General features: G+C 41.6%; 2 protein-coding genes and 1 pseudogene across 3 annotated transcripts; 1 reads left to right on the plus strand and 2 right to left on the minus strand.

The window, feature by feature from the left end:
• Positions 1 to 16501: 16501 nt before the first annotated feature.
• LOC138150316 (large ribosomal subunit protein eL39-like) lies at positions 16502 to 17148 on the minus strand (annotated as a pseudogene).
• A 6570-nt stretch (positions 17149 to 23718) lies between these two features.
• CLPS (colipase) lies at positions 23719 to 28455 on the minus strand. 2 transcript variants are annotated; one of them, XM_069073713.1, is made up of 3 exons: positions 28372 to 28455; positions 25964 to 26086; positions 23719 to 23850 (listed from the first exon to the last, which is right to left on the minus strand). In XM_069073713.1, the coding sequence occupies exons 1-3, from the start codon at positions 28453 to 28455 to the stop codon at positions 23719 to 23721; spliced, it is 339 nt and encodes a 112-aa protein (XP_068929814.1). The 2 variants fall into 2 exon arrangements, with proteins under 2 accessions (XP_068929814.1, XP_068929815.1); XM_069073714.1 differs by lacking the exon at positions 25964 to 26086.
• An 18859-nt stretch (positions 28456 to 47314) lies between these two features.
• On the plus strand, positions 47315 to 60078 carry LHFPL5 (LHFPL tetraspan subfamily member 5). The gene is made up of 3 exons (XM_069073656.1): positions 47315 to 48037; positions 59273 to 59509; positions 59819 to 60078. Exons 1-3 carry the CDS (start codon positions 47626 to 47628, stop codon positions 60076 to 60078), a joined length of 909 nt encoding a protein of 302 aa, XP_068929757.1. The 5' UTR covers positions 47315 to 47625.
• Positions 60079 to 60948: the final 870 nt, after the last annotated feature.

The following is a 60948-nucleotide window of genomic DNA, read 5'->3' on the forward strand; positions in this document are numbered from 1 at the left end:
CAGGTTTAGCAGTTAACCCAAAAGGTTCATTTCTCCTTTACCTGGAGATAAGGAGACCAGAAATAGGACCTGTACATGCTCTGAAGTTGACATGAGATTGCATCAGCTGAATACACTGTACATTCTCATAAGGACTGGGCCCATTGGCCAGTCACAGTACTTAGTTACATTTCTATTTATACTTGTTCTCTCCCCCCATTAAAACATTCTTTGTTACAACCCTAGCACCTAGCACAGTGCCTAGAACATAGTAGGGACTTATAAAAATTTAATAATTGATTGATTGAATATAGCTAGCCAAGCGGATGAACTTTTTTTGGATAGTTATAAAATCAAAATATACAAAACATTTTATTGTTCAGTTGTTTCAATTGTGTCCAACTCTTTGTGATGCCATTTGGGTTTTCCTTTTTTTTCTTTTAAATATTATTTTATTTCTTCCAACTACACGTAAAGACAATTTTTAACATTTTTTAAACAAAATTTTGTGTTCTAAATTTTCTCCCTCCCTTTTTTCCCTCCTCTTTAAGACAGTAAGCAATTTGATATAGGTTATATGTGTATAATCATGTAAAACATATTTCCATAATAGTAGTGTTGTAAAAGAAGACATAGAACAAAAGAAAAAACACACAAAAATAAAGTGAAAAATAGTATGCTTCAATCTCCATTCAAACTTCATTAGTTCTTTCTCTGGATATGTATAGCAATTTTTATCATGATTCCTTTGGAATTGTCTTGGATTACTGAGAATATTACTGAGAGTATTACTGAGAATAGCTATCATTCACAGCTGAACATTGTACAATATTGCTGTTACTGTGTACAGTGTTCTGCTTCTGCTCATTTCACTTTGCATCAGTTCATGTAAGTCTTTTCAGGTTTTTCTGAAATTATTCTGTCCATCATTTCTTATAGCACAATAGCATTTCCTTGCATTCATATACCACAATTTTGTTCAGCTATTCCATTTGGAGTTTTCTTGGCAAAGATACTAAAGTGCTTTGCCATTTCCTTCCCCACCTCATTTTACAGATGAGGAAACTGAAGCAAACAGGGTTAACTTGCCCAAGGAAATTATCTAAAGTCAGATTTCAGCTAAGGAAAATGAGTCTTCCTGCCTTCAGGCTTGGCACTCTATCTACTGCTCCACCTAGCTGCCACACACAACATAGCAATCAAATAATAGGTCTCACAACAGGCAATAAACATACCTACCAGCTTTTCAGCAGGTGTCTAGTTTCTCTACACATATACATTCACCTACACAATAAAGAAAAAGGGGAAAGTGAATTAAGCATCCCTTATTTCACTCAGCAGAAAGTTTTCAGTATAAGTCCATTCCTCTTTCTTTTTTCAAAAATTAATTAACTTATTTTTAGTTTTTGATTCACTTCCATAAGATTTTGAGTTTCAAATTTTCTCCCCCTCCCTCTTCTCTCCCCTCCCCCAAGACAGCATGTAATCTGATATAGGCTCTACTTATGCATTCATATTAAACGTATTTTCATATTAGTCATGATGTAAAGAAGCATTAGAATGGGAAGAACCACAAAAAAAGAAGCAACAAAAGGAGATCAAATTATGCTATCATTCCTCTTTCTTTTTTTTTTTTTTAAGCAATCGGAGTTAAGTAACTTGCTCAAGGTTACACGGCCAGTTATTTCTGGGTGTGGTGCTGAGTATCTGAGCCCGGATTCGATCACAGGTCATCCCGACACTGGAGCCAATGCTCTTACTCCCTGAGCCACCTAACTGCCCCCATTCCTCTTTCTTTATGTAATACTACTTAATGGATGGCATCATACCTTAATTTCCCATTCATCTTTGATTAATTTAATTGTGTTTTTGTATGAATGTGAGGAACAGCAAGAAAACCAGTTTGGCTGAATTGTAAAGTGCAGCAGGAGAGATAAAATATAGCAAGGATAGAAAGGCAGGTTGGGACCAGATTATGAAGGGTTTTAAATGCTAATCAAAGGCCTTTGATCACAGAATTGTTAGGGAGCCACTGGAGTGCATCGAGTAGTGGGTTGACATGAGTAAGTAATGTGATTTAGGAAAATCAGTTTGACAGCTTTGTGGAGGATGGATCAGAGTAGAGGAGAGACCAGTTAGGAGGCTATTGTTATATTCCAGGCAAGAGGTATTAGGAGCTGAAGTAGGGTGGTGAAGAGGAGGGGACTGTGGGAGATGTGGCATGAAGACAGAAATGATGATTTGGCGCCTCTCTGGATATTAGGATGAGTGAAGAGTTGAGAATGACATAGGTTGGGTGCTTGCATGACTGGAAAGTTGGGGGTGCCTTTGAAAGAAAGGAGCAGCTAGGTGGCACAGTGAATAGAACACCAGCCCTGGAGTCAGGAGACCCTGAGTTCAAATCTGGCCTCAGGCACTTGACACTTAACTAACTGTGTGACCTTGAGCAAGTCACTTAACCCCAATTGCCTTGCCTTCCCCCCTCCAAAAAATTTTTTTAAAGAAAGAGAGCAGTAAGGAAGAGGGTAGGTTGGGGGGACTTGGTATAGTGAAATGTGGGAGACAGACCACAATCCATCCCATCAAAAGTGAAAAGTAGGGGCGGCTAGATGGCGTAGTGAATAGAGTACTGGCCCTGGAGTCAGGAGGACCTGAGTTCAAATCTAGCCTCAGACACTTGACTAGCTGTGTGACCTTGAGCAAGTCACTTAACCCCAATTGCCTTGCCTTCCCCCTCCAAAATGAAAGCACAAAAAAAGTGAAAAGTAGGTTAGGGATGGGACTATCCTTTGAAGGGTGCCTGCCACAGTCAGGAGGTGGTAAGAGACAAGAGTTGGGTCTTCTGGGAGTTTTTCCCAATGGAAGCTTTATTATTACATTATATTTATTATTAGGGAAGGGAACAAACATTTAAGTGTCTACTGTGTGCCAGATACTGTGCTAAGGGACTTTGCAACTATTATCTCATTTGATATTATTCAAATATCTCAACCTCATAACAGCCTTTGGAGGAAGGTGCTATTATTTTTTTTAATTTTTTTAAATTTATTTTTTTAATGCTTTATTAACTTCTGATTTACATCATTCGTTTCCGCCAGATTTTGAGTTACAAATTTTCTCCCCATTTTTCCCTCACCCATCCCCCCAAAACAGCAGTCCCACATGATATCCCCACCTCCAATCTGCTCTCTCCCATATTTTCTCCCATACCCGTTTCAACTTTTCCAGTAGATCTCTGTGCCTCAGTGCCTGTATATTTTTTTTTCTTAATAACATGTAAGATGGTATTAATAATAGTATATATATATACACACACACACACACATATATATATTTGAATATTTGATTTTTAAGACTTTCAATTCCAGATTCATTCCCTTCCCCCCCTGCCACCCACCCCCACTGGGGAGACAAGCAGTTCAGTATAGGTTGTACATGTGCGGCTAATGCAAAACAATAACATAGTAGATGTATTGTAAAAGACTGACTATATTTCCCTCCCTCCTATCCCACCTCCCACTTGTTCTATTCTCTATTTGATCCTGTCCCTTTTCACAAGTGGGTGCTTCCAACTTCCCTCCCCCCCAGCCTGCCTTCCCTTCCATCATCTCCCCTCACATCCCCTTCCCCCCCTATTCTCCTGGAGGGTGAGATCCCCTGTTTAGTGTGTATTTCCCTCCCTCCTCAAGCCAGATTCAATAGGAATATGGTTGACCCATTCCCTTTTGCCTTTCTATTCTTCCCCTCCATTGTAACCATTTTCCCTTGCCTCTTCTGTATGAGATAGTTTGCCCCACTCTGTCTCTCCCCATATCCTCTCATTATATTCCTTTCACCTCTTAATTTCACCTTTTAAGTATCATCCCTTCCTGTTAAATTGGTCCCGTGCCCTCTATCTATGTATACCTGTAAACGTATATACACACATTCACATATGTATTCATATGCCCGCATACCCTCATATAAAGACATATATATATTTCTAATCCCTTCAACTACTGAGAAAAGTTTCATAAGTTACAATTATTGTTTTTCCATGTAGGAATGTTAATAGTTCAACTTTGGCCAGGTGGCTCAGCGAGCAAGAGCACTGGCCCCAGTGCCGGGATGACCCAGATCAAATCCGGGCCCAGACACCCAGCACCACACCCAGAAACAACAACTGGCCATGCAACCCCGAGCAAGCCACTCAACCCCAATTGCTTTAAAAAAAATTGTTCAACTTTGATAAGTTCCTTATGATTTCTTTTCCCTGTTTACCTTCTCATGCTTCTCTTGCTTCTTGTATCTGAATGTCAAATTTTCTATTCAACTCTGGTTTTTTCCGCAAGAATGCTTGAAAGTCCTGTATTCCACTGAATGACCATATTTTCCCCTGAAACATGATACTCAGTTTTGCTGGGTAGGTGACTCTTGGTTTTAATCCCAGCTCCCTTGACCTCTGGAATATCACATTCCAGGCCCTTCAATCCCTCAGTGTAGAAGCTGCCAGATCTTGGGTTATCCTGATTGTGTTTCCACAATATTCAAATTGTTTCTTCCTGGCTGCTTATAATATTCTCTCCTTAATCTGGGAATTCCGGAACCTGGCTATAATATTCCTAGGAGTTTTCTTTTTGGGATCTTTTTCAGGAGGTGATCAGTGGATTCTTTCAACCTCTGTTTTGCCCTCTCGTTCTAAAACATCAGGGCAGTTTTCTTTGAGAACTTCCTGGAGGATGCTTTCCAGGCTCTTACTTTGGTCATGGCTCTCAGGCAGTCCAATAATTTTTAAATTCTCTCTCCTGGATCTATTTTCCAGGTCAGTGGTTTTTCCCATGAGATATTTCACATTGCCTTCTATTCTTTCATTTGTTTGGATCTGTTTAACAGCATCTTGATTTCTCATAAAGTCATTAGCTTCCATTTGCTCCAATCTAATTCTGAAGCAATGATTCTCCTCAGTGAGCTTTTGAGATTCTTTTTCCATCTGGCAAATTCGACTTTTTAAGGCATTCTTCTCCTCATTGCCTTTTTGAGCCTCTTTTGCCATTTGAGTCAGTCTGTTTTTTTAAGGTATTATTTTCTTCAGTCAGGCTGTTGACTCTCATTTCATAATTTTCTTGCATTGTTCTCATTTCTCTTCCCAATTTTTCCTCCACTTCTCTTATCTGCTTCTTAAGGTCCTCTATGGCCTGTAACCAGCTTGTATTTTCCTTTGAAGCTTTTGGTGCAGGAGTTCTGACTTCACTGATTTCCTCCTGTTCCATGCCTTGTTCCTTCTTATCCCCAAAATAGGAGTGTAATGTTGGAATCTTCTGTCTGCTTTGTTTCCTTTGCCTGCTCATTTTGCCACTCAATTATTTGACTTTTGGGCTTTTTGCCACAGTAGGACTCTGCCACCAGACAGGGGAGTTTTCGTCCCAAACGGTGGGGTTTTCTCAGCGGCTGGAGGTATTAGATGGGTGCCCCCTCTGAGGTCTCCACACGCTCTGGCAAGCTGGACACATGCCCCAGGACCTCCACCCTAGACTGCAATCCAGATCCAAGCAGGTTAAAGCAAGAGCGATGACCCCTCAGACTGGTGCTTGGTCCCCCTACACTCTGCAGGCCAGGAGCTGAAGCCGCCACGTAGCGCTGGCAGGCTGTGCTGGCGTCTCAGCGGTTTCTTGCCCCGGGGGTAAAAGCCACGCACTCCCACTTACTGGGTCCCAAAGTCCAGACTGCACTGGCCTCTCACCTTGTCCTTCGCATCTACGTGTTGATAAATCTGGAAACGGCCACAGCTGCTGCTGATCTGGAGTCCCTCTGGCAGGAGGCTGGTCAGGCCCGCCCTGGGGCTAAAGCCTCGGCGTGGTGCTGGGCTCAGCTCCCAGAGCGTTGCGCTGGCCGATTCCTGCCGGCCTGCCGGGCTGTTCTCAGCGGGAGGTTAGCTTCTCTGTGTCATTTTGTGGGTTCTGCAGCTCCAAAGTTTGTTTAGAGTCCCCTTTTTACATGGATTGGGGAGGGTGGAAGCAGGAGCCACGGGAGGGTCGCGCTTCTACTCCGCCATCTTGGCTCCGCCCTCGGAAGGTGCTATTATTGCTGCAAATGATATTTTTTTTTCCAATTACATGTAAAGATAGTTTTCAACACTGGTTTTTATAAGATTTTGAACTCCAAATTTTTCTCACTTCCTCTCTCCCCTCCCCTCTCCCAAGACAACAAGTAATCTGATATAGGTTATACATGTATAATCATGTTAAATACATTTCTATACCCTTAGTCATGTTGTGAAAGAAGATACAGAACAAAAAGGAAACCCGTGAAAACAGAAAAAGTGAAAATAGCATGCTTCGATCTGTATTCAGTCTCCCTAGTTCTTTTTCTGGTTGTGGATAGCATTTTCCATTATGAGTGGAAGGTGTTATCATTATATCTATTTAACAGCTGAAAAAACTAAAGAGAATTAATTGTCTGCAGTCATTCAGCTGGTCTGAGGTCATATTAGAATTCAGGTCTTCCTGACTTCTTTTGTGGAGGGTAATTGGGGTTAAGTAACTTGCCTAATTTTACACAGCTAGTTTTTTTGTGTGGGTGTTGTGTCTGAGGCTGGAACCGAACTCAGGTCCTCCTGACTCCAGGGCCAGCAATTTACTCACTGCGCCACCTAGCCACCCTGTTTTCCTGACTTCTAAGCACTCTACTCACTGTACCATATATCTTCCTAAGACTTTGGTGCTGTGTTTTAGTAAATGAAAACCTCAGTCTCCCTACACAAACAATTAATCAGGATTTATTGAGTGTTCTTTATGTGCTCAGCCCTCTTCACCCAATCTAGTTGGGGAGAGGAGATATGGGTCCATGAAGAGATAATTAAGCACCCAAGCCAGGGTGTACACAAATATCAGTGAATGGTACAGACAGAAAGTGCCCACAGAGTTAAGAGGAAGGAAAGATCTCTGTGATCCCTGAGGCCACCTAGAATGCCTTGAAGGAGGGACAAAGACTTCCATCCCACAGTGAAGGAGGAGGAGGGGGAAATTTCAAGTGCCAGCAGCCAGTCCTGTCCAGAGCCAGTGATGCTCTGATTCCCATGAAGAAAGTCCTTGTCTTGCTGGGGTTTGCCCTCATCTTGGGCCAGGTGTCTTCCGGCTTTCAGGAAAAAAATTTGAAACTGAAGGTGAGTTTATTTTCATGTTTGATATAAAAAGATTCTGGGGGCCTGAGTTGAGAGTGGGACTGAGAGCAATCAGCCACTGACTGGGTAGTGATGTGTGGGTGCTGTGCTGTCAGCCATGAATAAAATATTTTGGATTCACTCTATAAAAAAGACTCTGTTCAGAATCAGTCAGTCGGTTGATAAACGTTCATTAAGTGCCAGGCCCTGTGGTCAATGGTGGGGATACAAAAAGAAGCAGAAGCCAGTTCCTGCCCTCAAGGAGCTCACAAATGAATGGGGGAGCAGTAAAGAGGCCCTAGAGACCTTGGAATGCAGGAGTCGAACTTTTGTCATTGTCATGGGTTCCTTTGGTAGGTTGGGAAGGCCTGTGGAGTCCTTTTAAGGAAAAAAAGGTCATAATCCAAGGAAATGCCAGATTCCAATTAGAGGTTAGTGAAAATAGAGATGTCAAAATCATGGATCTCAGACCCAGAACTCCTGACCCAGTCTAAAGTCTTCATTTCATTGAGGAAGGATCTGTGCAGTTAAGCAGTGGTGTGGCCAGAACAGAACCCTGGTACTCTTCCTGCAGCAACGTGCTATTCAGATGGAGAAATCTGGAACCAGGGCTGGGGAGAGGACGATGTCCCTTTGGGCTGGATTTTCATGATTCTTCATGTTCAAATTCAGAACAATTCAGAACAAGTGTTTTTTTGGGGGGGCAGGGAAGTTGGGGTTCAGTGACTTGTCCAAGGTCACATGGCTAGTTTTGTGTGTGTGTGTGTGTGTGTTAAGTGTCTGAGGCCGGACTTGAACCCAGGTCCTCCTGACTCCAGGGCTCTACTCACTGCGCCACCTAGCTACCCCTAGAACAAGTTTTTCAAAGGACATTGAAACCAAAGCAGAGGAAGAGAAGTGAGGAATCCAGCCTGTCCCAGATAAGTGACCCAGTGGCCACCTTCTGCACTCTGGTCTTCAGCCTTAAGTTTCCAGGTCCAAGGTCAAGGGCTTCCCAGGCTATGGCAAGAAAAGCTCTAGCTCTAGAATAAGGATAGTAAGTTTGAACCCTGCTTCATAAACTTACTGGCTGTGTGACTTTGGGCAAATCACTTAACTTTTCTGAGTCTTATTTGCCTTCTCTGTAAAATGGAGATTAAAATGGTCAGGCTCCCTACCTCATAGAGTTATTGTCATGAAAATGCTCTATAAACCCTAAAGCAATACACAAAATTTTGTTGTTCACTCATTTCAGTCGTGTCTCATTCTTTGTGACCCTGTTTGGGATTTTCTTGGCAAAGATACTGGAATGGTTTGCTTTTTCCTTTTCCAGATCATTTTTTTTACTGAGGCAAACAGGATTAAGTGACTTGACCAGGGTCAGCTAGTAAGTGTCTTGAGGATAGATTTGAATGTAGGAAGATGAGTCTTCTTGACTTTAGGACTGGCATTCCATCTACTGTGCCACTTAATTGCCCAAATACATAAATGGTTTAAAATAATAATTGTTTATAATTATTATAATCCTTGTATTATCTTCACCCAACATCCAGTTCCCTTTCAACAAGTGTGTCTGTGCATTTCTTCTTCATCGTCATCTCTTCCCCCACCCTCACATCAGTCTGTTGGTGGAATTTCATTGATAGCCACTCCTGACGAGGGTATTTCACAGTGAATCTATTTTCTGTTTTTCAGCTGTTCTGGGATATTGAAAAGAATGGGGCTAGGGCTGATGAAGGGGACAGGGAGAGAAGAGAGGAGGGGCTGGGTAGCCATAGCTAGACATGGAGACCAAAGATAGGAGAAAAACCACAAAAAGCCTGCATGGTAGTCACCTCCCTTGCACCCTATTCCCTATCCCAGGCTCCAGAGGAGCCTCCAGCTCTGAAGGGTAAGGAGAGATGTAATCCCTATGTCATTACAGGTCAATGGAGAGGAATGTTACCAGCACTCAGATTGCAGAAGCGACTGCTGTCTCATAAGCTTGTACGGGGGCATGAACTTTTGCGCTCCCCAAGGGAAAATAGAAATGCTATGTTTACTACAGGTGGGTTACCAGGTAAAAGGTCCCAATTCATGAGGCCTGTCTATCTCTGGGGGATAGAATTGGGTCTCCCCTGCTGGGCAGGGTCACAGATACTTGGGAAAAGGAGGTGACTTTCTCCCCTGCCCTCTAGTGCTAAAAATAAACAAATAAATCATACACACATACATATATCCACACATACCATCAGCCCATAGGCTCTGCATCTTCCTCAGTTACCAAAGCAAAGCAGGATGGATAGGATGGTTTTTCTCCAGGTTACTCTTTTTGGGATCTTGCTTTGCCTTTCAAGGCTGCCCTTAATATTCCTTGTAATAGGAAATGGGCAGTGTAAAAGGTTGGGTAGGCATACTGTGTGATTTTCTGCCTCTCACCCCACCACTCCTTGCAGCAGCATCTCCAGAACAACCACTCCTAGAAAGAGCCCAGAGACAGTCCTGCTTGGGGCAGGGGGGTGCCAGTGCTCTGAACTGGGCAGACCTCTGTTTCCTGAAGGGAGATGGATGCTGAGAGAGCCCCTCTTCTTCTTTGTAATGCTTCTACCTCAGAAAAGAGAATGGAGGAAAAGGGAGAAATAGCAATCACTCAAGCAGGTTGTCTGGGCTTGGCCATGGCTGGCCCTGCCTCTGAGAAGACAGATTTCTGGCTCTCCCAAGATCTGATCCCAGGCTCCCCTGGCTCCCTCCTGCAGACACCGTCAGAGACTACCATCCTTTGTCCTTGTCATTGGGGCCCGAGTTGCAGATCTATTGATCAGTTCTATCCCCGCTGGTGCCTGCTGTTTTAGAGATGGAATTCAATGTCCACGACACAGAACCTGATATGGCAGCCCCCTGCCTCCTGTACCTTCCTGCCATCTTCTTTCTCTTCCTCCAGCAGGAGCCCTACCTTCAACATCTAGGATCAGGTTCCTAGCACATTAAAGCCTCACATCTTTGTTTCTGAGTGTCTCTTAGGGCTCTGCTGGGGATGGGACAGGGCCAGGGAGGATGGAAGATGCAGCAAAGAGGGAGCCATGAAGGGACTTAGGGGAACTGGGAGAAAAGCTTGGAGGAAACCCCAAATAGTGTCGCGAAGAGTTGGACACAACTGAAACGACTGAGCAGCAGCTGAGATAACTAGTTTCAGTAGCAACCATTGAAGAATTTTTTTTAATTGTTCAAGGGGGCAGCCAGGTAGCACAGGGGGTGGGAGCACCGGCCCCAGTGTCAGGATAACCTGGGGATCGAATCCGGGCTCAGATACTTAACACCCACCCAGAAACACCTGGCCATGTAATCTTGAGCAAGTTACTTAATCCCAATTGCTTTTAAAAAAAATTGTTCAAGGCCAGTATTTTTGTGAAAAGCTTTCTCCTTTGTGAAATTTGTTATATATGGCTATGCTACTATCACGGAATAAAAAAAGAACATGCATTCCTCAAATAAAAAGAAATTCTGAGTAAAAAAAAATAGTAATAAAATGCAGTGAAGTACAATAAAGCTTCCTCTATGTCTGAAAATATATACCTCATTCTGCTCCTATAGGCCACCACCTCTCTGTGGGAGACACACTTCCCCATCAGGGCTCTGAAGACAGGACTGGACATTTCACTGATAAGAGTTTGGAATGTTTCCTTCACATTGTGGCCATCATTTTCTGGTACTTCCTGAAGACTGTTTCATCTTGCTTTAACAAACATCTGGTTATGTCTCTGATCAAAATTCTCCAGTGGTTCCCTACTGCCTAAGAGCTAAAAGGCCCTCCATGATCTGGCACCTTTCTGCCTGTTCACTCTTATCTCCATCTATGTCCTGAATTTCCCCACCACGTTTTTCCTCATTTAATTCCCTAGGCCTTCAGAGTTTACCCCTCTGTGTTTTCAATTCCATCCACTCTTGAAAGAATGTTATGCCATCTGGGAAGACTTCCTTGATCCCTGCCACCCCCCAAACTTGGACCCAGACTACTCTTGTGATTCTGCACTTGCCTATTTTACCCCCAAGAGACCCATTCTTTGATCTTATGATTACAATGACCTAACATTCCTTGTTCAGTTTTTCCTTTGTTAAGACAAGAACCCTGAACAGGAAAACCCATACAGAAGTCTGTGAGCTAAGTTAAGCACAAACGCTACCTGTCTTATGGGGACTTCTTTTGGTCTTTTTGAGCCTGGATCTCCTTATCTCACTGAGGTTGGAAGTACAGTGGCCAATCACCATCCCAATCTCAATACTGATTAGTATGGAAACATTAATTTGTTTCCTGCTTGGACCAATTCACTTCTCCTTAGGCAGCCAGCTGACCCATCAGTCCCAGGGGCCTCTGAATACCAGTACCAGACAATGCAACACCTAGTTGACTCTAGTTTGACTATAGTTCAGAACTCTGAGACTCAAGCAGTCCACTAACCTCTGCTTGGCAGTCCCCAAGTAGCAGGACTGACAGGCATGTGCCTCCATGCCCACTAATTGTAAACTTCTTGAAAATAGCTATTGGGTAATTTTGCATCTGCATACCATAGGATACCCCTTGGACGTGAAGTCCAAAGATTCAACTTCTAGTTTTGACAATTAGCAACTGTGTAGCCTTGGGAAAGTTTCTTCTATTTTTTCTGAATCTCAGTTTCCCCATCTGTAAAATGGAGATAGTACTTCATGGCAGTGTTGTGAGGAAAATGTTAAGGTGAAACACTATGCCAATGTGAGCTGCTATTTTTAATGCGGTGTATGTAGGTTCTGAGATCAGTCTGTCAGCTTATGATAGCACTAGTAGGTCAGATCTGTACAATTTGGCTACTTCTCACCCTAAGAGTCCTAGGGGTATGTGTGTGGGTAGGTATAACCTGAGAGGTTGCAGGCATCTTTTATCCCACCAGTACAGTGTATTTCTCCCAATATTGATTGCTCAGTATCAATATCCAGTTAGTATGTCCCCTAACCCTAAATATCAATTTGTCCAGTTATTTCTTTGACATAATTGACAACCAGTTGATGCCTCTTCATCATCAGTTAGCCAATTAACATTACTTAGGTTTCACAAAGAGATATAAAGAAAATGTAGCAAGGCTCAAAATACAAAATCTCCTGGAATCAGGAATCCATTTTTCTCTACCACTTCAGTCTCTAGGAAGAGGATGCAAATGACCACTCCTAAAAATTCCTCCCAACAAGTTCATTTTTGAGTGTGGCAGAGCCAATGGACAAGTCACCTCCGTGCTTATAGTACTGGTATTTCATCTGTCAAGCCAATTTTTTATTTATTTTTTGCTTTTTGGAGGGCAATTGGGGTTAAGTGACTTGCCCAAAGTCACTCGGCTAGTAATTGTGTCAAGTGTCTGAGGCTGGATTTGAATTCAGGTCCTCCTGACTCCAGAGCCGGTGCTCGTTTCACTGCGCCACCTAGCTGCCCCTGTCAAGTCAATTTGTTGCTGGGTTGGTCCAACTGCTCTATCTACCGGTGGACTCTACTATGAAACTCCAATTGCTGAACCAGACAGTTGCTCTGTGTAGCATTCACAGTCCTTCATAACCCTGCCCACTCCTACCTTTCAAATGTTCTCACACCTTCCACCCCAACACGAATTCTTTGATCTGGTATCCTAGCTATTCCATGAACAAGACACTCCATCTCTTGGCTCTGCATTTTCTGATTGTTCCCTATGCTTGGAATGCTCTGCCTCTTCTGATACAACTACAAAATTCCCTGGAAAATTTCATCATCTACAGTGCCTCTCACCATTTATTTCCTTTTTATCCTGGATATAGCTTGCTTTGTAAATATTTGTTTTCTTGTTGTTTCCTCCGCTAGACTATAAGCTCCTTGGGGGCAAGAACTATCTTTTGCCCCCTCCCCTTTTTTTGCATTCTTAGTGCTTAGTACAGTGCCTGGCACATAGTAGGCATTTAATAAATGTTGACTGATAGGACCTCTAATGGTTCTTCTGACCTTTCAAAGCTCACAAGGTTGATCACAATTGATCTGGTCAATTCTGTCTCTGATATCCATTCACCTAAGATCAGATAAGAAGAAACACAATAGAGACAGAAGAAATGAGGTACCATGTCTTCACAGCCATATGATAGCCTGGGTGGGGAGATAAGGCAGCAATACCTCTCTCCTCACCTGTAGAATCTCTCAATTAGAGAGGAGTCAAGAGGGATGTGGACACTATCTTTAACTGTCTGAAGAGTTTTCATGTCAAAGTGCTATTCTTTTTGTATCTAGAAGTTAAAACCAGGAGCAATAGAAACCAGGTTAGGCTTGATGTCAGAAAAAAATCTCTAGCAATCAACAATGTCCAAAAGTGGAATGGGATGCCTCCAGAGGTCCCCCTTCCCCACTGAAAGTCTTCAAGCAATCTGGATGACCCCTTAGGAAGTCTCAACCAGGAAACATGTACTATGTGCCAATGACTGTGCTAAGCTCTGGGGACACAGAAGTAGCCAATATATACTCTGAGAATCCTCCCCTCTTACACTCACAGACAAATCTTGGATTCCAGAGCAAAGCAAAATCTCCCACTCTGAGTGCTTGGGGAATCCCTTAGGAGTCGGAAGTGATTCTCTAATGCCATCAGCTTGAACCGTCCCTGGTGTGCTTCCCCACAAGATTAGCAGTTAAGAATCAGTCAGTCAGCCTTAAGTGGCTTTTAGAAAGGTGTGTTCATTCATTAAGGTGGTATAGTAAAGAGACTATGCAAAACATCCCTCCAAAAGTCTGGGATACTTTCTCCCACAAATAAAATGTCCAGGAGAATGTGGGCTCAAGCTTAGTCTACATGTGGCAAAGGAGTAACTCATAACGTCTGATAGTTAAAGGTCACTTTCTCCAAAATGTGAGGTGTCCCAGAAATTCCCCTCAAACATGGCGAATCTGTATCCTCTGCCCTTGACTCCCGATGAAGACATTGTCACTAGCTGCTGCTGTCCCTGGGAGCAAGGGGAGGGGAAGGATGCTTGGATGCTGGTGGAAAGGTGGGAAATCCCCAAACCTCCAGACTCTTTGAAGTTTGCAAGGTCTTCCTCTGGCCAAAGGTGGCTCCTCCTTAACCTCATTCTCCAGGTAGTTCCTTCTCAAGATTTTAGCTAAAATATAATACCTACTCCACTTTATAGAATTCCTTGATGCCAGCTAACTTAATGTTTTTATGTGGGATGTGGAGGATGTGATGAAAGCTCTAACTAAGCCTGTTGGAATGAATTTCCTGTCTGGAATAATTTCATTTCATCCAATGACTTTTAAAAACTTTTTGTGCTTTATTTTAAGCCTATGATTAACTGATAACATTCAAATTTTCTCACCCACTTAAGGCATCAAGACAAAAATTTGGTGGGGTGATTTCAACCTCACCTTTCATAAAGAAAACAAAACAGTCTTTGCACTCAAGAAACTTACATTCAAACAGGGTAGAAAGCATGTGTATAGCTGAGGTGGCATTCAGGAGTAGGAATTAAGTTGGCTGAAGAACTAGCAAGTTAGAATAATCTGTCTGCCCATCTAGATTTCTATCTATCTCTACATATATGTATATGTATGTGTATGTGAGTATATAGATTATGTGGGTATGCATATATTTTCCCTACTGCACACATGTGCTCACTCACTTACACACACACACACACACACACACACACATTCTCTAGAATGAGGAAAAGAGTTGGGGTGGAGAGGAAATCTAGGATCCAGGACCTGAATTAATTGAGAATATCTTGGAATTTGGGCAGATAACAGCTACCAGAATCTGGATTGGGTGACAAATTCGAATTGAATGAATCTCATGGGAAGAGGGTTTGCCAAGGGTGCTAAAGGGAGAAGTTGGAAGTGTTAATGGATGTGGTGGTGGTGAGGACTCTTCTGACTCTACCACCAAAACCACTGAGTCAGGGAATATAAGTGAAAATGCAACCAGTACTGGAGAGAGGGAAAGGAAGTAGTATCACCAGGAGAGAGCCAAGTCCGAGTGAGTGCTAACAGATTAGAGGACTGAGAAAGGAATAGGTTTAAGATGAAACCTCTACAGCAAGGCATTCTAAAGGACACAGTGGAAGAAGTAACTAGATCTGGAGTGGGACAAAAAGGGGTTGGGTTTAGGAGATAGAAATGAGGGAGCAGATAGCTGAGGTTGGGGAAAGAAGTTTGTCCTTCAGCAACTGGGTGTTTGGCATCCCAGAGATGGGAAGAGTATGAAGGGGTGGGAATATATTAACCACTGGGGAATGAGTTCAGGTAGAATAACAGCAAGGTTGGCAAATGAAGAGAGTTGATTAAAAGGTTCAAGGTCAAGGATTTTTGTGGATCCAGCTCTCAATTGCTTGCTTAACCATGTTGCTCTGAATTGGGGCAAGTCTGCTTAAAAAAATTATTTTATTTTTTCCCAATAACATGTGAAGACAATTTTTAACATTCATTTTAAAAAATTTGAGTTCCAAATTTTCTCTCTCCCTCTTTTATATCTCCCTTCTCCTTGAGACAGTAAGCAATTTAATATAGGTTATACATGTGTAATTATACAAAACATATTTCCATATTAGCCATGTTGTGAAAGAAACACAGAACAAAAGAAAAAAAACACAAAAAAGTGAAAATAGTATATTTTGATCTGCATTCAAACTCCATCAGTTCTTTCTCTGGATGTGGACAGCATTTTTCATCATGAGTCCTTTGGAATTGTTTTGGATCATTGTACTGCTGAAAATAGCTGTCATTCCCAGCTGATCATTGTACTTGATGTATAATACAATACATTACAATACAATATAATGTAACATAATACAATATAATATTATAATATGATACGATAAATATGATATGATATAATATAATTCATGTAATATGACATGATACTATAGTATTGTTGTTACTGTGTACAGTATGAACAGTGGTTCTCCTGGTTCTACTCACTCCACTTTGCATCAGTTCATGTAAGTCTTTCCATGTTTTTCTAAGATTATCAAACTCATCATTTTTTTGTAGAAGTCCTTTATTAGCAGAATTGAATCTTCAGAAAACTGTGAAGCCATTCACCCAGCCCAGGTCTAGTTCCTAACAAAAGGTTGGGCTTTCCCGAACACACAAATAACCAACAACTGAGAAGTTGCCAACACTTAAATTTACCACCTCCCAACAAGGAACAAAGACGGCTTATTGTATGAAATAAGCAGGGAGTCAACAGGTTACTCCTCTGACTGTGAGTTTGATAATCTAACAGTCAGCTGCACATAATCTGGCTGAGACAGCTCCGGATTAGCAGCACTGGTGGCTTACACTGAAGGCTTGCAAATCTTAAGATCCCCCACAACAACCCTGTGAGGTAGGTGCTCTCTTATAACTCCTTAAAACACAAAACAAAACACAGAGAGGTTATTGTGATGGCTTGTTTAAGGCAGGGCTAGAGCTTGGTTCTTTTTGACAGGAGTAACTTGTTTCGTTATGATCTCTGCCTTTTAAGCATAACCTCAAACATACAAATGCTACAGAGATGCAGATAACAGTAATTTAAACTATATCACAACACATGATACCCAAACTCATGGATGAAATTTATGAAAACATTTAAGGGCAAGACAATTTTAACAGTTTGTTGGAGCCTTTTTTTGATGTCTGCATCTTGGCAGAGAGTTTCCCAAATGGAGGGCAACAGTGGCATTTTCTTCTTATTGGGGACAATGAGGTGACTGAGTGATTGATGGATGAATGATGGGTGGATGGATTGATGAATGGAAGGATGCCATGGTAAGGGGGTCGGAGGCGGTCTTGGTGCTGAATGTCTTTCATTGTGCTGGCCATTCGCCGTTCTTTATAATCCGAGCTTGGTCCTTCTCCAGTGTCTTCTTTTTGAATTGTACCTGATCTTGTTACCAGTTTTCATTCAAATCCATTTCGGGATGGGACGATTCTGCTTCTGTTTCTTGGCCAGGAACCTCTTCATTCTAAATGTTTTATGAGAGGACATGATGATAGGATGACAGCTGAGCTTCCACCACGATGGCTGGATGGGCGAAAAAAGCAAACTCATAATTTTTAAATAGTAAAATAGTATTCCATTACAATCATATACATGTTCAGTCATTCCCCAACAGATGGGCATGCCATCAATTTCCAATTTTTGCCACCTCAAAAAAAGCTGTTATAACTATCTTTAGTACAAATAGGTCCTTTACCCCTTTTTTTTCCTCCTTGGGATACAGACCTAGTAGTGGTATTACTGAGTCAAAAGGTATGTGTAGTTTTATAGCCCTTTGGGTATAGTTCCAATTTGCTCTCCAGAATGGTTGGATCAGCTCACAACTCTACCAATAAACAGTGCATTAGTGTCCCAATTTTTCTACATCCTCTCCAAATTTATCATTTTTATTTTTTGTCATATTAGCCAATCTGATAGGTGTGATGTGGCACCTTAAGTTGTTTTAATTTGCATTTCTCTCATCAACAGTGATTTAGAGCATTTTTTTCATATGACTATGGATAGCTTCAATTTCTTTATTTGAAAACTGCCTGTTCATATCCTTTGCTCATTTATCAATTGGGGAATGACTTGTATTCCTATAAATTTGACTCGGTTCTCTGATTTGATGAATGAGGTCTTTATCAGAGACACTTGCTCTCTACTTTTCTTCCAATATTCGTTAAATTGGTTTTGTTAAACCTCTTTAGTTTAACATAATTAAAATTATTCACTTTACCTCTGGTAATGTTTTCTATCTCTTGTTTGGTTATGAATTCTTCCATTCTTTAATAGATCTAATAGGCAAACTATTCCTCGCTCCTTAATTTGCTTATGGCATCACCATCCAAAATCATATACCCATTTTGATCTTAACTTGGTATATAGTATAAGATGTTGGTCTATATCTAATTTCTGCCATATTGTTTTCCAGTTTTTCCAGAAGTTTTTGAAGCTTGACAGTGTTCTGGCCCAAACCTCATTGTCTGGTTGTAAAGCCTAATGAGTAGGTAGGAGGTGGCTTATCTCAGTCTAGAAGCCCCTCAGAGAAGAGGGTCTTTTTGGGCATGGCCACTGAGGTTCCTTTAAATCTCTAGGCTCTTGGCACCTCTGTAAGACTATAGAGTGCAGAGAATTTTCTTATCCATGAATTCTCTATATGAATGAAATCACAGGTCCAGTTCCTAGCTATGTACCTGACAAAATACATATCATTTTCAGGACCAGTATGGGAGTTAGTACCTCCATTACCACCATTTGTAGAGCTCTAGAGCTCCTGAGATTTCCTAGGTACACTTTGGGTGTATGGGTGGGGCATAATGAGCCAAAAAAGAAAAAAAAAATCTTTTAGAATAACCTTAAAAATTGGACCTACTTTCTGTGAATTCAAGACTTGGAGGCCTTGGACTGAGGATTATGTATTTTTAAAGAGATGATTTCTGAACATTTAAAAGGGGAAAGTAGTTGAATACAGAGAGCTGGTCCACACAAAAAAAGTAGGTATGCCAGACTAGCCCCATTTTCTTTTAATATATGATTGCTAGACTGGTAGATCAGAATAATTCAATAGACACCCAATACCTAGATTTTAGTGAAGCATTTGACAAAATGTCTTGTGGAGGTGGTATCCTTGTATCACTTGTATCCAAGATGTAGACTAGGTGATAGTACAGTTAGGTGAATTTGAAAATAGTTGAGTGATCAAACCCCCAAAGTTGGCATCATGGGCACTATGTCAACTAGGAGTGAAGTGTCTAGTGAAGTGTCCCAGGGATCAATGCTTGGCCTTATGTTATGGAATATTTTTATTGATGACTTATACTTATCAGACTTGCACATGACACAAAACTGACAATTTTCACTACCTTGTTGGATTACGGAATCGATATCCTGATAGTTCTCAATAGGATAATTATTGATAACATCAATAGGATCAGCTAAACCCAATAAGATGAAATTTAATAGGGAACAATGTGAAGTCTTATGTAGTTGTAAAAAATTAACCTTACAAATGCTGTACATTGAAGGCATGACCAGACAACAACTTGTGTGAAAAAAGATGAGGGTTTTAGTGGACTTCAAGCTTGAGATGAGTTAACATTGTGACATGGAGTCATAGTGTTCTGAATGAAAGAGGGCATAGATAGGTCTGCTATACTCTGTCATGGAGAGACCACAACTAGACCCTCAGATTCATATCTGAGTACCACATTTTAGGAAATACTAAAAAGGAGCAGAGGAAGGTGACCAAGTTGCCAAAAAGCCCATAGGAGCCATTGGCAGGGTGGGAACTGGAGACCATGGAATATGAGGATAGCAATAAGAATGAGAGGTGTTTTTTTTTTATCATGGACAAGAGAAGCTTTAGGAAGAAAATTTGATGCTGATCTTCAAGTATTTAAAGGACGGTCAGATTCAAGAAGGGTTAGTCTTGCTCTGTTTATTCTTTTAGGTCAAAACCAGAAGCTATAGGCAGAAATTACAGAAAAGGTGGATCTAACAAAAATGTAAGGAAAAGCTTCCTAATAATTTAAGCTGCCCATAATCAGACAGGGCTGTCTCGGATATTGTGTTGAGTTCTCAGAAGGTGGATCTGTGTTGATTTCACAGGCATATAGTGAATTGATGATGGTGCTGGCAATGTTTATGAATGTTATTGTGGCTTTGTTAAGCTTTGTCTTCCCAGAAACAGGACTAGAGGTGGACTGGACCCTGTGAGCTTCAATATGGAACTGGACAAGGATCTGAGAGCTGCCTACTTTTGAATTCAGGTGACAATTGGGTAAATTCAGGCAAAAGCTGGGACCATGAAAGAGGAACCATGGAATCTGAGAGCCAGCCTCTAAGTCAAGATGAAAAGACCTCTCTTTGGGTACTTAGTACTGACTGAGAAGATCATGATTTACTAGGGGTGGCAGAACTTTATACTCTGTACCTTGTACCTCTTAAGGATAATTGAGTTAAGGATGATTGGAAACTAATCTCCAATCAAGAAGAAAGAAGACTTTTTGACTGAGAGATTAAGACAATGTGACCTAGGGGTGGAGAATTTTGACCTTCGTACTTTGTGTCCCTTAAGGAGGTTTGCTCCTTAAGGATGATTGAGTTAAGGACTTACTGAACGATATTTTTTGTTTAAAGGGGCATGTGGCCACTTTAGTGATAAGTTGTTATGTTATAACATTGTGAATGCTGAACTTTGGTTTGCTTTAGTTTCCTGCTGAATAGAGAGTTCACTATACTATGTGATCAGAACCTTAAAGATGTTCACAGCAGCAGTCCTCTGGAAAGCTGTTTGTGCTTGGCTTTACAGAAGGCAGCAAGCTTCTCCCTCAATGAAAGTCTTTTAGTAGAAGCAAGATCACCACAAATCAGGTATAACACCCATCCCACCCCAGGTTTGAGGGGACACTTGACTCTTGATTGATTGAGAGACCTCTGAGACCATAATGTTGACATATATATGGAATGGTAAATATATGGTGGACCACACTGCTGATACACGTATGGTATGATATATATATGGTGGGCTTATTAGAAGGTAGATTAAAAACAGGAACTGGGGAGTAGGACTTTGAGAGAGGCAAAAGCAAACTTTTGAATGTCTATTATTAAAATCCTTGGAGCCACTGTCATGTAAGGGGTTTGGTTACCCTGCTCAGTCCCTCTGCCTGCTATGTTTAGTGACAAGGCAGGTTTTGGAAATATCTCCAGATGTGATTTTTTTGTTAGTTGATTTGTGTAAACTCTGAACTAATCCTGTTGTCTTCTTCCTGAAATTGGCAGAGGTCCCCCCAATGCCTCTCTCACCTCTGCCTATTAAAATCCCATAGTATATCCTTGGACAAGCTCTCTCTAGATCAGTTTCCTCATTTGTCAAATGAAGATTGTGTCTCAAATAATGTTTAAACTCCATCATTCAATTATGCCTGACTCTTTATAACCTCATTTTGGGGTCTTCTTGGCAAAGATACTGGAAGGCTCCAAATACCCTTCTTAGAATAATGTTTTTCTGCCTATATTCATAACATAATTTCCTTCTCCAGCTCATTTTATAGATGAGGAAACTGAGATAAACAGGGTTAAATGATTTGCCCAGGGTCACACAGCTAGTAAGTGTCTTAATCCAGATTTGAACTCAGGAATATGAGTCTTCCTGACTCCAAGTCCAGAACTCTATCCACTGTGCCACCAAGCTGCCCCATTTGAAAACTTTTCCTTTAAAGTTCTACCAAGGTGTCACCTCTTCCATGAAGTCTTCTCTGACTTGTCAAGCTGAAAGTGACATCTCCTTCCCTAAATCTCCCCAGAGCATAATGTTTGGATCTCTCTTTTTCTCCTTTCACATTCTTCTTTGTATTGCTATTCTGCCTACATTTTCTTTCTCCTAATAAGATAGTCAGCTCCTTGAGGACAGGAACTATGTCATATTATTTATATTTCTAATCTATTTCTTGCCATATCCACAGAGATATGGTATTGGAATCATTGAAGGGAACCAGGGTTATATCTGCTGGTTAGTCAGTCAACAAACTGCCAGTATGTCAGAGATACTCAGCAGGTGTTTTGTTTTGTTTTGTTTTTAACAAAATTCCACAGTTTCATAATGTAAGAAATTTAACGTTTCATATTCATTATTTTATGAGAGCAAGCATTTTTGTATTTGTTATGCAACAGACTCTAATAATGCTTTCTGTTTTTTTCCTGGATATTTACACTGGTCATGGTGAATTTTGTTCTAATTATGCATTTATGATATATACAAGTACTGTATAAAACACTGGGGTAACAATTAAAAGGCAAAACACAGTCCTTGCCCTCAAGAAGCTTACAATCTAACAGGCTTACATCCTGAAACTTTTCAGTCTGACTCAATTTCCTGACATTGAACTAGGAGATGGTATTACCTGCCTCTCCCCTTCCCACCTCCCACCTCTTTACCATCAGTGGAAAGATAGAGTCCACCAGTAGGGTGCTGTCTGGGCTAGTGGATGGTGGGGTTCTGACTAGTTAGTTGAGGGTCAGTCTACATTGTTAGAGGGTGTCACATAACAATGGGCAGGTCTGGGTATATTGCATAGGTGATCAGAGTCCAAGCTTAAGGATAGACTTGGGCATGCTCTGCTTACCAGGCAGGTAGAAAGAGGTGGAGACAATGACCCCCTTCTCCTGCCTTCCTTCCTTTAGGGAGAAGTTGAGATTCCATTATCCAGTCAATTCTTCACTTTCCAGGTTTCCTTTGCTCCTTCTCTGCTTTCAACTAGCATTGAGAGTTTTTATTTCCCACTTAACTTTGCTTTTTTTTTTATTATTAATGAGTTATTAAACTAGGCAGCTAGGTGGCATGGTGTGGTTAGAGCTGAGTCCAAGCCAGGCAGATCTGAGTTCAAATCCTGAATTAGACACTTTCTAGTTGAATCCTGCTGAGCAAGTCATTTAACCTTTATTTTCCCCAAATGAAGTAGTTTTTAAATAGCAATTTATAAATCTTAAAGCACTGTATGAGTGCTAGATATTATTATTATTATTAAAAATAACTTGTTAAAAATAAAATAAAATAAAAATAACTTGTTAACAACAAATCTGAGCTGTTTGGACATCTTGCTGAATTACCCAGAGGGATAGAGAGAACTCCATTCATTGGGGAGGGAGGGCCAGAGAAAGGAAAAGTAGATTTATTTTTCCCTGAGGCCAGCTGGAGATTTATGGAAGAGAGTGTGCTGATATTCTCACATCCTTGAAGATTGGAGTCCCTAGACATCTTATCTTTTCTTTTTGTAAAACACTGTGAGCCAGAGAGTGGCACAGTTGGATAAGATTAGGAGTTCTTAACCTTTTCAGGCGGCCTCTGTGGTGAAGGCTCCAAATACCCTTCTTAGAATAATGATTTTCTGCCTACATTCGTAACAAAAAGGAAATGCATTATTACATATTATAATAATCCTCTCTTATTATTTTTTGTTTTCTTTTTTGGAGGGGAGAAGGCAAGGCAATTGGGGTTGTGACTTGCCCAAGGTCACATGGCTAATCTGAGGCCAGATTTGAACTCCTGTCCAGGGCCAGTGCTCTACTCACTGCACTACCTATCTGCACCTGAATCCTCCCTCACGTTCTGTGATGCATATGACATGCTTTTTTTTTTTCTAACTTTATATTTAAGTTCCAATATTTAAGTTTATTATATGTTTTTGTTTTTTTTCTCTATTCTGTATTTGAGTTCTGGCGTTTGAGTCTAAATTAAGATTTTGAAAAAGAAAAAAAAAGGAAATGCCAATTTTTAGTTAGAGGTAAGTAAAAATAAAGATGTAAGATTTTTTTCTTATCTGAGGTCATAGAGGTCTCTCCCATGTGCATTTTAAGGACCCTTGGATTAGATAACATCTGAATTACCTTCCAGCTCTGGTAATATTTATTGTCTTATTTTTTTCCCTTTCCCTAGACCCCCACCCAGTCCCACCTCTTCCACTTGCCATCTCAGAACCTTGTCCCCTCTTGTCTGATCTATCCCACCCTTATCACTACTCTGTGTAGAGATGGATGAATTAATTTCAAGAACGCACAAACTTAGCTCAGGAAGGGTTTGTTGGATGAGCTTTAATTGACAGAGAGTCTTTTGGGTTGGTGGAGAAAGGTAGGCTAAGGTGGAGAAAGATTTCACTCCTTTGAACGTCCAACGTCGAGGCAGACACCAAAGTTGGTATTAGTGATGGAGCCCACAATGCTCTTGTCGCCTTCACAGCTCAGTCCCCTCTCACAGGGACATTTGTAGTAAACTCCATAGAGAGACTGGGGAGACACAAGAGTTCTTACATCACTGAACCCATCTGGTTCAGTCACTGTCCTAAGCACTTCCCCTGGATCGAGGCTGCTGCTCCCCACTCTCTGACATGGGGGCTGTAGAGGGGAGGTAAAATCCATGGGAAGCTCCCCTCCCCCCAAAAAAGTCCTATTCTGTCTCAACTTTTGATAGCATGTGGTATAGGGAAGATAGCAACATATTTGGAGTTAGAGATCCTGTTTTTGACTGTGAGACCTTGGATATGTCATGTCCCTGATCTTGGCTTCTGTTTCCTTATCTATAAAACAAGTAGGTTGGATTAAATAATCATTAATCCCTCATAGCCTTAATCCTGTGAACTGCTGGTCCCTAATGAGAGAAGTAGGGTGGGGAAACATCTCAAGGTATCTCTAGCTGTCTCTAGATAGGGTTCCTGACCCCCTCCTCCCCCTTTCATCTCATTTAGAACCAGTAAAACACAAGATCATAAGTTAACAGTTGGAAGGCTTCAGAGATCCCTTCATTTTTACAGATGAGGAAACTGAGGCCTAGAGAAGGTAAGTAAATTTGACCAAGATCACACAGAAAGGAAATGACAGAGGAAGAATTTGATCTCATGCCTTCTGACCCCAAAACCAATGATTTCTCCACTATACAACATTGTTTTTCCACTTACATAACTGGAGACAGTATCTTGGATGCCCTGGGTGATAATCTCTAATCTTTAAGAGTAGGGCCTGGAGTCAGAAAGACTCTTCTTCTTGAGTTCAAATCCGGCCTCAGACACTTACTAGCTGTTTGTCCCTGGGCAAATCACTTAACCCTGTTTATCTCAGTTTCCTCCTCTATAAAATGAGCTGGAGAAGGAAAAGGCAAACCACTGCAATATCTTTGGCAAGAAAATCCCAAATGGGGTCATGGAGAGTCTGACATGACTAAAAACCAAATGAATAACAATTATCAGAAGTGCAGTGCCAAGGTCACCAGATTAGGAGTCAAGGAATTTTCGACCTATTTCTATCTCTGTCACTAGGGGCCCTGTCCAAAGGGGTCAGTGTGATGTAATGGAAGAAATATTAAATTTAGAGTTCAAAGACCTGGGTTCTAATCCTAGCTTTGCCGCTTCCTACCTATATGACCTTGGATAAGTTATTTTCCCCTCTCAAGGCTTTATTGTTAGACTAAATAATCTCCAAGGTCCCTTATAGCTCTAAACCTGATTCTAATATGCTTGTGATAGTCATAGGGTCATGGATTTAGATCTGGAAGGGATGTTGGAGGTCATTGAGTCTAAATTCCCCATTTTACAGGTGAGGACACTGAGGCTCAGGGAGACAAGATGACTTCTATCTAGGGTCACAGAGGTAGTCACCTGTGTCTGAAGCAGGATCCAAACTTGGGTCTTCCTGATTCAAAGTCTATTGCTCTGTCCAATCCCCCCATCTCTTGTGTGACCCCAGGCAAGTCAGTAACTTCCTTGTCCCTCATTTTTCTCATCACTTAACTTCTCTGGGCTTTACTTTCCCCATGTGCAAAAGGTAGAGATTGAATTGGATGATCCTTAAGCCTCCCCACTTCAAATATATGACCCTGTGATTCTTGTTGGTTCTGAATGGGAGGAGAGGAGGGGGTGGGGAAGGGAGTCCTCCCTAAATCGAAGAAGATGAACTCAATAGCCACTGAGGTCACTTCTGGTCCTAGATTTCTGATTATTCAATGAGGCTGTTCAGAACAGGTATAGCAAAAATGCCAATAGCAGCAAAAACAGTTAGGAAGTTAGGAGACCTGAGTTCCAGTCCTGATTCTGTCAATTAACTACATGACCCTGGGTAAGTAATTTCTCCTCTCTAACCCTGTTTCTTGCTCTTCTGTCTGTCTGTCTGTCTGTCTGTCTATCTATCTATCTATCTATCTATCTATCTATCTATCTATCTATCCATTTCTCTATTTTTGTGTCTTCCTCTTTTAAGCCATAAGGTAGGACCAGATGATTCTCCTTCTTGAGGAAGAACCCTCCCATTTGGTGGCCCCAGTTCCAGCCCCACTCCTCACCCCCACACCCCTCTACTATTTTCTTCCTTTTTTCCACCCTTGCCCCAAGCATCCTCGTTGGCTACTCACTCTGGAAGAACATTCACTGTTCTCAGGCGCTTTCACAGCACAGCGGGCCAAGCTCAGGCCACTATCCCGGTGGCAGCACTTGCTCTTACACTGCATACTATTCAAGCACAGCTCCCCATTTTCCTGTGATAAAGCATAGAACCCCCAGCGCCAGTCAATCTGGTGAAAGTCCCCAAGGGACTAGATCAGGGGTGGGGAACTGCAGCCTCAAGGCCACAAGTGGCCTTCTAGGTCCTTGGGTGCAGCCTTTTGACTGAGTTCAAGTCCTTTTATAAGGGGATTTATTCTGTGAAGTTTGGATTCAGTCAAACGGCTGCACTTGAGGACCTAGAAGGCTACATGTGGCCTTGAGGCTGCAGTTTCCCCACCCCTAGACTAGATGTAGGAAAGAGTGTGTTGGTAAATTAATAATCAGGATCTCCTTGGAAAAAAAGTAATTATGCACACACACAGATACACAGACAGACACACACACACACACTTTTGAATCCTATTTGAATTATTGATTTCCTCAAGTCTTAGCCACTCTGATCAATGATCCAAGACAATTGTAAAAGACCTATGATGAAAAAAGTAATCCACCTCTGTATAGAGAACTGATGAATTCTGAGTACAGTCTGATGTTCTGCATCACTGCACATGTATGGGTATCATTACTGCTTGCCTTCTCAATGGGAGGGGAAGGGGTTGGAGGGAAAGAAGAATCTGGAAATAAAAAATTTTTAAACATTAATATTAAAAATAAATAGATAAAAAACTTTTTAAAAAAGAGATGTTTTTCTTAACTCTAGACAATCAGCAAAACAATAATTCCAGTTTTGATTTGTAGCATTTGCTGATTTCCAGGGTCTAAATGCTCACTCTGAAAATTTAACAATTGGCTCTCATAAGCTGGTTAGAGCTGCCTCCGACACACTCCTATTTCCATGTTCTTTAAAGCTTCTTCCAGGTATAGAGGCTATGACTTAATAATTCTCTTCTCCTTTGGATTGCCTGTCCTCAGAAAATGTGCCCAAACTGCAATGATGGAGACCTAATTCCTTCCCTTGCTTCACTTCCCCTTTCCCCTCTAGGTCTGGATCATTTATATGCCATAAAGGTCATCAAGATTAGAAACTCGGGAGGTCAGGTCTTGGTTCAATATTCTGCCCATCTCGGCAGGCACCCTGGTCCATTTCTGTTATATGTGGGTCAGTTATTCTGTACTCTTTAGTACTTTAGGCTCCCTTAGGTGGAATCTGAAGGTTATAGTTGGCTTACCCATAGGCAAGATTTGTGGCTGCCTATGAGGTATATAAAATGAACCCATTTCCCAACTCCCAGACAAATGCCATATTAGCTCTTTAATGACCTTCTGAAGAGCTGTGCATATTTTTGTTTTGTTTTTTGGAGGGGGGAAAGGCAAGGCAGTTGGGGTTAAGTGACTTGACCAAGGTGACACAGCTAGTTGTGTCAAATGTCTCAGGATGGATTTGAACTTGGGTCCTCCTGAGTCCAGGGCCAGTGCTCTATTCACTGCACCACCTAGCTTCCCCAACAACTATGCCTTTTGACTGGCTTAAGGATGGGGTAACTCATTAACCCATTAGGACCCCTTCATACGCTGACCTATCAATTTATCAGCTAACGTGTACTTTGGAAAGAGAAGAGCAGGGGTATAAAGAAGGCTAAGTTTTGTTGGGGAGAAAGGAGGGATAAAAATCTGAAGCATGGGGCCCTGCCTCAGGGTAGCCCAGTTTGGGGTCATGGATACTCCCTGGGCAGCTGAGGGAAGAGTAGAGTGCTAGAAACTGAAGTTTGTCTGGAGGAGAATCCCACCTGGTGAGTTAGCTGGATAAGGTACTCTGGGACAGCTTAGATATATAGTAAATCAGTGGGATTTGGGTAAGCACTCACCAAGGCAAATTAGCCCAATGTTGATTCTTGGTAAAGCTGCGTACAGCAGGACACGTGTTTGGTACAGCATCATGGTGCAGGGTAGACAGCACGAAGCAGTGTAAATGCTTGCTATATCCATGGGATATAATGTAGCCAACTTGGCAAAACCACAGGCTACAGTGTAGAAGCCTGATAAGGTATTGTGGCATTGTGGTTGAAGGTACGTGGAAGGAAGTGCCCTGAGCTCTAGCCCTGATGGATTATATGATCTTGGACACGTTATCTCCTCTTCTCTGGTCCTCACTTTCCTCAGTGAGGGTCTTGGATGACGGTATCTCCAAGAGCCTTTTTTCCTAGCACTTTGGTTCTACTACTGCTATTAGTCATAGTTCTGCTGAGGACCAGCCAGCTCCGCACAGAGATGAGAAGCTTTGAAGAAGATTTGGTGAGGGAGCTTAGTAACCCAGGCTTAGGCTTAGAAAGGAAATCTACCTTTTGGGACTCAGAAGATGCAGGAAAGTTTCTCTTACCAGGTTGATGACCAGGCCCCGAGGGTCAGGGGCAGCATAGGCTACAGCCAGGGAGATCAGCAACAGGATAAGAACCTTCTGCATGGTAAGCGGTGGTGCTAGGGAACACAGCAGGATCAGTGGAGTCTGAGAGTCAGGAGACTGGGCCTGCAGTGACCCTGTGGTTCTGATAAATCCCGTTCCTCCTTCCCTCGTGATCAGCCTCTCCCAATCCCATGGTGCCTCTTATCTTCTGGCATGCAGGTGCACTATAGGCCAGGCCAGGAATTCCCATTGCCGGTGGAACCATATGGCAGCTTCCCAGTCAGCCTGTGGATCTTCTGACACTGTCTCTCCCGCCCCCTCTCCCCCCATCTCCCAAGTGTCCTTGAGATGATGTCCAACCTCGTAACCCAGAGTATGGCCCCCTAGAAGGGCTTAGCTTAAGCTCTGAAGTAGACCAAGAGTTTTAGAGCCATAGATATCTCCCATTCCAGGAACACAGTTAGACCCCACAGTGGATAGATTTGGAGTTGAGAAGACCTGAGTTCAAGTCCTACCTCAAACAGTTACTATGGGCAAGTCTCTTACCCTTTGCTAGCCTCAGTTTCCTCATCTGTAAAACAGAGGTGACAATAGAGATAACAAACAGAGATGCTTCTATAAAATGTAGGGGTTGCATTTATATGACTCCTAAGACCATGAGGGAATTCACATACTGTTCAGAACCAGGTGGAGAGCTCCTCTTGCCTTAGGGGCCATCCTTTCATAGGGATATTCAGATAAGTAACATAGGTAAAGGAATTTATAAATATATATATTTTTTTGCTTTTTGGAGGGCAATTGGGGTTAAGTGACTTGCCCAAAGTCACATGGCTAGTGAGTGTGTCAAGTGTCTGAGGCTGGATTTGAACTCGGGTCTTCCTAACTCCAGGGCTGGTGCTCTATTCACTGGGACACCTAGCCGCCCCTAGATAAAGACTATCTAAAAGTTAGTTATTATTATTTTTATTATTATCTCCTGTAAGAGGCCTTCTTTCATTTCTTTTCCCCAACTCTCCCTTCCCCCAAACTAAATGCTCGTGCCTTCCCTCTGAGATGACACTATCTACTCTGTAGAGATCATAACTCTCCATTTTATAAATAGCTTTTTCACGTTATCTCTGCCACTGGAATGTGAACTCCTAGAGGACAGAGACTGTGTTTTTGTCTTTCTTTGTATAGTACTTTATATACTTCTTTACATAGTACCTGGCACATAGTAATAGTAGTGATAAATAAATAGCAAATTGTAATAAATCAGTGTTTATTGGCTGACAAAGTATTTTGGAATTGGAAGTTTCCTTCTCTGTAAAATGAGGGGCTTAGCCAAGATGGCGGCTGAGATCCTTTCTGGGTCCAAATCTATGAGCCCACGAGTCCTCCTTCATCCCTGGTTTCCAGGGTCCCTCAGTTCTTTGGGTATGACTTAGGCCTCAAGTGCCTAAATGGTGGTTCTCCCCTTCCCCACGCCACCATCAGAGATTTCCAGTCCTCCTTCCTGGGCACTCAGGGCCCTTCAGTCTTGTGGGCAGACAGCTAGTTAATCTCATCAACCAAATCCTGCCAAGGTGTTAATGGGTCATTAGGTAACCCACTCTCAAGAAACAGTCACAGTTTCATTTGGGCCTCCTGGAGACCAAGCCTTAACCCAGAAGTGGGATTTTAATGGAAGGAATTACAGTCCCTATGGGCATTTCTCCAGGGAACTAAATCCTTTTGGTTCCACTTAGAATGGTAGGGAAGGGTGGTCAGGATGGGTCCAGGTGTCTGAGTCCCTGATGAGTCTAACATTTGGCAAAACACCTTCGATATAGGGGGTACATGTATTATTATTAAAAAAAATGGCAATGAAAAATTAAAAGGTGAGAGAGGAATATATTGGGAGAAAGAGAAAGGGAGAGATAGATTAGGGTAAATTATCTCATATAAAAGAGGCAAGAAAAAACTATTACAATGGAGGGGAAGATCAGGAAGGTAAAAGGGAATGGGACAACCTTACTCTCATTGAATTTGGCTTAAGGAGGGAATAACATACACACTCAATTGGGTATCTTACCCTACAGGAAAATAGGGGGGAAGGGGATAAGAGGGGGGATGATAGAAGGGAGGGCATGTTGGGGGAGAGGGTAGTTAGAAGCAAACACTTTTGAAAAGGGACAGGGTTAAAGGAGAAAATAGAATAAGTGAGGGGTGGGATAGGATGGAGGGAAATATAGTTAATCTTTCACAATATATCTACTATGGAAATGTTTTGTGTAACTACCCATGTACAACCTATATTGAATTGTTTATCTTCCCAGTGGGAGTGGGTGAGGAGCAAAGAAGGGAAAAAATCTGGAACTCAACGTTTTAAAAACAAATGTGTATTTTTTTTTTTAATGGCCACGAGGTATGGGACAGAGCCAGCCTTGGAGATAAGAAACCCTGTCTTCAAGCTCTACCTTAGACGTCACGATGTCTCTGACCTTCGGCAGGTCTATACTTGGCTATGTTTTTCTTATTTGTAAAATTATAGTGGCCTTGGAGATTCCTTCCAGTTCTACATCTATTAACCTGTGACCTATTTTATGGATAAGGAAAAAGACTCAACGAGGTTCATCGATTTGCCTGAGATCACACAGCTACTAAGTGTTAGAGCAAAGACTCAGACTCATCTCATGATGTCAGTCACTAAACATTTATTAAGCACCTACTGTGTGCCAGGCTCTGTGCTAAGCACTGGGGATACAAAGGGAGGGAAAAGACAGTCCCTACTCTCAAGGAATTCACAGTCTAATGAAATGACATGCAAATAACTGTACAAACAAGATAGAGACAGGATAAATTCGAGATAATCAACAGGTAAAAGACACTAGCATTCAGGAGGACCATGAAGGCTTCTTGTGGAACGTGGGATTTTTAGCTGAAATGTGAAGGATGCCAGGGAAGCTGAGAGGCAGAGATGAGGAGGGAGAGCACTTGAGGCATCAGGGACAACCAGTGAAAATTTCAGGAGTTGGGAGGAAGTGCTGTGGTCTGGTGAAAAGAATGATGTATTTTGGGGTGGCTAGGTGGCACAGTGAATAGAACACTGGCCCTGGAGTCAGGAGGACCTGAGTTCAATTCTGGCCTCAGACACTTAACAGTTAAGAGCTGTGTGACATTGGGCAAGTCACTTAACCCCAACTGCCTTACCTTCCCCCCTCAAAAAAAAAAAAAGAATGCTGTATTTTGATTCAGAGGACTGCAGTTAAAATACTTTGTTATCTGGGTGACCTTAGGCAAAAGACTTAACCCCCAAGGGCCTCAGTGTCCTTATCTGTAAAATGGGTGTGGTGGGGATGGTGGTGGATAAAATGACCTTTGACTCCCTCTAGCTCTAAATCTAGAATATTATGGCTCTCATTCAGGAGTTCTTTCCACTACCTTACAGTGCTATTCCCTCCCCACTCCCAAAACTTTCCTCTGAGTGTCCTCCTAAAGGGTCCCAGAGCCTGGTACAGGCTGGGCCTTTGGTATAGGCTAAAGCAGACAAACTCTACTGACTATTTGCTGAGGCCACTGGGCACTGGGAAAATAGCAGATGCCATTCCTTCTGTTTGTCCAGTCTTGGGAACTGCCCAGCTTTTCCTCAAGGTCCAAGTGCAGCAACTGATTAATAGGGTCACCTCCCTTATGTACACCCCATCTTTGCAGGTGTGAATATGCTAGATCTGGCTACCTTCCCTCTGGCCACCCACCCAAAAAAATAAAAAGGAGATGTGTGTATGTGTATGTGTATGTGTGTGTGCATGTATAGTGACCATAGGATCATAAATTTAAAGCTGGAAAGGGACTCAGAGACCATCTGGTTCAATTCCCTCATTTTACAGACATGGGAACTGAGACCCAGGAAGATAAAATAATTTATCCAAGGTCATACAGGAGGTATAATTCTAGAATTTTTCTCTTTTTCTCTCCCTCTCTCCTCCTATCTAGTCCTCTTTCTTTGAATTTCTCTGTATACCCAAGGTGTATATAACTCTTGTTGTCTGTTTCTAGGGCTCACCCCTTCCATGCAGCTTGTCAGATTAGGCTAGGAAAAGCCTTTAGATGCCATCTTCTCCCACTCTGTCTTTTCCACTCAATTCTCCTTTCTTCAGTCTCCACAAGTTACCAGCTTCAACAAATGGTTTTATTTTCTTTCATCCTGCATGTTCACTTCCATTCCCTGAAGGCAGGTGGGTGGAAAGAAAGATCATTGCATGGAAGAAGCCTTGGAAGGCCAGGTTTCATCGTGCCCTATCTCCATTGTCACAAATGAGGGATTCTTCCTGGGAGATCTATGGAGGAGAGAAATGAACTCATCTTCTGCCCCCTGGTCCCACCTCCTGTTCCCATTGGCTGCTCAAAAATTATTCTTCTCCTAACTTTGTTTACTTCTCTGTCCTCACTGTGAAGGAAATATTATCTTATAGTTTCATAGGATATGTCTTCATAAATCTTTTTTTTCTCATCTATTTAAAAAGGGCTTAAAATTTTTTTTTCTTAGTCAGCAAACATTTGACTTACTTGTCAAGTGGAGAGATAATTGCAGCCAAAACCAATGCAGGTTTAGAATACAAACTCATTTATGATGTGTCATGGAAAAGGATGGTGGAATATTATGAGTAGTATTGACTCATCAAATAGAGAAGTAGTGAGTGGGATAAAAACAATCTTTAAAAAAAAAAAAAAACCTCTATGAGAAAACCTGACAAGACAAAGTCCCCTAGAGAGAATTTAATAAGGATGAATGAATAAGGGACCTTACAGAGGATGAATGAGCACAAATTAAATGAGGACAACAGATAGAAGAAAGATGGAAAAGATCAGGAAAATTTTAAATGAACCCTTTTCACTATCAAGGAAAATAGAAACACTACACTTAGACTCTAACATCACAGTTCCAGATGTGTATAGAAGGAACTAGGTCAAGTACATAGGGAGGAGATACATGCTAAATGTGACACAATGGTTAGAGCTCTGAGGACTCTGGGAGCAAGGTATTTGAAGGAGGGAGAGATATCAAGGACATGGGAGGTGGGGGAAGAAATCTCTGGATTTATTAATACCAGCAAAAGGCTACCAAGAGGAAATGAATAACCACTAACTTATATGACTGCTTTCCCATCTATATAAAATTGTTATGAGAATAATCTCCACATGCATTGAGGGTACCCTTGATGAGAGCATTAAGAGGGAACGGACAGGTTTCCACAAGCAATATTTAGCTTTAGACTGTATCTTTTTTTTTTTTTTAAGCAATTGGGGTTAAGTAACTTGCTCAAGGTTACACAGCCAGTTATTTCTGGGTGTGGTGCTAAGTATCTGAGCCGGGATTTGATCCCCCAGGTCATCCTGACACTGGGGCCGGTGCTCTTACTCGATGAGCCACCTGGCTGCCCCTTTTAGACTGTATCTTTATTGCTGTACAATTGACTAACGAGGGAGAGAAGGTATTATTTGTTTACTAAAAATGTTTTGATTTGGAAAAGCAAAATGTCATCTTAGAAATTCTCTTCCAACAAGGTAACTGCAGTGCATTTAATCACAATTATGCAAGATTCCTCAACAGATTTAGTGACAGAGACAGTCTTGTTCATCAACTCTCTCATTATTAATATTAGGCACTGATATTATATATATACTGATATAATATCAGTAAAAACAGGGAGATACGTTCTCTTCAAAGGTGTTCCTCTGTCACAGAGGGATTCTACCAAGTTTAAAGGGATTCCTTATAGATGGGATAAAGAAAGGTAGGACAGTTATGTGGTGTAATGAATAGATGCTGGGCCTGGAGTAAGGAAGACTCATTTTCCTGAGTTCAAATCTGGTCTCAGATGCTTACTAATGGTGTGACTCTGACAAGTCACTTAACCCTGTTTGCCTCAGTTTCCTCATCTGTAAAATGATCTGGAGAAGGAAATGGAAAACTACTCAGAAACTGCCAAGAAAACCCCAAATGGGGTCATTAAGAGTTGGACATGATTGGAAATGACTAAACAACTGGAATAAATAGTGTCTCCAGATGTTCCTATGTGCATATGAATTAATGTCATAATATTGAAAAACCTCCTGGGTGAATGTAACAGCAAGCACCTTAGTATACCCAGGATGGCTGCTAGCATAGCTTTTCTAAAGGAAAGCAACTCAAAAAGGGTTAATAATCTTACTTTAATCATATGTGTGTGTGTGTGTATATATATATATATATATATATATATATATATTTCACTTAATTCAGGTCAAAAAGTCAACACCTTGAACTTCAGAAAATACAAACAGGAATTACAAACTGACAAAATATACAGAGAAAATAACACAATTCAACATATCAACAAACAGGGCTTCTAGCTGTCTGACCCTTACATACATACATATGTTACCAGAGAGAGAAGCACTAACATCTGAGTTTTCAAAGGCTCCCACGGCTCCCCAGAGTCTCATCTGGACAAATCACACAACTCTTCCCATAAGTGATCCCCAAAGCAAAACCTCACCTCAGTGTTTATATACCCTTCTTCAGGGTCAGAGGACATTACAACCTTAGTGACCCACTGTCTAATTACAAAGTAGCAAAAAGTGTTGGCCTTCCTGGAAAAGCAAGCCTCCCCTAAGCAAGCTTCTCTTGTTGGGCTCCAAGTGAGGCCCGTGAAGGGACAGGGAAGATCTTCAAATTCCCTAGGCCTGTTAAGGAACAGGGAAGATTTTCAAATTCCCTTACCATTCACAAAGGAACAACCAAGTGGATCAAGAATATCTATCATCTCTGTAACAGGTATGTTCTGTCACCACTTTCTTGGGGCCAGGCCTCAGAAATGTTCAAGTATCTTAGGTAGCCAGGAGGGTTTCAGGTGTTTTTTTTCCTTTATCAAGTGTCCATCATCTATATGTTTCCCCCATTAGTGAGGGGCCCAGTGACTAGCACCGTAATTTTATGTAACCACTTAAAATTTGGTAGTTTTTACAAAGGAATATTTACTTCAAATATACAGAAAGAATGACATTTTTAAAATTTCCCCTAATATCTCAGGGTAAAATCCCTCTCTCCACAACATCAGTCTCAAAGAATTAAGCTCACAATTTAGCTCAATTCTTTCATAGCATTGGTCCCACCCAGTCCATGTCCAAAGGTGGCATTTTTGAATTTATGGATTCTGTTGGGCTGGACTCCCAAAGATTCCTTCAGAGGATCCTCAGTGCTCTTCAGGGCATCACTGCTGGGCTGTTATAATACCTGATCTGATTTCTGTACTCCCACATTCTTGTGCTTAATGTTCTCGGTCTTTGAAATTCTCAAAGTCTGAAACTCCATGCTCTGCACCTAGAATGGAAAAGCACAAATAAAAAATGCAAGGAGGCCCCATTTCTTAGGGAATCATGTGGCCTCAGAATGGAAAAGGAGGCCCTAGGCTCTCTCTCTTACCACATGATTTCACCAGATGTGGTAAGTAAAGGAGTAACCTCCTTCCCCAGTTGAGAATGCCGCAAAGTGAGAGCTAGTACCAACTTCCTTTTGAAGACACCCACAAATCATGCCACTCAGCCAATAAAAAGAGACTCCTTCCAAAACTTGGTAGACTAAACAGAGTCAGTTATAGAAAGTTCATGCATTCTCTAATCTTTACAATTCTCCTGGAAGCAGCTCCCCAGTGTCCTTTGCTTGGATGACACCAACTTAGCAAACTAATGGGCTCTGTGTATGTGTCAGATCATCATTACACCTCATGCTCTATAATCTAGGCAAGCTGACCTAAATATTTGAAAAAACAATTTACAGACTTCATATTAGGGACCACTTGTTGAGTTGCCTAGAGCTCTGAGAAGTTATATGACTTACTGTAGCAGCAAGCACCCTAGCATACCCAGGATGGCTGCCAACACAGGTTCCTAGATCTGCTTTTCTAAAGGAAAGCAACTCAAAATGGGTTAACAATCTTGCTTTAATCAAAATATGTCATTTACCTAGTTCAGGGGGAAAAGGTCAGCACCCTGAACTTCAGAGAATACAGAGGTTACAAGCAGACAAAAAACACAGAGAAACAAATCAGCAGACAGGCTTCCAACTGTCTGATCTTTACATCCATACCTAGTCAGTTACCAGAGAGGGAAGCACCAACATCTGAGTTTTCAATGCCAGGGGGCTCTCAATGGCTGCCCAGAGTCTCATCTGGTCAAATCATACAACTCTTCTCAAAGTGAGCCCCAAAGCAAAATCTCACATCGGGGTATATATAGCCTTCTCCTGGATCAGAGAATGTCACAGCCCTCTAGACCCACTGCCCAATCAAAAAGCAACCAGATGTGGGCATTCCTGAAAAACAAACCTCTTGCCACAGGCTCCATGTGACTGTATTAAGCCTATTAGGGGGCAGAGTATATCTTCAAATCAAGGAAGATTCTCAGAGTCACTTAAGCTTATCAAAGGGCCAAGGGGCTGGGAAGATCTTAAATTCCCATTCCTATAACACTTGCTCAGGGTCATTAAGCACTGAGAAAATCATGGATTTTTTTTTTTTTTTGTAGTATTACAGATATTGTCACCTTGTTGGTGAAGAACCAAGGATTTAAAATATGAAATACAAGTACTCAGGGAGATGAGTTTTCCTGACTTTAGGCCTGGCATTCTATCCCACTGTGCCACCTAGCAGTGTGTATATGTATTTTGTGTGTATGTGTATATATACACATATGTGTATTATATACATATACATATACAATTACATATATACACATATAAATACATGTGCATGTGTGTATATTTGTATATATAATATACACATTCATACACATCCATATGTATATTTGTATGCATAATATGCATACATACATACATACATACATATATATATATGTACACACACATATATATGAAGATAAAGCTAATGCTTCTCTGCTCTATAGAATGCCACAAGTCCCTAGGACATTTTTTTCAGTTCAAATAAGCTATTTTCTAGGCCAGTGGTATCAAACTTGAATAGAATAGGTCACTAATCTGAACATAATGATCTTTGTGACTGCATATTGATTTAGCTTTAAAATGTAATGTTATCTATATTTTATTGTATTTTTGTTTATTTTGTTCAATATTTACCAGTTATATTGTAATCTGGTTTGGGTCCACCTGGGAGTGTTACAGGCTGCTTGTGGCTCACAGGCTGCGCTTCAGGTCATGTTTCCCCACTCAATCACAGAGTGAGGAATTAGGGTGAGGGGAGAGGAGGTAGTAAAACAGTTCAGCATTAGACTCATAATGCTTTTACTGTGGTCCCAATTTACCTAGCTAATCTTATCTCTCATGAATCCCTTTAATCTATGCACAATTTCTTTGTTCCATGATTTTGCTTGTATCATTCTCTACCTTAGAATGATCATTATACTTATGCTTTAAGGCTCAGCTCAAAGACCACCTGTTTCATGAAGTCTTTTCTTTTTTAAAAAATATTTTATTTTTTCCAAGTTATATGTAAAAACTTTTTTAACATTTTAACATTCATTTAAAAATTTTTTTGAGTTCCAAATTCTCTCCCTCTTCCCCTCCCCTGTCATTGAGAAGGCAAGCTATTTTATATGTCAGGGGTAGGTAACCTGTAGCTTTGAGACCACATGTGGCCCTCTAGGTCCTCAAGTACGGCCCTTTGATTGAATCCAAATTTCACAGAACAAATCCTTTTATTAAACTAAAGAAAGTTATGAAAAAGTATACTTCAGTCTGCATTCAGACTTATCAGTTCTTTCTCTGGAGGCAGATAGCATTTTCCATCATGAATCCTTTGGAATTGTCTTAGATCATAATATTGTTGAGGAGACCTAAGTTATTCATAGTAGATTATCATGAGATATTGCTGTTATATGTATAATGTTCTCCCAATTCTAGTCATTTTACTCTCCATCAGTTCATGTGAGTCTTTCCAGGTTTTTCTGAAAGTATCCTGCTCATCATTTCTTATAGCACAATAGTATTCCATCACAATCATATATCTCAGCTTTTTTAGTCATTCCCCAATTAATGAACATCTCCTTAATTTCCAATTCTGTCACCATAAAAAGAGCTGCTATAAGTATTTTTGTATGTATATGTCTTTTCCCTTTTTTCCCCAATCTCTTAGGATACAGACCTAGTAGTGGTATTGCTGGATCAAAGGGTATGTACAATTTTATCATTCTTTGGGCATGGTTCCAAATTGCTCTATAGATTGGTTGGATCAGTCATGAAGCCTTTTTCTGATCCTCCTAAATTGAATCCATCTTTTTTTCTTCCCACTCCCCACCTGGTGTCTCCCAGAGTGACATTTTATTTTACATTATAATTATTTCCTGTTTATATGTTCTAGCAAATATATTAAAGTATATACTATGGATACTATAAATATATACCTTTATAATTTTCTACTTTGTTAAGGCTCTCCTTAAGAGTATTAACTAATTCTCATTCAAAAAAATTTTATTAATGTCTTTTGTTATTACATCAAAGATATTTCCAGATATACCCACCAATTTTACCCATCAGATATACCTCTCCTGTTCCTATACCATCAGTGAGCCCTTCTCTTATTAAAAAAAAGAAAGAAAAGAATTAAACAAAACAGACCACAATGGCAACTACATCTGATGATATGTATAACATCTTGTACCCATAGTCTCCCACTTCTCCAAAGATAGAAGAGAGGTTGCTACTAATCTTCATTGGGAGAGAAAGTCCTTCCCTGGGATCTAGCTGCACCGATGGAAATATGCCCCTTGGTATTTAATATAGGCTTGGAACAAAGAAACTACTCAATAAATACATGTTAATTGGTAATAGAAAAATTATAACAGAACTAGAACTACTCTGAAATGTCACAAGCCTTGGGCTTTTAGAGAGCTGGAACTCTCTGGCCTGCAGGCCGAATCCAACTAACTTCTGAATTCTGCTTGCATCAAAATTACCAAGACCTCGGGTCGCCCAGGTAGCACAATGAGTAAGAGCACCAGCTCCAGTGTCGGGAAGACCTGGAGATCGAATCCCGGGCTCAGACACTCAGCACCACACCCAGAAATAAACTTTGAGCAAGTTACTTAACCCCGATTGCTTTAAAAAAAAAATTACCAAGAACTAATTCCTCTCTCCATTCGTGCCTGTAGTTTCAAAAGGTCCCTTCCCCTCCCCTCAACTGAAACTGTTCTCTCCAAGGTCACCTGGAATCTCTTAACTGTTTAATTCAGGGGTGCAAAACTTATGGCCTTGAGGACACACGTGGCCCTCTAGGTCCACAAGTGCAGCCCTTTGACTGAATCCAGATTTCACAGAACAAATCCCCTTAATAAAAGGATTTGTTCCGTAAAACTTGGACTCAGTCAAAAGGCTTCACTTGAGGATGTAGAGGGTCACATGTGGTCTCAAGGTTCATAGGTTCCCTGCACCTGGCTCCAGTCCAAAGGCCTTTTTTCAGTCTTCATTCCTTTTGACCTCTCCCTGCAGCATTGGCATTATTGATCTTTCCCTTTTCCTGGAATCTTTCTCCTTGCTTGGCTTCATGGCATTATAGGATCATAGATTTAGGGTTAGAAAGGACCTTCAAGGCCATCCACTCCAACACCCTTATTTTGTAGATGAGGAAATTGAGGCACAGAGGAGTTAAGGGAGGTGGTGAGTTGAAAATCCAGGATTCTAACCCAGACCCTATGTCTCCAAAAGCATTATGTTGCTTCCCTGGCACAGTTCTATCCTAATTCTTCTTCTTCTTTCTTTATTATTATTATTATTATTTTGCTTTTTGGAGGGGGTAAGGTAGGGAAATTAGGGTTAAGTGACTTGCCCAAGGTCACATGGCTAGTGTGTGTGTGTGTTAAGTGTCTGAGGCCAAATTTGAACTCAGGTCCTCATGACTCTAGGGCCGGTGCTCTATTCACTGCACCACCTAGCTGCCCCCCTACTTCTTCTCTCTGCCCTGCTACTATCGTTTGGTTTCCTTCCTGTTTCATCTTCCTCCCATTCCCCAAATTTGGTTGACCCCTAAGACTGCCTATCACTCTCTTTTTTTCTGTATACTCTCTCAGTGATCTGCATTATCTTAAATTTCAGTGACCACTTCTATGCCTATGAATTCCAGGTTTTTTTTGAGATGGTCAAGTTAAGCGACTTGCCCAGAATCACACAGCTAATAAGTGCCTAAGGCCGGATTTGAACTCAGGTCCCCTTGACTCTAGGGTTGGTACCACCTAGCTGCCCCATTAATCCCAAATGTATTAGAGCCAACCCCAATCTCTCTCTGAAACTCCTTTGCCTATTATCGACCTGGTTCCTGGATATTTCCATCACTGAAAACTCAACATCTCTAAAAGTGAATTCAGCATCTCTTTCATTTCCTTCCAACATTCTTCTTCTAACTTCCCTGTTTCCATTAATGGTGCTATCATCCTTCCAGGAACCGCACACACATACATAAGGCTCAAACCTCAGAGTCATCTTTAACTCTTCCTTCTCTCACATTCTCACATTCCCTATGTCTGATCAGTTGCCTAGTCTTGTAAAACTTAATTCCACAATATTTCTTGTACCAATTCATTCTTTTTAGTCCCTCAATAATACTTGCTTGTACTATTGTGATAGTCTCCCCCCCCTAGATTTAGAACTTGAAGGTATCTTAAAGGCCATTTAGTCCAATGCTTTATCGAAATAGTTTTCTAACTAGTCAGTATTAACTAACTAAATAGTATTAGTTTGATATAATTGATACTAATTTGATACTAACTAAATAGTATTTCACTATTCCAATCCATCCTTCACACAGCTGTCAAAACAACCTTGATAAGGCATAAGGTTTATGCCTTTTCCCTACTCAAAAACTTTCCATACCTCTGTATCAGCTGTAACATAAAATACTAACAATGCCATTCCTCTCATTAATACTTTACATACATTATTTTATTTGTTCTCATAAAAGCCTGAGTTCCATGGGTATTATCCCTGTGTTACAGATGAGGAAATTGAGGCTCAGAGAAGTTAAGGAACTTTCCCATGGACACACAGCTCTCTAGTGCCAATGGTAGTTTGGAACCAGTGTGTGGATTTAAAAGCCAAACATAAGTAATAGGGAACCATCAGAGTTTACTGAATACGGAAGTGACATGGTTAGACTTACATTTTAGGAAAGTCACTTTACATTTGGAACGATTACTGAAAAGATATTAAACTTTTGACCCAGCAATACTGTGACTAGGTCTATACCCCAAAGAGATGAAAAAAGATGAAAAGCAGTTATGTGTACAAAAATATTGATAGTAGTTCTTTTTTGATGTAGCAAAGAACTGGAGACTGAGGGGATGCTCATCATTTGGGAAAGGACTGAACAAGTTATAGTTATGGAATATTATTATGCTGAAAGAAATGATGAAGTGGATAGTTCCAGGGAAATCTGGAAAGACTTATATGAACTGATGTAAAGTGAAACAGCATCATGAATTAAAAACAGCCTTGAAAAACATGAGCAATTTAGACCAATGATAAGCTTATATGAAATTAGATAACATAAATTTGTGGTGGATCCATTAAAATTTGGTCATGTGATTGCCTACAGCTCTACACAACAGAATATGAGCAGGAGTAAAGGATATGGGTGGTAGAACTAATCCAGGTTTGGGGCTTGGTAAGGCCTGAGTGTCCATAGAATGAGAGGCAAGAGATTGAGAGGAGGAGACAGAAACGAACTGAGCTGGTTAACTATGGTGTTGAGACTAGGAAAGGAAAAAGGGGTGATGGCCTGGGAAAGTGATGAGGGATGGAGGAATTGGATATCATAGTGAGAATGAAGAATAGATTTAGGAAAGGTGAAGCATAAGGAGAAATGGAATAATAAAAAGATTTTAATCTGATAAAGGAATTCCAGAGTTTTAAAAGCAGAACACCTGTGGTTGATGGCAAGGTTGAATGTAACATTTCTTGCAGTTGAGGTGGAGCAGAGGAGTAGATCATAGAAGTTGAGGAGATTGAGGAACTGGTAAAATAGACTCTTAAAGGGAACTTTCCTATGAATGCTAAAGTCCCCTAGGAGTTTAAGTAAAGAGAAGATTGTGACCCAGGTCCTAAATTCCTTGCAAAAAGAAAGGAGAATGACCTTAGGGTAAGTAGATAACTATAGGATCTCTATTGGATGGAATAAACCTCAGTAGAGGAAGATTTTCTGAGTAATTCCAGCAGAGGCAGAGTCTGGAAGTGGTAGTGGGACTCCCTCCAGGAAGATTCAGAGTGTATGAGAGAAAGTACAGACAAAGCCAGAGGAGATGCAGAGGATGTCATCTAGGGGAAGTTTATTTTCTGTGCATACCAAAAGATAGAAGGAACATGAGGGAAAGAGGTAGAAAATGAAGGGAACTTTATTAATTAAGGAATGAGAATTCCAGAGGGCACAGTAGAAGAAGTGGGAATAGATGTGGGACATGGAAAAGATTAGCAATGAGAAGCAGCGAATGGAGAAGGACGGTGATCATTTGTGGGTGATGTTGAGACCTCATGTGTATGTATACTGCAGCTGAGGTAGAATAGAGGTGTAAATAATGGGAGTTGAAGAGATTGAGGAATTGGATCAAGGAAGGCTTTCTCGAGACAGTACTGCATCTTCTGCAGCATTGACAACTTTTTCTTCCATACCTCTGCCTCACTGGCCCTGGAAGAAGAGTCAGAATATTCCTTGTCAAACTTTCATAATCAAATTCCTAGGAAAAGCAATCTACACTTGTTGCCTCCTATAATCTACTCTATGACGGATCTGTCTCATGATGTCTCAGCTCCAACTTCAGGGTTTTTAAAGATTTCTTTAAAAGAAACATTACCCCCATACTAATTACCAAAATTTAAAAACTAGCTATTGTTTAGACTAAATTAAAGATAAAAAATACATTTTAAAAAATGAACACCACACTTCCCTCTTATGCTATGCTAGTTTTTCAGGGTAGAAATCTTCTAGGATTAAGACAGTGAAGGGAGAGTTTCCTAACTGACAGAGAATACTTTAATAGAAAGTTATCAAATGAAAAAATTGCAAATATTTACATGTTACTGCTTCAGCCCTCTGCTATCTTGGAGGGAGAGGCTGGACAGAAGGAGGATGGTGTACCTTCCTGGCAGTCAGGGTATTGTAATAAAGGCCTCAAGTGGTGGGAGAAGTCAGGGAAGGCATTTCAGAGGAAGTTAACACTTGAGCTAGAAGGAAGATAAAGATTTTGAAAGATTGAGATAAGGAAAGAATATATTCTAAATAAGGGTGTGTGTGTATGTGTATGTGTGTGTGTGTGTGTGTGTGTGTGTGTGTGTGTGTGTGTATGGTCTACCCCAACCCAAGTAATGTAAAGTAATTGATGTAATATAATGTAATGTAAAATAAAGCCCAGACAGGAGTTGGATGAAATCAATCAATTGGAAGCGTAAACCAATCTAGAGCAAACCTTTAATCAATTTGAAAGGAATAAAGTGTTTCAATCATTGGATAAAGACAAACGAAACCACAGAAGAAATATCATGCGATTGGCTGAAAGAATCAGACACATCTCTGGGCCTATGCATAATATAGCAAGCCAGTTCTGAATTGCAGATTGAGTAGCCAGTAAGTCAGTCTAAAGGCAGAAGAGCTCTACCCAAGCTCCTAAGAATGATTCACTTGTGGGAAGGAGAGTGAGTTTGGGAGATCCAGCAGAGCTATCAGAGTTTCCATCAGTAATGAGTTGGTGGCAGAGGGGCCACTATTACTCAAGCCAGTAATAGTGGCCACCAGAACTTGTAGTGATCTATGAAAGAAGAAATTCCTGCAGTCTCCTGAAGAAAGGAAATTTCAGGGATTGTGATGATGGAGAGATCCATTGTGGAGAAAGGGACCAGCATTTGGGATGCAACAGAGGGTAATTTCATGAGGACTCTACGAAGGAAGAAGGAAATTAACAGGAACCAGGAACTGTGAATTTTTCCTTTGCCACACACTATCCCTGCATATGTGCCTTACTATGTCTATAAAGGACTGTGTCAAAAGCTGTAGAAAAATCAAGGAAGATGAGGACTTAGAAGAGAGGCTATTTTATTTAGCAATTAAGAGATCATTGACAACCTTGGGGAGTGCAGTTGCAGTAAAGCGATGGGGTCAAACAATCTGTTAGCAGAAAGGGGTTAAGAAGTTGGTAAACAGTGAGGAAATAGAGACACTATACATAAATAAATCTCTCTAGAAATTTGGAAAATGAAGGTGAGCTATAGCTTAAGGGAATGGTAGGGACAAGAGAAGGTTTTTTTTATAGTGGGGAGATCTGAGTGTGCTTGTAGTCATTGAGAAGGTAGCCAGTAGAAGAGATGAAAGACAAGAGAGAGAAAATGAATGAATGAAGAGGCAAGTTCTTAGAGTATGTGGGACCAAAGGCATAAATAGTAGAGTCAGCTACTGTTTTCTTAGAGACTGAAGTAAAAGGGGAGATGATGAGTTAGCATGTAGAGGGGTTTTTGAAATGTAGAGAAGGGAAAATGAGGAAGTTCATGAAGGATGATCTTGAATTTCTCAGTAAAGTAGGAGGAAAGGTAATTTTCTGAGAAATGGATGTATGGGGGTAGCATGGGAAACTTTAAGAGAGAAGAAGTTTGGATCAGCTACTTTAAAGAATCTTGATAGAAAGTCAAGGAGAGCATAAAATAATTATTATGCATCCCTGAGGGTTCAGCTGAGATGACATACCATGGATTTATGTTGTACTCAGGACAGATGCATGATCCTCCAGAAACATTCGGCAGATCGAGAGCAGGAGCAGAGAAACCTAAGGGTAGGGATAACTCAGGGCTGAGATTGGCAGGTGGGAGAATAAGGGAGCAGTGCAGTCACGGATAGAAAACATTAGCTTGTTAACTAAAGATTGTTAACTTGTTAACTATTTTATGCTCTCCTTCAAGGGAAGGGAAGTTAAGTCAGATTGTTAGACTGGGAGAAAGAGGGGAGACAAAGGAGCTGAACCTCCAGATCAAATCCCCTTGTCCCATGGGATTTAAATGACTCAATTTTGGCCCTCTGCCCAGGAGATGAACTATTTTGATTGGTGGGCAAGTTAAAACTCACCTACCCACTATGTCTATCTGGCCCCACACAATATCTCACATTCCATTCTGCCATCCAACAGGAAATGAATACCCAGTGTGTCTTTCCACCTCATGTGTATCTTCACTCCCCTTTGATTTCTTACCCGTGCTTTGGTAGCAATGATAAATTCACTGCTACTAGACAAAGTATGGCAAACTGCTCCATGTCTCCACTCACTAGCCTTGTGATTCTGCAAACCAAAACTTCCTTGTTTGGCCTCCAGTCCTCTATATATGTTGTACCCCTTATCAGAACATAAGCTTCTTAAGGGCAGGGGCTATTGTCCCATTTTACAGTTGAGGAAACTGAAGCAAACAGAGGTTAAGTGGCTTGCCCAAGGTCACACAGCTAGGGTCTGGGGTCAAATTTGAACTCAAGTCTTCCTGATTTGTGGCTTAGTGCTTTCTTTATTCACTGAGCCACCTGTCGGCCCATGTTGTTTCTCCTCAGGAAAATGAAACCTTTCAGGGCAGGAACTGTTTCATTTTTTTCTTTGTATTCCCAGTACCTATTAAGTGCCCAGTAAATGCGGAATGACTGAATAAATGAATGCCCTGTTTTTCAGCCCACTTCCAAAATGCATTTCATCTGGATATCATTGACTCCATCAGTATGAAGTTAGACAACAGGTGTCAGAGGTGCTTAGATGTGGGTTCCTGTGGAACTTCCTTACCTGAAGAGAACACCACCATTCTAACCCATCTGGTATTAGATTGGGTGCCCTAGTGCCCTACTCAGAGGAATGAAAATGGATGGGACCAATTAGTCAATCAGCAAACATACAGAGTGCTCAATATATTCCCAGAATTGTGGTAGGGTACTCTGGGAATACAGAACAAAATTATATAAAATATTAGATTTTGAAGGGGCCTTTGAGATCATCTAGTCAAATCTCACCTAGTCCAATCCTTCATGTTACAGGTAAAGAAATTGAGTCCCTTCATTTAACAAAAAAATTGTACCCTGTATACAGCAGAGTGCTAGGTGTGAGGGAGATTCAAAAATTAATAAGACTGCTCTCAGGGAGCTTATGGTCTGCACAAAGAGATGAAGACACACAGAAATAAAAACAATTCATATTATAAAATAATAAATTCTTAAGAGGATTATAGAAAGCTCTGAGATCAGATGAAGTTAGCATCCAAGCACTCTGGTTGCATGCTGGCTTTAATCTCCTTTAGAGTGAGGGAAAAGAACTGGAAGGGTGAGAAGCAGAAAGGAGGTCATCTTCAAATGGGGACAGAGGCTTGAAAACCAGGGACCCAGAAGGAGAGATTAGGGAATAGTACCGACTCTCAAAAAGTGAGTTGCTTCAAGAAGAAAAGGGGAGACAGTTTCGGGACGGTACTGTGCTCTGCATGGTCTAGGGAAGCTTTACGTATTTCTTTGAAGGGAAGGAGGGAGGGGGGTGGGGAACAGAGTCCAGCCTCGTTCTCCCCAGTTCTTGCTAAATCAGCTCACTCAGGATTGGGTGCAGGAAGGGGAGATGGGTGTGTGTGGGAAATGTCAACGTTCCCCGGTGGGTTCCCCAGAATAAATCTCTTGGGACGCTGAGTAGGCATGATGACTCCCTTTCCAGGTTCAGAACCAATTTCATAAGCCCCCTCCCTTTCTCTCCCACTGGCCAATTCTTCCCACCCTCTGTCAGGTCCTCCTACCTACCCATAACTCTCTACTCTAGCCCCTCCTGCTCCTGTCTAGAGATTAGAAAGCTGCTGGGCACTGGCCGTGGTGCTGAAACCGAGGTCAAGTCCGAAGGCGGAGCCCAGTTGAGGGTTGGGGCGGGGGCGGAGGAGGAGCAGGCAGGAGGGCGGAGAATAGGGCCAGGGCAGAAGTGGGGAGGGACGCGGCGGGGGGGAAGCAGAATCAGCAGGGCCTAGAAGGAGATATATCCCAGGAGGATCGGGCACGGAAACCGGGATAATCTCCCCTCCCGCTGAAACCCTATGACTTTCTGCTTCTCCTACGCGGACACTGTCCCTGGAGTGGAATCTCCCATGGCCATCTCTTGCACTTCTCCACAACTCCACCCTTGAGCTTTCCCTACCCCCGGCCAGGGTTGTGGGCCCAATCCTGAGCTCCGGGTCCCTGAAGCCACCCCTCCAGTCTCTACCTCTAGGTTCCCCTCTCCTACCTACCCGCCATGACGAAGCTGCTGCCTGCCCAAGAGGCAGCCAAGATCTACCACACTAACTATGTACGGAATGCCCGGGCAGTGGGGGTGATGTGGGGTACCCTCACTATCTGCTTCTCTGTTCTGGTCATGGCTCTCTTTATTCAACCTTACTGGATTGGAGACAGTATCAACACACCCCAGGCTGGCTACTTCGGCCTTTTCTCCTACTGTGTGGGCAATGCCTTGACTTCAGAGCTTATCTGCAAGGGCAGCCCCCTGGACTTCAAGACCATACCCTCCGGTGCCTTTAAGACTGCCATGTTCTTCGTGGCTGTTGCCATGTTTCTCATCATCGGGTCCACCATCTGCTTCAGCCTCTTCTTTGTCTGCAACACTGCTACTGTCTACAAGATCTGTGCCTGGATGCAGCTGGCAGCTGGTGAGGGGGCATGGAAGGGGGCAGGTGTGGGTGCCTTATTCCATGGGGGGATCTGTGTCATAGCATCCAGGAGCACTTTAGTGCTTCCCATTCCTGAGATGTGGGAAGCAATAATCCTGCAGTAGGAGGGACAATTTTAAACTTAGAATTAGGATCTCAATTCAAACCCTAGCTCTATCAATCAACAAGTATTTCTTTAGTGCTTACTAAATGCCAAGTACTGTGCTAGACATTAGTTCCTCCAATTACTGAGTGCCAACAGGCAAGTCATTTTTCCTCTCTGAGCTTTAGTTTATTTATCTGTAAGATGGGAATTACACTCGAACTAATTAATTGCCCGAGTGTTTTTGTGAGGAAAGCATTCCTTAAACTTTAAATTGTTCGATTATTACACCATTAGGAATTACTGACTTAAGAAGTTAGAGCTGGTGGGCACCTTAGAAAACAATTGGTCCAGCTTCCTCATTTTGTCACCCAAACATTTATTAAAGACCTCCCACATACCAGGCCCTGCAAATACAGAGAAAAAGTTAACCATTGTACCCTCAGTTAACTTATATTCTATTGAAATGAGACAACTGAAGTCCAGAGAAAGGAAACAACCTTCGTGTGGTCAATTATTTAATCAATTAATGGTAGAATTGGGACTGGAACCAAGTCTTCTGATTGATTCCCAGACTAGTTCCTTCTCTAGTTACAGCCACACACACACACACACACACACACACACAAACACATACACATACACACACCACATATGCAGAAACACAAACACATACACATATCACATACACATACCATATACATGCATACACACTGCACACCACACACACATACATACCACACATACACACACCACACACCGCACATATACTTTCACCCCAAAAGGAAGGTCTTTTGTGAAGCTTCAGAAGAGAGGTTGTTTCTCTTTCTGCTCAAGGATAAAGTAAAGAAAATTTTGTTTGGGGCACCCTTTAGTGCCTTTTCCTTCTTCCCCCTCCTTAATCTCAGGTGTCCTTTGCCTTTCAAGTCTTTTTCTTCTCCACAAAAAAAAAAATCTGCTCTGGAAAAAGATCTGACACAGTGGTCCTTGAGTACTGGGAATGTAAATCTTGGAGTGTCTCCCATCTGAGGGGTTTGCTATTGAAGCCTCTGCTCTAACTGTGGGGTGGAAAGTTCTAGACTTTAGTCAAGGTATTTTGGACTTCAGTGAGAAGTTGGGGGAGAGCTAAAACTGGGTAGGAGGGCTTGACCAACTACTGGAACTATAGAAATGATGGACAGTCATTTGCTATCCTGGGTAAGGGGCCTTCTCTTCTTTCCTGGCTCCACTGTATGGCAAATCTCTTAGCCCCTGTATTGGTCTGATCTTCCTGCTTCCTCAATGGCACAGGCTCCTTCTGCTGCTTAGACGATACTGTCAAAGGACCTGGCAGACTCCTGTACTGTTGCTTCTTATTTTGGGGTATGAGGAGGGCTCCTTACATGTTAGCTATTGTTTTAACCAGACACTGATTAAAACTTAGACACCTTATCTGAAATGGAAAGAATGTGGGAAATAGTGGAGCAGTCTTGAAAATCTTGGCCAAGAAAATTAGTCAGTGATACTAGACGAAGTAGAAAGTAGCCATCAGGTCCAAAAGAAAATTAATCAGTGACCTCTTATTTCTTTATGGTGGTGAAGGACTTTCATGAAGGGGCTTACATTGCTATGGGCAGGCTTGTTATGGTAAAGGGGAAATGTCTAGGAAAGGAAGCAAAGATATGATTAGGGAGACAGAGAAAGGGTGATTATGGCTTGTGATAGTTTTGGAGGCCGGTGATAATTTTTGTGGTGAATGAGTTTGAGGCTTTAGCAAGTTTGACCCCCGTCCAAAAGAAGGGAAGGGAGAGCATGCTGTGCTAGAGCCAGGCCTTCAGGGACATAGGAGGGAGATCTCTGATTGAAACCCCTGGGATGCCTTATCCTAGCAGAAAGAAGGAAGCAAATAATCTTTTATTAAGTGCCTACTAAGTGCCAGACGTTGTGCTAAGTGCTTTACAAATATGATCTTACTTGATCCTTGCAACAATCCTGGGAGGTAGGTACTATTGTTATCTCCTTTTTCATTTGAGGAAATTGAGGAAAATAGAGGTTAAGTGACTTGTCCAGGGTCACACAGCTAGAAAGTATCTGAGGCCATATTTGAATTTACTGTTTACTAACTCCAGGTCCAAGCATTCTCTACACAAATCAAATAGACAGGGTTACTATGAGATATAATTTGAGGGACACTGGGAAACCCCTCTTCTCAAAATATCTTGCCCAATCAGGTGCCTCAGTGCCAGAAATGCTGCCATTAGTGTTTCATCCATTAAGATTATGAGATTTAGGGCTGGAAGGGAATTTAAAGATTGTTGTTTTGCAGGGTTGTTGGGAGAAAATTAAGTCCAATTCAACAAACATTTATTAAGTAACTGTTATTGGAAAGGTGAGGGGCAGGGTAGGGTAGTAGACAATGCTGACCTTGGACTTGAGGCTCTTCAGTTCAAGTGGCACATGAGTTTAATGGGATCTCTGTAACTCTTAAGACTAGAAGGTTGTTTGCCTGTTTCAGTTGAGGTGGTTTGAGCATCCAGATCACAGGCTTCAATGTGCAAAGCCTTGTGCTACACATTGGGTTTACAAAACAAAAGATAGTCCCTGCCTTTGAGGAGTTTATATTCTACTGGGAGTATACAACATGTACCCAGATAAAAAAGTAGAACATAGTTTGAGGAGAAAGAGGGCATTGAGAGAGGCAGCTAAGTCACATAGTGGATAAAAGGCTGGATTTGGATTCAAGAAGAACCAGATTTGAATTTTAGCTCAAAGACATAGCCTTTTGATCATGGGCAAGTCAAAATAGGGATAATAGTATCTACTTTACAATGTTGCTGTGAAGATTCAATGAGAATATATTTAAAGCATTTTGCAAATATTAACATATAAATGTTAGCTATTATTTCAATCAATAAGTAGATATTTATTAAGCACCTACTATGTGCCAGACACTGTGGTAAGAGCTAGGGATACGAAAAGAGCCAAAAGATAGTTCCTGCCCTCAGAGAGCTTACAATCAAGTGCAGGAGACACCATGCAAACAAATATGTACAAAGCAAGATATATTCATGATAAATAGGAAATAATTAACAGAGGGAAGGCATTATTAGAATTAAGATTGGCTGGGAAGGGAGGGGAGAATCAGGAAGTTTCCAGTAAGAGGAAGCACCTTAACTGAGCCTCAAAGAAAGCTAAGTATTCTAAAATTCAGTGGTGAAGGAGTCCATAGTGGGCACTATAGTAAGGCATGGAGGTGAGAAATGAATTGACAAATTTGAGGAAGAGTTAGTAGCTCAATTTGGCTGGAAAAACAAGTTCACAAAGGGGAATAATAGAAATCTGTTTGGAAAAGTAGGCTGGAGCCAGTCTGTGAAGGGCTTTAAATATCAAAGTGAAGAGATTGTACTTTTGCCCTATAAGCAATAGGGATCCATTGATGATTCGTGGACAAGGGAGGGAAATAATCAGATCTGTGCTTTAGGAAGATTATTTTGGCAGCAGGTGGAGGATTGATTGGAGTGACAAGAGAATGGAAGCTGGAAAACTGAGAAGTGGTCCAATTGAAAGGTAATAAGGGCCTGAAGTGAGATGGCAGCTCTGTGAATAGAGAGTGAGGGAAGGAGGAAAGAGACATTGTGGAGGTAGAAGCAAATCTTGGTGCCTGATTGGATAAGGGAGAGAGGGAAAGTGAAGAGTGGAGGATATTTCTTGGGTTGTGAACTTGAGTATCTTGAAGAATGGTGGTTTCCTCAAAAGGAACAGGATAGCAGCCATCTGTTACCCCCACTAGAGATTATTGAGACTGGCTCCCTGTATAGTGAGTCACAGAAAGTTAGAAATGAAAAGCCCCTTAGAGATAAAATAGGCCATCCCTCTCTTTCATAGATCAGGAAAATGATGTTGAGAGGTTATTAGATACCTAAGCCTATACTATAAGTGACTATATTGGATTGGATATATTTGGAGGGGACTGGGGGACATGAGAGTCCTGAAAGGAAGTCTGGGCACCAAAGTTAAACTCCATCAATGACTTCATTATTGTGCCCACAGCTAAGCCTGCTTTAATGGAAGTGAACATAGTTACCAAGTGAGAATGTGATACTTGGGCACTGAGGAAGGATGAGATGGGGGTGGAGTGAAATTTCTGCCTAATTTGTCCTGAACTATGAAAATTGGCTTCTCAGTGTGTGAGAAGACTTGGGATGTAGGATTCAGCTGTAGTCAGGGGACTTCTGAGGACTTTGAGGGGCCTGATCTTAGAAATGGAAGTGATTAGAGGTCAACCAGTCCAACTCCCTCAAGTTACAGATTGATGAACTGAGATCTGGAAGAAGGAAGGGACTTGTCCAAGCCCACACAATTTAGTAAGTAATAGACCCGGGATTTAAACCCAGGTCCTCTGACTCCAAATCCAATGCACTCCCCATGGCTGTGTAGTATGTATTGGGATGAAGAGAATGTATTGGGTATGTTGTGCTCTCCGTGTCACTGTAGAAGGAAAGGAGGAAGCTGGACAGTGGTGGCCATGGGGGAGGGACAGAGCAGGAACCCTATCCTAACTCTGCTCAGCTGACAGGCTTGGGAAGCACAGGAAAGGAGATAAACTTCATTTGGGTTGGAGGAAGGAAACACTGAAACCAGAGCTAGCCAGGTTGTGCTCTGTGAAATATTGATGCTGGAGAAGGGGGTAGGTGGCATCAGATTCCACTCAAGTGGGGAAAGGGAGAAGGGAGAAAGTGCCAGGCACAGATGGAGGGAGAGACAGTGGAGGAGGAAAGGTTGTTGGGGCATGCTATTTGGACTAAATTTGATTAGCATAATGAAGTTTCCCTAATCACTAAAAAGAAACTTTCTAAATCCTTCCATCCTTCTTAAAGCCCAATCATTTCTATGAAGACTTCCCCGATGACCCCAACCCACAGGACCCCATCCCAAACTCCTGTACCTTTGCCTGTCTATACCATTCACCAGCTCTGCCACTCACTAGCTGTGTGTACTTGGTAAGACACCTCTCCACTCTGAACCTCTGTTTCTTCATCAGAAATCTAGAGATAATGATCCTTGCACTCCCAGGGCCTGAGACTCATAGAATGGACATGACTTGTACAAAGCACACAGGACTGGAACACAGGTTTCCTGGGTGCTTTACACTACCATATTGTTTCCTAATCATTTAGTGTTTAGGTTTCATCTCTCCAAATAGACTTCTTCTAGAGGATAGTACCTATGAATTTTCTTTGGCATGTCTCATGCCACCCAGGCTTATATTAGTTGCTCAATACATATTGCTAGATTGACAAAAACCAAAAGTGACCTACAGAGCTATCAGGCCTTCAGCGGTCATTTTGTCCAGCCCTGACCTAAAAACATAACTCCTTTCTGTAATGTCTCAGAACAATGGTTATGCGGGCTCTAAGCTGAACCACCTTCAGTGTTCCTGTTGCTGCTCTTGTGTGGAGTTTTCCTGGCAAAGATTAGAGTGGTTTGTCATTTCCTTCTTTAGCTCATTTTACAGATGAGGAAACTGAGGCCAAGAGGGTTACCTGACTTGCCCAGGGTCACACAGCTAGTAAAGGTCTGAGGTCGTACTTGAACTCTGGTCTTCCTGACTGGAGGCCCAGTGCTCCATCTACTGTGCCACCTCGACACCCCTAGGCACTACCTCCTCAGGCAGTTTATTCCACTTTGGGAATAGCTTTGTTTTTTCCTTCTTCTCACATACAGCCTCCTTGTCATGAGCAAAAAGGGATCTTGAAGGCCATTAAATCCTGTCCCCTCATTTTACACATTACACGGAAGAGTGGAAAGATTAAGTAGCTCGTCCCAAGTCATATGGGTAGTGAATGGCAGAGCGAGGCTTTGAACTCAGGTCTCCTGATGCTGCATCTACCACTTTTTGCATTACGTCACCCTCCCACCCGTTGGTCCTGCCAAGGAAGACAAGTACAATATCTCGCTTCCTTCCTTCCGCCCTTCATATACTTGAAGATAGCTGTCATGTTCCTCCTAAGGATTCTGTTCTGCAGCATAAAGTACATCAGATCCAGCCACCTCCCTCACATTGGGGCACCTTCCCCAGGCCAGTCTTCTTCCTGGGGAGTATGGCTGGCCCAAGAGATGATGTAGCAGCTCGTGCTGGATGGTTGGGCTTGGCATCTCCAGCTAGACCTGGACATGAAACAGTCTATGTTCTGCATCTCTAAGAAGTAAAGTGGCCGTGGAAAGGGGCGGGGGGGAATGGAGAGAAGGGAGAAAATAAATATTTATTAAATGCTTACTATGTGTGAGACACTGTGCTAGACAACAACAACAATAATATAACTAACTAATATTTATATGGTGTTTACTATATGTCAGGCACTGTGCTAAATCCTTTGCAATTATCTCATTTGATTCTCACAACAACCCTGGGAGGTAGATTATTCTTATTATTCCTATTTTACTGTTAAGGAAACTGAGACAGACAGGGTGAAGTGACTTGCCCAGGGTCACATAGCTAGTAAGTGTGTGAGGTAGGATTTGAACTCAGGTCTTCCTGACTACCAGGCCTGGCATTCCATCCACCACTGCCTGTGGACAGCTGACATTGGGCCTAGGCAAAGGATGTCAGACATGGCGGGGTGGGGAGGGAAAGGAGTAAGAAAAGAAACTGAAATACCAAGAAGAGGGGTTTTAAGATCTCCTCCAGTTCTGACATTCTGTGATTTAAAATAACTGCACTTTCTCCCAACTTTGCCTTGTACAAAACCCAAATATAGTCTGTAATTTGGTGTTATTTTTCAGTATATACTTTTATGTATTTTTCCTTTCAAAAAGAATTTAGTTTAGGAGTCTTGCTTATGTTCAGGCCCTTAAGATTCTTAGAATCCTATATTTTCCCCAAGTCTATATTTTAAAAGATATCCTCAGCCTCAAATCATGTACCAGTTTACACTCTCACAACCATGGTTCTTTTTTTTGGGGGGGGGGGCGGAAGGAGAGTGTGTATGTGTGGTAGTTTTTGTTTGTTTTTGAGGCGATAGGGGTTAAGTGACTTGTCCAGGGTCACATACCTAGTAAGTGTCTGAGGCCAAATTTGAACTCAGGTCTTCCTGACTCCAGGACAGGTGTTCTATCCACTGCACCACCTACATGTTCCAGGGTGATAATTTATTGATTTTTTTTTTTTTTGCTTTTTGGACGGCAATTGGGGTTAAGTGACTTGCCCAAAGCCACACGGCTAGTAAGTGTGTCAAGTGTCTGAGGCTGGTTGATTTTTTTTTAAACATTGCTTTCACTTCCCAATAGTTTTTCACTCTTCCCCCAGCCCTTCCTCCAAAGAACTCATCACAACAGAAAAGTGTAGTTAAGGGGTGGCCAGGTAGCACAGCGAATAAGAGCACCAGCTCCAGTGTTGGGACGACCTGGGGATCGAATCCGGGCGCAGATACTTAGCACCACACCCAGAAATAACTGGCCATGTAACCTTGAGCAAGTTACTTAACCCCGATTGCTTAAAAAAAAAAAAAGTATAGTTAAGCAAAACAAATAAATATAGCTGATTGTTAGATGAACACATGATGTGTACCCAAGCTTGGAACAAAAAGAGAAGACTGTATATGAAATTGAATCTCTCCTCTATACTGTTTACTTAAAAAAAATAAATTTAACCTATTCCTTCCAAAACTGACCTGCTTGTCTGTGCTTCATTCTGAACTTTCTTCTCTACTTCTCTGTGAACTATTAACAATATTTCAATGGCTCACCTCTTATTTTTTTTTATCAGCATTTATATAAACAAGTCACTTGTAAGTCTTCTAGAGATATGGTTGTTTATTGCTCTGATCAGAGTTGTTAGTTTAGTTAAGAGTGAAGTTCTTTAATCATCATTGATGTTTACTCCCCACTATACCTTCCTCTATATTTAAATTCTTTTCTTCTCATGCACTCTAAAAAGGAGAAATAATAAATTCCACCTCCTCCTCCCTTTTTTTTTTTTTTTTTGCCTTTTGGAGGGCAATTGGGGTTAAGTAACTTGCCCAAGGTTACTCGGCTAGGTTTTTTTGTGTGGGTGTTAAGTGTCTGAGGCCAGAACCGAACTCGAGTCCTCCTGACTCCGGGGCCAGCGCTCTACTCACTGCGCCACCTAGCCACCCCCATTCTTTCTTTCTCCAGTAGGGTATTCTTTTTATCCTCCTATTTCCTTTCCTTTAAAAAAAAAAAAAAGCTCTGAAAAGAATGTCTATCCACCAGTCCCTCCTAATTGCTTTAACAAAGTCATTTTTTGAGTTTTCTCTTAATCCTGTCAAAATTTCTACTTAGATGTGTTTTTCCTCCAACAGTAACACTTGAGAATCCTCTATTCCCTTAAAGATCCATTTCCCCCCTTGTTAGAATTATACTTAACTTTACCAAGTAAATTATATTTTGTTAGCCTATCTCTTGTGCTTTTTGGTACTGTATACTATTTTCCAAGACTGCCTCTCGTTTATAATAGAAGCTGTCAGGTTTTGTGTGATCCTGACTGTGGTATCTTGGTGCTTGCACTCTCTACAGTAGAGTCTGAATGCTTGGCAATTTAGTTCAAGAAAGGACCTCAGTGTCCGGTACCTTATGTGGTCAGATGATCTTCCGAATTTTCCTAAGACAATTCAAATGGAAGCAATTCAGTTTCCTGGCATGGTGCTGGTATATCGTCGGTTTCACAGGCACACAACAAAAAGGTCAGTACAATGACTCTGTAGACTGTCAGTTTGATAGGTCATCTAATACCTCTATTCTCCCACATTTCCTTTTGGAGACTCCCTAACTCTAGTAATTTGTGCATCAACCTCATCATCTATGTAACTGGTCATATTGTTTGAATGCCAAACATACTCTTGCCTAAAAGAGTATTTTTGGAGAACTCACACAAGGTAAGCACTCATATGGAGGTCAGAAGAAGTGATACAAGGACACTCTCAAGGTTATTCTGAAGAACTTTGAAATCAGTTGTGTGAAATAGGAGACACTGGCACAGGAACACCCAGCATGGCAGGCCCACATCAAAGAAGGCACTGTGCTCTATGAATGAAGCAGAATTGTAGTAGCTCAAAAGAAATGTGAGATGTGCAAATTTAGAGCCATCAAAACTCCAAATGTTCAGGTAGATTATTTGTGCCCTACTTGTGGGGGAGTTTTCTGAGCTCTTATTGGTCTGATCAGTCAGTCAGACAGACACACCATACATAGTGATACCATTTTGGTCCTCTTTGAGAACTAAAGACACAACCAACCAACCAACCAACCAACTTTGGTATTTGAATTCTTTCTTTCTGGATGCTTACAATATTTTTTACTTGATATTGAAGTTCTGTATTTTGTCTTTTGACATTCCTAGGAATTATACTTTTGGGGTTTTTCTCAGGAAGTAGACTATTTTTACTTTTCATTCTGGTTCTAATAGGTCTTATCATTTATGATTTCTTGAAATATAATGTCCAGGATTTTTAAAAATCATGGTTTTTAAGGAGTCTGATGATTCTCAAATTGCCTTTTCTTATCCTGTTTTCCAGGTCAGTTGTTTCTGATAAGACAAAATCTTTCATTTTTCTTATTCTTTTTAGTTTTTAAAAATTTCATTTCAATCTAATTGTTTCAGTCATTAATCTTTTTTAATCTATTCTAATTTTAAAAGAGTCTGTTGCTTGGGTAAGGTTTGTGTCTTTCTGTTCTAACCTACTTCCAATTATTCCCTCCAAAGCTTTTACTTTTTAATATTTCATTTTTTCTAGATAATCCTCGTGCAAAATTCATTATTTTGAGTTTCTCCTTACAAATACTACAGAATTCCTCTTATTTTTTGGTTGTACTTTTGAGTATCTCTGGATTTATAATTTTTTATAGTGGTCAGTATCTTGTGTTTATTCACCTTTCCAGCCTTAATTCCTGAATTGGGGCTTTGTGCTACAGCCAGACTTCCCCTCTTCCTGCATTTTTAGGTGGAGTGGTCTGCTCTGCTTAGTTTCTCCCTGGGTCATCTGGGTTCCTGCTCTGACTTTCTTCTCCTAGGCTTAGATTCTCCTGGATCTTTAGGATTATTTATGGTGTCTCAGGTCCCAGGGACCACTAGACCTGAGTTATCTCAGTATATGCCATGATGCTTCTGGACTGATTGCTGCCACAATTGACAGCTTCCATGATCCCCTTGTGGGTTTCCCACCATTCAAGGGTTTTCTTAGGAGCCTTTGTTCGTCCTTCATATGAATAGGGCTATCTTTGGTCACAACCACAAGCTATCCAACCTTGATGTTGGTGAGAAGTTTACCTCACTTTTGTGTAATAATGAGGTAGAGGGAGTCACTTTTTGGTTTTGCAGTACCGGTAGTATGAGAGTGGGTGGTCTTTTGTTCATCCATCCATCCTGGCAGGAAGGCTGAATGCTTGCTTTACAAAAAGCACTACCTTCCTTTCTGGCCTGTAATTTAACCTCTGCTGTCTTCTTTTTGAAGTAGGTAGAGAAGGTTATTACCTACTTGAGGTGAATAAAGGTGTTGGGAAGGACTTTTCCTTTGACCCTCAAAACAACCCTCCTAGGTAGGAAATACAAATATTATATCTATTTTAGGGATGAGGAAAATGAGACTCAGACTGTCATTTTAAATTGCTCCCCCCCAACACACACCCAGATATTTTCCCCATCATGCCTGAAATTCATTTCTTGACTTAAATGTTTATTGATAGCCCAGATATGAAGTAACGAGGGCCTGCCTCAGGGATGTGGCAGTATCAGAGGAGAGAAGGGAGCATATGCGAGAGACGTTGTAAAGGTAAACTTTACAGGTCTTGGCAACAGATTGGATATGGGAAGGTGGAGTGAGTGTGAAGAACTGATGACACCTCCATTGTAAGCCTAGAGGACTGGGAGGATGGGGTCCTTAATAGTAATAGAGTTTGGAAGGGGATGAGGGTGGGGGAAGATGAGTTTAAGATGTCTACAGGATATCCAGGAATCTCCAATAGGCAATTGGAGATTCAAGCCTGATGTAGTAATGAGGTGACAACCTCCATAGGCCTGTTTCCTCATCTGTAAAGTTGGTACAAGAAGGCATATGTCATTTGCATATCAAGTGAAATAACATATATGGGGACCCTTTTTGTCTAATTATCGCTTTATCTCTCTCCCTTTCCTGCAGCTACAGGCTTAATGATTGGCTGTCTGGTCTACCCAGATGGCTGGGACTCCAGTGAGGTAAAGCGCATGTGCGGCGACCAGACAGACAAATACACGTTGGGTGCCTGTACCATCCGCTGGGCTTTCCTGCTCGCCATGATCAGCATCATGGATGCCCTCATTCTCTCCCTTCTGGCATTTGTCCTCGGTTACCGGCAAGACAAACTCCTCCCCTCTGACTACAAAGCAGATGGAAATGGTAGCCCATGCCCCATTTTATTTCTCATTCTTGCTCCTGGCTGCTCTGGGGTGCTAGTCCTGCCAAAACTCCTCACCTACTAGCCAGAGACCATGCCTTTCCCTTTACCTCATTAAGACTGAGGCCAGATGAGAAGTATCTCAGAATCCTACAAGGTCAGAGGTGGAAGGGGAGACTGTGGTATGCCAAAAAGAGCAATTGATTCAGAGAGAAAACCAGAATCCAAGTTTTCTTTCTGGTATCTAGTACCAGTTTGAGCACAGCCAAGTCACTTCACTCCCTTGGACTTCAGTTTTTTCATCTACATAGAATGGGGGACTGGCAAATGGGAGCCTGCACGTCGGTTGAGCCTGCTTCTGGAAGTGTGTGAAGAGGGCTATAACTCTGCAGAGCATGAGTGGGTATTCTGTGACTGCCTCCTGTCCGCTTCCTGGAAGGAAGAGGCCTCAGAGAGTCACTTGTATAACTTGTGGCCAAAGGAAACGAAAGCACGTTTCTCCACTGCTCAGCAGCAAACCAAAACTTTCTACCTAACAGTAAGCAGGCAGGAGACAGTCCCAGGATACTAGTGCATGTTCCAAAGAGGGGAGCCATGCTCTTACATTCCATAGTATCACACCCTTCCAGAAGCACTCACACAATGCTTCTGCTCCTTAGACTGAGACCCCACTGACTTTTGTTTACTTGTGTTTGACTCTTTGTGACTCCATCTGGGGTTTTCTTGGCAAGGATACTAAAGTGGTTTGCCATTTCCTTTTCCAGCTCATTTTACAGATGAGGAAACTGAGGCAAACAAGGTTAAGTGACTTGCCCCAGACCACATAGTGTCTGAGGCCAGCTTTGACTACAGGGAAGATGAGTTTTCCTGACTTCAGGTCCTGTGCTCTATTTGCTGAGCCCCCTAGCTGCCCTGCTAAGGAATTCCTCTTTATATATAAAATCATTGTTGGATTAGATGACTTCAAGGGTCCCTTCCAGCTCTAAATCTGTAACTCTTTGTAAAATCTTAAAACAGCATAGTTCAGTATCTTTCTTTTGCGAGAAAGCTGAGGTCCAAAGAGAAGTAACTTGAGCAACATCACACAGGAAATTAATGGCAGGCCCAGAACCAGTTTTTCTGCCTTTTGGTAACATCACATTGAGTCGTTTTGAGCATTTGCTTCAATTAAGAACCAAGAAGTTAAGCGTCACTAGCCAAGACCCTTTCCCACTTCTAGTTATAGGATGTAGAGTCTGGGGGAACATCGGTGTGTTTTTTTTCTTTTTGAAGGGCAATTGGGGCTAAGTGACTTGCCCAAGGTCACACAGCTAGTTTTTGTGTTGTGTCTGAGGCCGGATTTGAACTCAGGTCTTCCTGACTCCAGGGCCAGTGCTCTGTTCACTGCGCCACCTAGTTGCCCCTCGGTGTTCTTCTGCTGCCCTTTCCTCCCCAGCTGGAG

This window comes from Petaurus breviceps, unplaced genomic scaffold (genome assembly GCF_028583685.1).
Source record: "Petaurus breviceps papuanus isolate PSGF00001 unplaced genomic scaffold, PetGlider_PUasm1.0 90865, whole genome shotgun sequence".
NCBI lineage: Eukaryota > Metazoa > Chordata > Mammalia > Diprotodontia > Petauridae > Petaurus > Petaurus breviceps.

Coding starts and splice junctions, on each gene's coding strand:
- LHFPL5 (XM_069073656.1), top strand. CDS start 47,626: ATGACGAAGCTGCTGCCTGCCCAAGAGGCAGCCAAGATCTACCACACT. Junction 48,038..59,272: donor CTGGATGCAGCTGGCAGCTG/GTGAGGGGGCAT, acceptor CCTTTCCTGCAG/CTACAGGCTTAATGATTGGC. Junction 59,510..59,818: donor CTACAAAGCAGATGGAAATG/GTAGCCCATGCC, acceptor TCATCTACATAG/AATGGGGGACTGGCAAATGG.
- CLPS (XM_069073713.1), bottom strand. CDS start 28,455: ATGCAGAAGGTTCTTATCCTGTTGCTGATCTCCCTGGCTGTAGCCTAT. Junction 26,087..28,371: donor GGGGCCTGGTCATCAACCTG/GTAAGAGAAACT, acceptor GCTTTATCACAG/GAAAATGGGGAGCTGTGCTT. Junction 23,851..25,963: donor ACAGTGAATGTTCTTCCAGA/GTGAGTAGCCAA, acceptor GTGTCTCCCCAG/TCTCTCTATGGAGTTTACTA.